This window comes from Mytilus edulis, chromosome 7 (genome assembly GCF_963676685.1).
Source record: "Mytilus edulis chromosome 7, xbMytEdul2.2, whole genome shotgun sequence".
NCBI lineage: Eukaryota > Metazoa > Mollusca > Bivalvia > Mytilida > Mytilidae > Mytilus > Mytilus edulis.
The window spans coordinates 14,807,212-14,879,300 of record NC_092350.1 but is presented as its reverse complement, the minus strand read 5'-3'; the positions used below and the strand labels follow the sequence as shown (position 1 = coordinate 14,879,300).

Here is a 72,089-nt window from a genome sequence, read left to right as displayed (position 1 = left end):
TAGCCGACAGCAGGGGCAGATATCTGGCGGACGAAATATCAACTGAAAAATTCATTGATATCAAAATTGTCTCTGAACCGGGACTTAATATTAACAAGACCCATATTATTTGGAAATCTATCAAGGCCAACATAAAGAAAAAAGACAGAGCAATTTTATTTCTGTGGATAGCCCCCTGTGACTTAACAACAAAAGAAGGAAAATTCATCTCCCTTACCTACAACACATCAAAGTATCACAGCAAAATAGACAACTTAGTAACCAAATTATCAACCTTGAAGCTCAAATAGAATCAAGGTACAGGCATACTAAAGTCTGTTTCCTGGAGTGCCCACCATACAGCATCAAACTATATAATAAACACCAAGGGCACGAGGACCCGAATAAATTTACAGAACAAACCGCCAGGCTTGAAAATCAAATCTTTTATCTAAACAGGCAAATACGCAGGCTAAACACACAGATATTTAGTGTAAGATCTACTAACAAACCTTTGAAGGATCCAAACAACAATAGCCAAACCATAAAAACAGGAATAAAAAATCCAACCTGTACTACTTACCGAATTTCACCAGAGATCTCCTACGTCAGACAAAATTTCCAGGTCAAAAAACAAAATACTATACAGACTTCAAAATACTGAAAGACGGTCTTCACCCGAGCCCATTATTATCAAAACTTTGGATTAGGAAGATCTTAAAACGAGTGGTAGAACTCTGCTATTAGTTTACGAAATACAGTATAAGCAAAGTTTTTAGCTTACTAACTTTAACTTTAATTTTTCATTCATACATATTCAAAGCAAGGCTTAAACTTGCTAAAAGACTACAAAGATACAGTTCTAATCAGCTAGAAAAACAACAGTCAAGAGTGAATTGATATACTGCCATAGCAACTACAACGCATATATAATCCATACTACTCAACAAATATTTAGCTGCAATTTCTCAAGCTCCTTCATATATTAGCATAACATACTAAGTTTCTAGCTTACTTGTCCTTTCGAAACATACAATAACCATTAACAGTTTGCCTATAATTATAAATATAATCTTAGCAAGGATAAAGCTTGCTCCATCTTCATAACAATCAGAATCATATTATTCAAATATTTCTTTTGAGCAAGGATAAAGCTTGCTTCATCATTATCAACTTACTCACTAAAGTCTCCATCACAGCAAGGTAATAACTTGCTACATCTCGTCCGCATTAAAGACAATTATACAATATAAGCAAGGAAAAAGCTTGCTTTATCTTCATAATCATACTTTTCAAATACTTCTAATTAGCAAGGTAAAAGCTTGCATCATCATTATCGCCATACTCAGCAAAGACGTCACCACAGCAAGGCAATAGCTTGCTACATTCCGTTCGCATTAAAGACAACTATACAATATAAGCAAGGATAAAGCTTGCTCTATCTTCATAACCATATTTTTCAAATACTTATATATAGCAAGATGAATGCTTGCTTCATCATAATCATCATACTCAGTAAAGACCTCCAATCAGCAAGGTAATAGCTTGCTACAATTTTCTCGCATTAAAGACCTCTACATATAGCAAGGTAAAAGCTTGCTCTTTTTCAGCTACAACTACACAATTTAAGAAAGAATAAAGCTTGCTCTATCTTCATAATCATATTTTTCAAATGCTTATATATAGCAAGGTTAATGCTTGCTTCATCATAATCATCATACTCAGTAAAGACCTGCAATCAGCAAGGTAACAGCTTGCTACAATTTCCTCGCATTAAAGACCTCTACATATAGCAAGGTAAAAGCTTGCTCTGTATCAGCTACAACTATACAATTTAGGCAAGGATAAAGCTTGCTCCATCTTTATATATTTTTTTTTCTTTCAAATACTTATATATAGCAAGGATAAAGCTTGCTTCATCATAATCAGCATACTCACGAAAGACTCCATCACAGCAAGGTAATAGCTTGCTACAATTCGTCCACAGTAAAGACAATTATACAACATAAGCAAGGATAAAGCTTGCCCCATCTACATAATCATATTTTTCAAATACTTCTAAATAGCAAGGTAACAGCTTGCATCATCATAATCATTATACTCAGTAAAGACTCCATCACAGCAAGGTAATAGCTTGCTACAATTTCATCCCATTAAAGACATCCACATATAGCAAGGTAAAAGCTTGCTCTTTATCAGCACAGACCTAAAGTTACTAAAATACAAAAAGCTATGGTAACATCGATCCAAAAACAAAAAATGGCTGTTCCCAAGCTAAGAAGAAGTATCAGATCTAAAACACAATTAACTGCATGTCCAGAAGATCAAATTTCAAATGAAAAAAATGTCACTAGAGAATACAGCCTCAATAGAAGGAATGCTCTACAGAAAAAGATTGACAACTGTAACTCCAAGCATATAGATATCAACTTTAAGCCAGGAAATAATGTTATAATAGCCTTCAGCTCTGCAGCATATGAACTTTTCCGGGTAGAAATGAAGGAAAAATTAAACAGCCCACAATTCAATTCTAATTACATTGTGACCCATGAAGCTATCTATGACGAACAAAGACATATAGTAGAGGATAAATATAAAATACATAAGAAAAAAATGGATGGTACTTCAGGGAAAATCTCAAAATGTACAATCAACTCATATAGAACCACCAGCAAAATACTAGTAAATGGGTCTGAAATAAATATATTTCTACAGCATATACTACCAGACATACAGGAATATATAAACAAATGTTCTGATGTACTAGATGTTGCAAATACAGGTATGGCTGAAACGATGAAGATGATAGAAAAGAATAGGAATCAGACATCTGAAATAACAGATTGTACAGAACTGGTAAAAACATCAGATGAAACCTCCAGTACACCAAACATCAGTCAAGTCCAACCAGTTAAACAAGATATGCTAATGCAGGATGACATTGACATATGCCTATGTCCCATGTGTAAAGAAGAATCTCAAGAAAACACCATTGCCTGTGATGAATGTAACGAACGGTTTCATTACAGCTGCTTAAAACTATCAACAATGGAGGTAAATAAAATGGACCCAGACACTCCATATATATGTGACCTTTGTAGCTATGAACTTATATATGAAAACAAGGATAAAACTAGTGAAGACACTAGCTATACACAGTTGCTAATCACTACGTATAGCCCAATACAAAATTCAGAGAGGAAAAGTGAAACAAACATTATGGCTGCTCAAGAACAAAAGAATGAGGATAACAACAGCAATGAGAATGATAACAACACTATACTCATAACCTATAATCATGCTAATGATGACTTAACAAGCCAAAACATTAGTCAAAAAGCAATACAGCAGGTCAAAACAACATCTGAAGAAAGTGCTAAAAGTACAAATGAACAAAAAGAACTGGTTGAGCAGCACTCAGTCAATCAAACAATAATCATTTCAACTGAAGAGACCTTGCCAAAACAAATAGAGGTGAACAACACCCACACAAAAGAAGTGATGGCTTCAATTACCAAAATCAATCAGGTAAATTAAGAAAATACAAAGCCGTCCCAAAGGAAATCTTCCAAAAATCTATACCTAACAGAAAGTTCTTATTACCACCACCATACAGTCATATTCAGAGTAATCTAAAACCACCAACCCACTCTTCTTCAGAAATAGACAGAAAACAAACTATACCACAACAACAGAAAAGCAATATACCAGAACAAAAGACTTCTATAGGAAGCAATGAGAAAAATAGAATGCATCTACCAAGTTCTTTTTTAGAGATGAGAGGGACTCCAATACCCCCAGACATCAATCAAGAAGAAATCCAAATAGGAAGAACCAACAGACAATGCTAGAGATTGTCTCCTTCAATATTGAAGGGATCAAAGGTAACACCCCATATCTCAAAGAATTACTGTCTGATTCAAATATTATATGTCTTCAAGAACATTGGCTACATGGATATGAGTCCAACATTTTACAAAATATTGCACCCGATCATGACTACCATATCTCCTGTTTTGATGATATCAACATTGATATAGAAAATCACAATAGAAGAGAAAAAGGAGGTGTTATAACTCTTTGGCCCAAAATTTTTTCACATAGAATAAAAAAACTTGAAAAAGAGGAAAGAATAGTGGTAATTGAAATATGTGCAGAGACTCATCAAGTATTAATTATCAACAATTATATGCCAACAATGATGACAGGATCTGAACCACAATATAGAGAGCATCTAAATAAAATCTCATCAATAATAGACAAGTATGATAACACTCATAGTATTATTGTAACTGGTGACCTAAATGGTTCATTAATAGCAACCAGAAATAACAACCATGATAAACTACTGAAAGAGTTCTGCAGGAAACATCATTTGAACCATACATTTGAGAACAGTCGAGACTCTACTTTTTACCACCATAATGGTAAATCATGCTCACAAATTGACTATATCCTGGAGAAGATACAGACTTATTAAGGAGTACCATAATAGAAGACCAGTACCATTCAATGGATCAGCACATGTTCCAATAAGAGCGAAAACTAATATCTCAATAGCGTCTGATAAGATCAAAGGAAAAAAGTCAAAACCAAAAACCATACTCAAATGGGAAGAAACCAATATAGGGTCTTATCAAGAAGCTATAGAAACACTACAGGAACAGAGTAACACCAACGACTCTATAACAGACATAGAAGAACAGGCATTTAACATCATCAATATTCTATCCCAAACCAGCAATACAAATGTCAAGAAAAAAATAGTCTCTTTAAAAGGACCAAATTGGAAAGCCTCTGAGAAGGTTAAAGAGCTCATATCAAAAAGTAAGAATGCATTTTATAGCTGGAAACAAAATGGAAGACCCAAAGAGCAGGATAATATAGCATACACAGAAATTAAAAATTGCAAAAGAGAAGCAAGAAAACAAGTCCGTCAAGAAGAGCATCTGGATAGTCAAAGATTTTACAATAACATGATGAATAATCCTGACTCAAAAACTTTCCACCGATTAATTAGAAAAAACAGGGCACAATCTGATAACTCAGCAACACTAATAATAAAGGATACAAATGGAGATGATATTGTAGAACAAGAAAAGCAAACTAAAATCTTTGCAGAATTCTACGAAACATTAGCAACTCCAGCTACAGAAGAACATTTCGACTCAGAATATATGGAAGAACGTGAATTTAGATACAATCTAATCAACTCAATTGTACATCAATCTACCATCAATAGAAATGACATCACCCAATTTACTGAAGAAGAGATAAAAAAAAAAGCCACCAATGAACTGAATACAGGGAAAACAGAGGATGGCTACTCCTTAACAGCAGAGCACTTTAAATATGCCGGTAATACAATATTACCAGATATTGCTAATCTCTTTAACAATATCATGCTGACAGGGACAATATCTGATATATTCAAAACTGGCATCCTTACTCCTGTTCATAAAAAGAAAAAAGATCCAACCTTAACAACAAACTACAGAGGAATTACAGTCACCTCTGTCTTGGGGAAATTTTTTGAATATGCATTATTAGAAAAAATGCCTGACTTGAATGCTAATCAGACGGAACTCCAAATTGGCTTTACAACGGGTCTCTCACCAATCATGGCAGCTCTTATTGTTTCTGAAGGCATACTACATGCAACACAACAAAATAAAAATCTATTTCTAGCAACCCTTGCCAGTCAAAAGGCCTTTGATGTATTACATCATATGATCTTGCTAGAAAAATTATACTATGAAGTTCCAGCAGATGTTTGGAAAGTAATTCAAAATCTGTACTCAAATATGTCAACGGAAGTAAAATGGAATAATCACATCAGTAAAAAATTTCCAATAAAACAGGGAGTCAGACAAGGAGGTGTATTATCCACTCATTTTTACAAGTCTTATATCAATGAATTACCAATAGAACTAGAAAAAAGAGCCTTAGGACTATCAATAGGACTAGAATATTGTGGCAGCCCATTATGTGCAGATGATATTGTGCTGATGTCAACAGACGAAACAGAGATTCAAGCAATGCTTGATATAGCATATAAATATTCCTGTGAACACGGGTACAATATCCATCCTCAAAAAAGCACTCCTATAAAGACAGAAAGAACAAAGTCGAAATATCAACCAGAAATTATCAAATTAGGAAATGAAGCAATACAAACTGATAACCAAGCAACACATTTAGGAATCATACGAGCATCTAAAAACGAATCAAGAATAAATATAAAAGAACATATAGAATGAAATTCAAAACAGTGTGGCTGTGGCCATTGATTGACACATTTAATTCATCCATTGACTGGGAAAATTTAGGTGAACGTTTGTATGTAACGACCACTGATCACTATGTACTTTTTAAACACTTAAACTATGGGGTCACCAAAGGTTCTCAACACCTCAATAAAGTAATTCGAAAAAATTAATCAGAAATAACACGATGTTTTGATTTATACCAATTATATAAATCAAAACATAAAGGTTATTCCTGATTATTTTTTCGAATTACTTTATAATTAAAGGCGTTAAGAAACCTTTGGTGACCCAACAGTTTAAATGTCTATCGTAGGTACGTCGTGAACAGTGGTCGTTACAGACAAACGTTCACGTTAATTGTCCCAGTCAATGGATGAATTTAATGTGTCAATCAATGGCCACAGCCACACTGTTTTGAATTTCATACTAAGTATTGCAAGAAAGACTCTGTATTCTCTAATTCCAGTGGGACTAAATGGAAAACGAGGTCTTAACCCCAAAACAGCTTACAAGATCTATCAAGCTTACGTACTTCCAAGACTACTATACGGACTTGAAATACTGCCTCTGAATTTGACACAAATAGGAGAATTAAGGCAATTCCACATCAAAACTATCAGATGCTTTCAATCCCTTCCAATAAGAACTTCAACAGCTGCTGTATATATGCTTATTGGCGCATTACCAATTGAAGCAGAACTTCACAAGAGACAACTTAGCCTGCTATATTCTATCCTAGCAAGTGAAAACACCAAACTAAGGAATCTAATGGAAAGACAACTAATTGTCAACTCTGAAAATCCAGAAAGTTTCTTTCCAAGGGTGCAAGAAATCTTACAGTTCTACAGCTTAGCACCAATTCACGAGCTGAAAGATAGACTTCCAACAAAATTTCAATGGAAAAAACAAATGAGCCAAATACAATGAAAGTCCCAACTATGTATTGGCTTCCGAAGCTACACAAAACCCCTTACAAATATAGATTTATTTCGTCTTCAAGCCATTGTTCAACTACTAAATTGTCTATTCTTCTTACCAGCACACTTGGTACAATTAAAAACCTGATAATAAATTGTTCAAATAAGGCCTTCGAAAATAGTGGAATAAATTACTTTTGGAGTGTCAAGAACTCGTTGGAAGTACTTGATAAATTGCATGCTTATATTGGTGATTTTGAATCTGTTCAAAGTTTTGATTTTTCTACCCTGTATACCACATTGCCTCACATTCTCATTAAGAAAACATTCACACACCTAATTAAATGGGCATTCAAAAAATCAGAATGTGAATATATATGTTCAAACTCTTTTAGGTCATTTTTTAGTAGCAATAAACAAAAAAACTATGTTAATTGGACATGCTTTGATACTATATATGCTCTTGAATTTTTACTAGATAACATTTTTGTTCGCTTTGGAAATTCCGTATATCGTCAGATTATCGGAATTCCAATGGGGACTAACTGTGCACCACTTATTGCGGACCTGTTTTTGTATTGTTATGAGTTACAATTTATGACAAAAATAAGCAAAGACCTATCGAAACAACATCTGATAAACAAATTTAATAATACTTTTAGATATTTGGATGACATTTTGGCTCTCAATAATGACGACTTCAGTATGTATATTAATGAAATTTATCCGGTTGAACTTACTTTAAATAAAGCTAATACTAACAATGACCACTGCCCTTTTCTCGATCTTGATATCTATATCACTAATGGAAAGCTGAATACTAAAATTTATGATAAAAGGGATGATTTTTCATTTCCTATCGTTAATTATCCGTTTTTAGATGGTGACGTTCCCTTGTCACCATCTTATGGTGTTTATATATCTCAACTTGTACGATTCGCTCGTGTATGTAACAATGTTTTAGATTTTAACGAGAGAAATTTATGTATTACTGAAAAATTATTACACCAGGGTTTTCGATATCACAAACTAGTCAAAACATTTACTAAATTTTATCATCGGTATAAAGACATCATTCGTAAATATAGCTCAACATGCAGACTTCTAATACGTTCAGGTATTTCACATACAATTTTTTATGGTAATATTCTTTATAAAGCACAAAGGTGTCAGTATTCACCTCAGAAACTTATAAAACCTTTGAATAGACTTATTAAGAAGGGATATAATTACGATACTGTTGTCAAGTCATTAAAGATTGCATATTTTGGCGTTAATATTGAGTCACTGATAAGGTCTTTGCATCGGAACTAAACACATTTATTCTAAAAAGAGTTGTTGGCATGACACGGGTTATGTTCTTCTCATATATGTTATGATGGTATGATACTAAACCCCTAACGGGACGGATTGTGCCTGATGTTCATATGATGAAATCATAATCTTTCAGTCAGTTTAATTGAAGTCTGGAGCTGGCATGTCAGTTAACTGCTAGTAGTCTGTTGTTATTTATGTATTATTGTCATTTTGTTTATTTTCTTTGGTTACATCTTCTGACATCAGACTCGGATTTCTCTTGAACTGAATTTTAATGTGCGTATTGTTATGCGTTTATTTTACTACATTGGTTAGAGGTATAGGGGGAGGGTTGAGATCTCACAAACATGTTTAACCCCGCCGCATTTTTGCGCCTGTCCCAAGTCAGGAGCCTCTGGCCTTTGTTAGTTTGTATTATTTTAATTTTAGTTTCTTGTGTACAATTTGGAAATTAGTATGGCGTTCATTATCACTGGACTAGTATATATGTGTTTAGGGGCCAGCTGAAGGACGCCTCCGGGTGCGGGAATTTCTCGCTACATTGAAGACCTGTTGGTGACCATCTGCTGTTGTTTTTTATTTGGTCGGGTTGTTGTCTCTTTGACACATTCCCTATTTCCATTCTCAATTTTATTAATATAGCCATAGCCGATAAATGGACAAGTAAGCTACAAACCGAAATGAAGGAAAAATCCACCTTGAAATTCTGCAATACAACAGAACTCAAAATACACCAGACTCACCCAGTATGGAACTCTCTACCATCAGTTACATATGAGGTAAAAAAGGCACAAATCAAAGCCAGATTACTAACTGGTACATACCTTTTAGAATGTGACATGCAAAAATTCAAAAGGGAACAAGAAATAGTACATTGTACTCTGTGTCAGCTGGAAATAGAAACATTAGAACACTTCCTACTCAAGTGCCCAGCTCCGCACGATAAACGGAAAAGCATTTTCCCGGATTTAAAAGAAATCATCATACAGTCTGCTGGTGACAACAAATGGAATGATACTGTCAAAGGGAACCAGTCCTTAATAATTCAAATAATTATAGACTGCACAACAGTAGCCAAAGAAATGAACTTTAGTCCAGAGACAACTGTCCAAATTGAAAATATTAGTAGGGAGCTATGCTATGGACTACATACAAACAGAATACTGTTACAAAAGAAGATTAAGACTTCATAAAGTGATAATCACCCAATGGACACAAACTCTAATGGTTGTAAATTTTTTATTTAAAATTTTATATTTTAAATTTTATTGAATTTATTTACTAAAATTTTAAATCAGATAATATAAAGCCTGATAAGGACCACAGATTAAGGACACTGTTACATATATTAAGAACAAACCTGTGGAAGCTTTTTTTTTTTTTTTTTTTTTTTTTTTACAACCATTCGTAACAATTTTTAAGGATTTAGCCAATTAAAATAAATCACTTTTAAATTTTATGAGTTACCATATACTTGTAATTAATGCAATTATTTAAACTGATGTAAACATAATCACTGTAAATTCTTGAGCACCAATCGTACTTATTTTTATCAACATCCTTTTTAAAACTTTCTTAACATAGCAAATGCTTTGTTTTTTTAGTGTTTTAAAGTTTACTAATAAAGATAAATAATGGCCTGTAAATATATCCCTTCACCTCCTTTTAATATAAAAATATAAGAACTATATTTTACTACCGTGTGACACGGGTGCTCCGTTGCGGAGGAATTTACGAAGAAAAGAAAGTTAGCGACACTTGAGGGTTTCTTATCGTCGAGTTGCAAGTTGCGAGTTACAAAAGCCGAGTTGCGAGTTACAAAAGTCGAGTTGCGAGTTACAAAAGTCGAGTTGCGAGAAACAAAAGTCGATTTGCGAGTTACAAAAGTCGAGTTGCGAGTTACAAAACTCGAGTTGCGAGTTACGAAAGTCGAGTTGCCAGTTACGAAAGTCGAGTTGCGAGTTACAAAAGTCGAGTTGCGAGTTACAAAAGTCGAGTTGCGAGTTACAAAAGTCGAGTTGCAAGTTACAAAAGTCGAGTGGCGAGTTACAAAAGTCGAGTGGCGAGTTACAAAACTCGAGTTGCGATATAACATTCAAATAAGATCGATTTTTTTTCAAACCATATCTGAAAGTGGACTTTTTAAGACCGATTGAAGATCGATTTTTAAATAACGTCACTGATTTTCATGGCATCAATTCGCAATTGATGCGATGAAAACGTAAGCGCAAGCGCAGACGACGTATGACTGATTTCAAATGTATGATTTGGCGTCGTTTTCTGTCAGATTCATAAGAATGGAGATAACAATATTGTATTTTAAGCTTCGATGGTATCAATTATTGATTTGATGGTCGCATTTATCCGTTTGCTGTCTCCGCTAACGCGTCGCCAGTAAACTTAATTTGCGACCATCAAATCACCGTCGGAGCTTAAAATACAATACAGTTATCATCTAATTATAGATGTTATATGTTATATGTCCTTGGTTAGTAATAATGGCCTTGGATGTCTGTAATGGCCCTCGTCGTTGCCTCGGGCCATTACAGACTTCCTCTACCATTATTACAGACCTTGGACATATAACAGGGCCATTATAAAAACACCCATTCATTAATGCTATAGTAATACGTTAACTGCAACTATTCGACTTTATCTGCCACTACAGAGAGGAGGATCGACAACCTGGGCATGCTAGGTACCGTGGGCTCTCGAGGATTATATAAAATAAATTGATGTGTCTGGTTGATACAGGTGTAATATTGAAAGGCCATTATAATATTCTGTATTATTCTTTACTTCGGGTTGTAATGTAGAATGTAGGTTTTCCATTGCCAGTATATAAATCGAGCAACAACACGTACGTACTAATTTACACGGGACTATGCCTATATGTGTGGTCCTAGAAAGCTACAGAATCATTTCCTAAAAATAAGGAGATGTGGTATGATTTGCAATGAGGCACTATCAAGGTAAAATGAAGTGGATTTATAAAGCCACAATAGAAAACTGTATGACCTGCAAAGTCTGCTATAAACGGACCAAACATGAAAAATGTGAAACAATCCAAATTAAATTCTTAGAAAACTAACTCATAATTGACAATCTCAAACATATGAACACTATATAATTTTAAACCTAAGTTACTAAGTTATCCAATACCCAGGAGAAATACTTCAAAAAAATCATATTCACGATGTAGCAATAAACATTTTAAACTTTCCAATTTAATCTTAACTGTAAAATGGCGCACATGAAGTTTTTACAAGAGGCTACATGTATAGACTAAATAATAAAAACGGGGAATGAATCAAAGAGACAGCAACCCAACAAAAATATACAATTCACTCAAATGTCATTGGGTCTTCAACACAGCGAATAATCACACACCTAGATGAGAAGGCCCAAAACACAATGTTTATTAGATCAAGAATATGGACGCCATTCTATGCTCCTAAATATAAAGATGAACCAAAATTAAAAAAAAACATACAAGAACAACAAAGGATAAAAGTTCCTGACTTATGTCAGACACACAAATGTGGCGGGTTTAAACTGGTTTTATGCATGCCATTCGTTTCCCCTTCATCTATAGCCAATGTAAAATATGTCACTGCCAAAGAATAAATGTTGCGGTCCCTAACGAATATTGCCGGGCTCTGCAGTTGCCCTAAAAAGCCCACTCTAAACGAAATCTGCAGAAGAGGTATTTTATATGTACTATAGTTTGGTTGCTATCTCACTTTACGTATAATATGACGTTGCTAGCTATGAAATTTAATAATATTATAGTTAAACTGCAAGCCATCCGCTATATTTCAAAATGATATCTGCTTCTTCAGAAAATACTATACGTAGTGATTATTTAAGCAAACAATTTTATTTTTACAAGAGACTCGGATGAAGTCCAAACAACAAAAGTAATCAACAATACTGTATACAATTCTAAAAGAAATCATTCCAAAATGTTAAACAGTTATACCAAAAAATCAAAATAGTTTCGTTTCTACATTTTTACGCAATTCGACTTTTGTAACTCGCAACTCGACTTTCTTAACTCGCAACTCGACTTTTGTAACTCGCAACTCGACTTTTGTAACTCGCAACTCGACTTTCTTAACTCGCAACTCGACTTTCTTAACTCGCAACTCGACTTTCTTAACTTGCAACTCGACTTTCGTAACTCGCAACTCGACTTTTGTAACTCGCAACTCGACTTTCTTAACTCGCAACTCGACTTTTGTAACTCGCAATTCGACTTTCTTAACTCGCAACTCGACTTTTGTAACTCGCAACTCGAAACTCGCAACTCGCAACTCGATACTCGACAACAAGTGAATCTCGCGACACTTCCAGCTCTATTGGCTTATTTGTGACGGTGAGTGGTTGTTGTTTATTGGTAGAGGAAGCCAGAATGCCTGGAAAGGACCACCGACACTCTGGAGCTAAAACGGAATATCTAACACAAGAAAAAATACCACAGCCAGAACACATGATTTTCAATGTACATAGTGTGTTATTTTCTAGTTTGAAGTCTGAAGCGCCTGCCAAGCTCGTGTTTCGAACCCACAACTTGTGTTGACAGGCTAGTGATTCAGTAGTTGAACTACTAAGACCACTCAGACATGTCTTTAATTGTGTCCGCAGGGCCGTAACTACATTGAGGCAAATGAGGCAAATGCCTCAGTGTTAGAAATTAAAAAAAAAATGAAACAAAAGATTGACTTCATATCAAATTGTTTTCACGGAAAGTGTCTTGCAAGAGCAAGTTCTCTTCACTCTCTGATGTCGCTCCTGCTTGTTTTGCGTGATTATGTTTCTATTCTACTTTTAGTTTTCAGAGTTGATGGTCTATTGTTTGTACTTTTGTGTCCCGGGTTTGTCTTTTGTTCATTTATTATCCAACTTTATGACTATAGTCTGAGTGTTGATTTTCATTTGTAAACGTGTGAAACGCGAGAAAATTCTAAGAATATACGATGCTACTCACAGAAAAAAAGTAGTTTCTGCATAGAGAATTGAACTTGATATTAAGGAATCCAAAACTGGTTTTTTTTGGTAGATAAAACTAAATAGCTGAAATGATTTACATTAAAGTAAGCTAGGTCACCAATTTCCCGGTATCAAGACGTGTTCAGACTCTTAAACAGAAAATAAAGCCGAATATAGAGTAAACGTGCACTGGACCTAATCGCACACAAAGTCAATACATAGAAAAAATACAAATGATCAATGGTCAAAGTATTTCTTTCTGTTCTTCATCTTGATAGTTGCTCGAGGGTCTTCAACAGTAAAAAAAAAAAATCATAAATACCGTAAAACAAGGTCAAGATGGTCCCTAGTGTCGACTTAAACAGTACTAGTACTTAAAGTATAATACTGCACTGTCACTATATTCAAATCTAGTAAAAAAAAATCACCAAAAAAAAGTCGAGGCACAATACAAGACAAGAACAGACAGACAAATCGCAGTCCGGTATTAATGATTATGAGTGAGAATTGCGATTTTTGCCTTATCCTACATATCGGTCTTTTAAAATGTTTTCCCTAAAACCTAAAAGTCTAAAATTACAATGAATCTATGTGTTTGCTTATAGACAGAATATTGTCAAAAAAAAAATTGCTAAAAATTAATTGCGTTTCAATGTAAATAAACTCATCATGCCATAGATACCAGGACTAAATTTTGTATAGACGCGCGTTTCGTCTACAAAAAGACTCATCAGTGAAGCTCGAATCCAAAAAAGTAAAAAAAGCCAAATAAAGTACAAAGTTGAAGAGAAAGTCCGGGAAACGTCCAGAATGAACGATTTTGTGTTATTTTTCTCAGAGCTTCTTGGGGCTTTGAGCGGCCCCAAGACCCCTCCCCAAAATTTTTTCGACTCGCTACGCTCGGCGAAAATATATTTTGCCTCACTTTTAAAAGAGGCTAGTTACGGCCCTGGTCCGTTTAATCTATTTACAAAGTTTTAGACCTTTACATATTTCATTACAGTTGTTAATTGTTCATAGATATAAGATGTGGTATGACTCTCAATCTTATTTATAAAAGTAAACTATTATAGGTCAAAGTACTTCAACACGGAGCCTTTGCTCACACCGAACAAAAAGCTATAAGGGACCCCAAAGATTACTAGTGTTAACACCATTCAAATGGGAAAACCAAAGGTCTTAATCTTTATGAAAAAAGTAAGAAATGAGAAACAATTATGAACCACATCAACAAACGACAACTACTGAACATCAAATTCATGACTTAGGACAGGTGCAAACAGTTGCAAATTCCGATAAAATTCAGTTTGGGGAAAATATTGAGGAAAATATAAAATTAAAAGGAAGATAAAGTATACTTCATAATCACACTGGTACTTATAGAATTTTGTTACACCTTACCTTTTAAAAGGTTCTTTTGAAAAATGTTTAGCCAAGCCACGTTCTATATGTCCCTCAGGATCATGAGGAGCCTATTATTCGTAGGGTCGTCTTTGCTGTCTCTGGTTCACATTTAATGCTTGTTTATTATATTATTATTGAGCATGAATCAGCTGTTGGTTTTCTCTTTCAATCTTTTACAATTGGTAATGCCTGGACATTTTATAGCTAACCAATGGTAGTAGATGTGCTCATTGTTAAAGGACAGACTGTGACCTTGAATTGTTAAGTTTCTCGCCCTTTGGTCACTGGTGGATAGTAAATATCTCATTTTTTCGCTCTTTTTACAATGTACAAGATTTTCACCACGTATAGTAATAAAAGTCCATTGAAATTTTTAGGACATTATATTGTGATATGTATAACAAATGTCTACTAAGAAAGGAAGAACTTTGTTGAATTTTCAGGAAACACATGGCTCAAACAGGTAGAGAATAAGTTTAGAATGTGCAGGTTGTGCTCACATTAGCATTTTTTAATACAAGTGTTATCTTTTTTTATCAGCAGGTTACAGCAATTTAACCAGAAAGACACGATAGTACAGTGATTTGCCAGACAAAAGCCACTAGAATATGACAAGCTTACATCTTATACATAAACTAAACCTTTTCTGCGTTTATTTGAAAGTTCATTTTTACACATTTTTGAAAATGAAAGTCCCCTAGAAAAGAATTTTCAATAATAAATGACATCACAAATATTGATACTAGGTTCTGAGGTAAAGATCCAACTGAGTTTTATCATTTTTTAGTCTGCAATCCACATCAATCTATCCTTTTGTATTTAGTGTAATTTATGACTACTAGCATTATGAAATTTGGTAGATTTTCAATACTTAATAATATTAGTGTTGTCTCCCTTTACATCAACCTATTAATTTTTTTTGAAGATTTTTTTAGACTGGCAGTAAAATTTCATTTACATGATTGATTTATAAATAGTCTTTAATAAAAGCTATGCTGGTTGCAAAGAATATTTTATATGCAGGTAAATATGATTGACCTCTAAAAGCTCAGCTGCAGTCATAAATGTCCATAATGATCTTTAGTTTGTTTTATTCCAGCATTTTAACAGTCACAGATTACTTTCTAGTATAAATATAACAGTGTGATGAATGCACAGTATGAATGGACAGAAAACAAATCACAATAATTGATTTATGACTGCTTAAAATGTCCAGTGGCTAATATAACATGCAAATTAAGGATGAAATAAAGTTATAATTAGCACACTACCGTCAAACCACAAAGTCTATTAACAGTTTGGGTGGTGGATATGTATGTATGGAAACAGGTTTTAATTTTCTGATTTTTACATATAAAATATTGGTATACTTGTAAATATTTGTTTATTTATTCATAAGTACATAAAATCTTTATCATGTGCATATTTAAATTTATCTGAATCTTAAGCATGTTAAAATGTAGCTATTCTTAAGAAACATATGTTAATCAATATTGAGTGATGAAAAACCTACAGACTTGTTCTACATGACATTTATTAAACATAAGACACATTTTTATTCTTAAATTATTTCAGCTGCCAGATGTATGATATATTGATAATATGCCATCTACCCTGACTTTCTTGCAAATATATATTCATCAGATTTTTATTTTTAACATGCTTTTGGGATATTCAAATAATGTTCTACTGAGTACTATTTCAAAATTAAAAAATAAATTTTTTACTGCATTTAATGAACAAAATAAATGCTATATACTATAAACTTATTAGAAACAACAAAAGTCAATTAAATGCAAGTGTTAAAACCGACACTGTATAAAATATATTTGGAGCTGTTTCATGATGAGTAGAGTCAAAGGGGTCCAATTCTTTGAAACGTAAAAGGAGGAAATAATTAAAAAAGCAATGTATATTTAGAACAGATCACCATTTTTTTTTAATTACATTTTTCAATAAATCTTGTAACAGTAAAGTTAATTGTCCTGAATATTTGTTCAATGTATAATCTTTGTCTTCAAAGGCCACACACTTCAATGCTGTATTATCTGAAAAATACAAACAAGATAGTTTACACAAAAGATGTGTGATACATTTCTTTCTAAAAATGTCTAATATAGTAATTTATCAAAATTAGTTACATGAGTGACAATGTGAAGGGTTTAATGCCGTCATAAGGTCACCCCCTACACTAGGGATGCATATCATTTTGCCTCATACAGCTAAGGTAACCTATTCCTGGGTTTTGTTAACAGTCAATTCAGAATAATGACCATATAATGTCCATGTAAAACAGAAAGTTTCAAATTTCTCCTATTTTGTTATGGGATCAGTGGCATACCAAAAAATTCAAATTCAGTATTCTGAGATTTTTAGTAGGAAAATAGAGTTCTCTAATTTTTGTGCTATTTTCACATTTATTGATCAGTGTGAGAAAATTGTTTCTCCGCACTAGTGAAAAATCTGTTCTCGGCAAATGATTGGTCATATTTAATTGTGACATTGAATTTTCTTGGGGTTTCTTTTGGGTTTTTCCTATTGTCACGTCATGAAAAAAGGTGACAATGCCTGATGACGTCCCATAAAAGTACACAACTTTCTTCAAATCTATGAAAGGGAAGGATAAAAATCATTAGAGAAACAGATTCCACCACTATAACTCTTGTATTATGATATTTCTCCACTCTCAACAGTTAAATTTTAAGTATTTAAAAAGCTTGGCAAGCCTCACGCTTTATATATTAAAATTTAACTGTCTCGAGTGGAGAAATATCAACACACTTGTTGTAGTTGAGGAATCTATATATTTCTGTTTCTTCAGTTTGTTACTTTTATGTTTTTCTTTATCATGTACTCTTTATTTTTGATATTTGTTCATGTTAGAAGAACTCTTATTCATAAAAGTAACAAGCATTCTGTACATATTGCATGGCAATACATAGTACCCTACTGGTTAAAAACTCATTTTATTGGAACAAAATTCTAACTTGACCTATTATTTGTCATGGTGTAAACTATAAAATAATTATCAAGTCAAAATCTTCAAGCATGACAAACAAATGTGGAAAAATTATTATTTAAGAGAATTTTCAAAGTCCAAGTACTATAACTCTGCACAAAATCATTAGACCAGAACAAAATTTAAACTTGAACTGTAACTTATCATGATAAAACTATATACCCATTATCAAATCAATATCTTCAAGAATGACAAAAAAAAGTGCAGAAAACTGATTATTTGAGTGAATTTTCTAAGTCAAAGAACTGAACTCTGCACAAAATCATCAGACCAAAACAAAATTTGAACTTGATCTGTAATTTGTCATGATAAATCAATACACCAAATATTAAATCAATACCGTCAAGCATGAAGAAAAAAGTGTGGAAAACTGATTTGCCGGACTAACGGATGGACAGACATACAGACGGAGTGCAAACCTTAAGTCCCCTTTGACTTCGTCGGTAGGGGACTAAAGATAGTAAAAATAAGATTCATGTACCAACAGAGACAATTTAAAATTAGATCACAAAGAAGGATGGACAATATCAATTCTACATCTTTATTAAAACTTAGAAATTTGTAAAATTATCTTTTTTTTTTTTTTCTAAAACAATATGTGGAAAATTTTATTTTTATCTTATAATTTAAACATAAATACATACTATTTTCTGGAGATTTGACCTGTTCCACTGTCTCACAATGACAGACATTTGTCTCTGGTATACCCAGGAGGTCAGTATATTCTTCCATTAGATCTTTATCTACCAGTTTATTATTTAAATTATATGTCATCAATCTGGGTATACTAGAACTGCCAATACCAAAGGAATCACTGTTTAGCTGAAAATACAATCTAGATATATAAAATTCTTGAATGAAACTGAAGATTTTTTTTCATTTGAGGCAATTTTGATTTAGGTCTAAACATATTTCTGAAACTTAACTAAATTCACACAGTATTTGCTTTAAATACTTAAGGAAATATTTTGTCAAATCTGAAAGAAATATTCTATTCTTTAACATTTATGTCACAAATTTATTCAAAAGAGTTATCTCACCCTGATTGCAATAATTACATGTATATTCAGCATGTTAAAAGCTTAATTTCGGTTACACAGACTTAAAGTTTTGTAAGTTTAAGCGTAGTCAATGGTAAAAAATCTGGAAATGATTCCTATATATGTGTTCAAAATAAAACTGAGTCTTAATTGAACTATTAACATATGTCACATACAGTCATCTTTACAAATGGTTTCAAAATAAAATAAATTTGCAATATTCTCAGTGTCTACATTGTTTTTAAAATATCAATCAAGCAGTTGTAGAACTTTGAACCATCCTGTGATACATAGTTACAATTTATTAAAGGGTTTAAAAGCAGAAGGCCTACTTTATGGTTCAATTCTAACAAGATTTGTAAGGGTTCTGCGGAACCCAGTGTCATGAATAAATTCAAGATAGTTAGAGAAAGTTATTAAAATTTTTAAGAATTTAACCAGATTGAATATTTGTTGACGATGCCGACCATTGAATGTAGGATTGCAATGTCTTGCTTTTGCAACAAAAGTGGCAGTTTGGACAATGTTTTGTAACTCACCAATATAACAACACTTTGACTGTAAATTACAGGAACTAATTTTGGCATATAGAATTTAGTCCAATTAGCCAGTTGTCAATGTAAAAAATATTTAGAATTTCACCACTCATTCATGGTTAGTAACAATTTACATTGAATAGCAGTTCCGAAGTAACTTAACTAGGTGAGGACCATAAAATAATCATTTTCACAGTTAGGTTTGAACTGAGACTTACAAAAATGCTTTTACAAATTATAAAATGTTTACAATTGCATTTATTAGATTTCACATTCTTGCTATAATAATTGCATGCATTTATTTCTGAACTTACTGCACATAAATTAGCCATTTTTACTGTTTTGAGAAGAACAGATATTTCACTTTAAATGTAAACTACAGTTAATATCTTACACCTACCCATTCATACTGAAATCCAGCAAAATGAAGCATAACTTTTAATCTGTCTGATTGACGATATGTTCTGAGAACTGGAAATTTATGAAATGCAGAAATCTCTAGTGATGCTCTGAGTGGATATTTAAATAAAGTACTCTTATTCCATAACATGTCAAACTCCAATACAGCTGGATACTCTTTTAATGCCCTAAAATATATTCACATAATATCTATCTACCATTTTGCCTATGACAATGCCTGTAATCAATTTTGTTACACAGTTGTCTAATGCATTTATTCCAAGTAAACCTGGTTTAAATAAAAGATGTGTCTGAGGACACAAATAACCCTGCTCAAGCTTGTTTATAATTAGTGAAAATACTTTTGGGATGGACAAAAAGACAGACAAAGAAAGACTGACAGACAGAAGGATGGTCAAGGATAACAATAAGTATTACTGAGGAGTTATCTATTTTTGTGGAGTGAGGACAAACTAGATGAATTTCATTTCCTGGTTTCAACAATTCCTTGTTATTTTTGTCAGTTTGCAAGATTCACAAAAAGTAATTTCCAACTCGTAATAAAGAATCCACAGTAATTTACATCATTAATCAATTCATATATTGTAGTAGACTGCACATTGCACAAGCCATGTCTTGTCTTAATTTTTTATTGTATACATATATGGCCTGTATCAATCATAATTTTTTTAATAATATATATTAAGGTATTCCTATACTGACTACCTCTTTCAAATTCTGCCCTAAAAAAGGTGATCACAAGAGTGGGCACAGTTAAATGTCTCCCCTGTTTACATATAATATAGATATATGCACAAGTATGTTGTCTTTCATAGACCTGCATCTAATGGCGGTGAGTAATGCACATTTTTATTATGTATGTGTGTTGCTTTCATGAGGTACTAAGTCACTTCACTTCAAACTAACAAAGTTATCAACTTACTTGCAAACTACAACTTATATAATACTTTGGAACCAGGAACAAATATGAATTGCATATTACTTACTTGCCAGGCTTGTGACCTATAGGACTGAGCAGGGCTATAGATCTGACTGCATGTTTATTTAATAAATTAGCTGTATAACTTATGACTGTGTTACATCCACTCCCTTGACCAATAAGCATATCAATTCTGCAATCAAAAGGAGGAAAATATTTATACTAATTTAATATTCACCAAAGCATTAATTCAAAATAAATTTTATGGTCATTCAGGGGTAATATGTGTAGAAGTTTCGACAATTTACTTGAAGATGAAAGAAATATTCACTTTTATAAACGAATTGATGTTATTGTAAGTACATTTTTAATGTTTGAATTATCAGTCAGGGGACTTACTGAAATAAGTGATTTTTAAATCACTTACAATGTATTTGAGTAGCAAATTCGAAGTTTTGTCACAAATTGTGATTTTGTAGTTTTACCAAAATTTTAAACGCATAGGTTTAAAAAATATCTTTTCATTAGTAAAATTGAATAAAAATGAATTTTTTTGCTTCTTTTAAGTATCAAGGTTTAGGCCTTTGATGCTATCATTTAGCTGCAAATTCTATTTTAGTTGAAAAAAATGCTATAATAATGGCTTTTCATAATGAACTGATACTTTCTTAACAGATTTTTCCCAGCAGTGGGAGTATTTTTCCTGTAAAGTTCAAGGTTTCATCTTTCAGATTATGTAATAAAATTCTACTGTTCGCGATATAAAATTCTACTGTTCGCGATTAAAATTTCACTGTTCAGGGGTGTTGAAATTAGTGGGGGTTATTAAAATAATGATACTTAAAGAAGTGATTTTTGGGAAGAAAATTGAGGTATGATATTTAAAGAAGTGATTTTTATGTCATTATCCTAGATTCAGTACAAGGTCATCACCTGAAATGACCTGGTCATCCTAGACAACACAGATGTTTGTTCTGATAAGTTTAGAAACATAATTAGTCCCTGGATCATTAGTATTCTATATATAAAGCTACAGTAAAATTAAATCACTTCTTCTAGTGATTATTTTGTACTACTTAAATAGGTGATTATTAAAGAAAGACAACTCTTTCTTTCAACCTTTATAGAAATAATGTTACTTGAATCAGTGATTTAGAAAATCACTCATTTAAGTAAGTCCCCTGACTGATTATCTCCCCTCAATTTTCACCAAAAATTTACTTTTACATGTAATCTTATTTTTCAACCTCTTGAATTCTCAAGATTTTCATGGCCTCACCAATTTTTGTTTTGTTTACTAATAATTTTTTTGAGAGTTCAACCTTTTATCTTAAGAACTAAGCAAAAAAATTCTTCTGTTATGGTTGGAATTATTCTACTTATTCAGGGCTACTTGGTTTACAAACAAAATATACATGTATGTTTGTTTTTTTGGGGGCATGAAAAACAAGAAATGCATTTTCGAATATCTATATAAATTTTGTACCTTTCTATACCAATAGTTTGGAGAAAATCATGAATAAATGTAACTCTTTCATCTGTTTTACCAGAAAATGTAGTATCATCATATCTATTCATCCCTCTTGTATGGATTTTATCTGAAAAATATAGTTAGACATCTTCTATCACAATCAGCACGTTTATGTTTACACAGTCTTTTGTAAATATACATGTACATGTAGGTGTATCATATTTTCTTGTCAATACAGCAATTAGAATTTTTTCTATAAATTATTCCTTGGAATTGTTTACTTAAAATAATTTAAATTAAAAAAAAATATGGAAAAGAAAGGAAAAGCTTTTTTTTTTTTTTTATATAATATTGTAAATAAAACCAAAAACTGATCAGGTTTACACAAACCATGGCATACAATGCAAACTATAATCACTTATCTGCAAATGATAAAAAAATATTCAGGTTCTTTTAGTTCTCAGGAAATCTTTGCACCCCAACATACATGTACATTATAACCAGCCTGAACAGACACAATTTATAGGAACAATTTTTTAAAACTTTGATTCCTTTGCTTGTTCATGTTGTTTATAGAACTTTTCTTGAATTTTGCATGTTTGTACATGTAGTGGTACTGTACCATATAATTTAAGATGTATTTGTATGACATGTATGAAGGCTTTTTATATATAGTCATAACCTACATTATTTTCTATACATGTACATTGTAATATTATAACTCAATGGCCTTTGATGTTCATAGTGCCGCATTTATACCAAATTTTTGTTTTCATATACCTATCTATGTTTAATCTAATTTAAACAAATCCATTCTATTTTTGTAGGTCTGTTATCCACTAATGACCACTGATTATTTTAATATGCATATCAAATAAATTGCCGTCAAACAATTTCAAACAATCAAACAATTTCATATAATCAAAGAGTCTAAGGACTAATGATTATATTGATCAGCATTTGGTACATTAAGCTTTGATATATTTTAAACAATTATGATTGCATCTTATTAACAATGAAAGTTTTTCTATTAATATGTTGCAATATAATGATATATATACGAAAGAAATTTACAACAACTATGCATATAAATAATATCAAATAAATCATGGATACGAGTTGGTTGAGTATGAGTTGCCAAAAGTAGGAGTCTCACCTGGGAAATTAGGTGCAACAACTCTATAGCCAAGATTACAAAATGGTTGAAGTATAGGAATCATATCATAGAGTGAACCAGGTGTGTCATGAAGCGCTACTATCACTGGTGTATCAGGCTTGAGGCTGATCCCAGGGTGTGTATCTAAATATGCAGTGTCAAACATCACTCCGACAGGAATATCCGTCCAGAAATCTACACACGTACGTACAAATACATATCTCAGATTTAGTTCACCAATTTTTGCCGAAATTGATTCATTTCCTTTTGACTTTTTAAACAATTTTTTGAAGCCTTCAGTGAAGGTCGATCCCATACGAAGAAAATTTACACATTTGCTCCTTTTGCAAATATTCCTGTTCAATGAATTTATATGAGTGTTTAAAAGATTTTTGCAAATATGATGCAAGTGTCTGCTAGACATACTTTGAACTTAAGTTAACAAAGATTTAAAGAGTACACAGCGTATTATTAATAGTCTTCTTTCCAAAATTGTTTTCGGTTATGGGCGCAGACATTTTGAATTTCTAAATAATGACCAAATTCCGGAGATACAATCCGGAATAATTGTATTTTAGCCAACTTTCGAGTTAATCCGTTAAGCAGTCAGTCGAACAAACATCCTTGATCACTGACGGAGAAATTGAATGGGTAAAGATCAAAATAAAAAACAACAAAGACTTGCTAGTTGGATCTTTTTACATGCCACACAGAGATCAAAAACACCTAAACGAACTGCAAAAGTCACTTGAGAAGCCGGCAATAACCGTAATGGGAACACCAATGTCATTCTATCAGGAGATTTCAACTGCCCTGACATCACATGGGACACAGCAACAGCCCTTGGACCAGACAGAGAAATCCAACAAGGACTAGTTGAGTATAGCCTGCAGTGAAACATATAACCTGACACATGATACACAGACGTTTTTCGGTTTAATAATTGGTAACGTTAGTTGACGTCGTTTTTCAATTATTTCATCCTACTTCTGTACCAAACGTCAAAGCTTTGCAGCTTTTTATGAAACGGCTTGCATTTTGATGTCAGTATAACTATTTATTTAAAAAAAAAAAACCAACATGCTAACATGACTGATTACTAGTATATATTTTTGACATCATATTCTGAACAAAATGAAAGTGTATATTTCAAATATTTGTCACTGCCCAAGCATGTCAATTGTTGCAAAATGCATTTATATATCCTCTATGATTCTCATCAGAATTCCGTCATCACAAGTATCTAGGACTAGGCATTTATCGATTCATTGGAAACAGCCAGTACCAAAGCTTTTTGTGCTTCAAGAGTATAAATGTTATTAACCCACCTTCAACTAGTTTTCTAACTACAGTTCGCGAATATAATTTCAGGGTCTTTTTATTCGTATTATCAACATCTTAAATATGTGCCTTTCAAGAAGCCGTGATTATAATGAAAAATAATCCTTGTTCAGGTCAATCGTAGCAACAGCTTCTATTTATCCTCTGTTTGCTTTAATATATCTATAATAATTCTAGTTTCATCCTCAGATTTTAAAATGAAAACGGCAGTTTAGAATTGTTGATTTTATTTAAAATTAAAAAGTGATCTACAGTCCTTGAAATATAATGAGTAATTTCAAATGCGTCTGTTTGTCGGATGCGTGGAAATGACTTTAGTGTATACAACATATACAATCGTACTAGCAGACGCATCTATGTTACTAGAATCCAAAAACGAAAGCTTCGGCATGTTTAAAGCTTGTGCTACATATATATTCATCCGAAAATTTAGAGTAATATTTTTTATAAATTTACATGTAAATTAACACATGAAAATCGCTGGATCATATCAAGAAAATCATGATTGAATCATGCTTTTAGAGCTGTCTATGCGGTATGTGCTTTGCTCATTGTTGACTGGCCGTACAGTGACCTACAGTTGTTAATTTCTGTGTCACTTGGTTTAAAATGCAATTCTTTTGCATTAAAAATACCTAATCTTTTGCATGATACTTTTATTTATCCGACGCTTTTACGATCAGCAAATGGCTTAAAATTTTGATGGAAGTTAAATTTTCTTGTTGATTTAAATAATTATTCAAAAAAAATATGTCCCAAAATAATATCATCACACAGAACGTGTCAAATGCTAAAGACACAACATGCTACACTTTTAGTAAATGGGTAATACAATTATATATTATAACGTTTAATACATTCACGTTCCGCGCAAAAATCGGTCAATTTGGACGTGGTAACATTTACGGGAGACACGGACAACTTGATGTAAATTGATGAAAAATTTGGCGTGTCCTTAACCTTGAAGGCTTACCAAATCTTTAAAAAAAGTCACATTTCAGTAATAACATTTGTTTGCATAGTTTATTTGTCTGTCACAAATCTAAAATACCCTAAATTATCATCGTACTCAAGAAACTTGAACAATGGCTCCATGGTAACATTTACGGGAGACACGGAAAATACTGAAAAAAAATAAAATGGGAGAAGCTATGTTAAAAATAAAAATATTTTTGTAAAATTCAATAAAATCACATTTTTATGTAGAGGTGGCGAACCTTTCCTATTATTTATATGAAAATATTATAATATTGAAGTGTTAGCTTTCATTTTTGTGTACTCGAATTTTCAAATCTTACAGCCATATGGAATTTCGAAAATGGCTGCTAGATTGCGAACTGACAGAATATTTATCGTGACAGTTTAACATAATAAATATGATCATATCATATCCAATCTGTACAAATTTTATCGAAATCCATTCAGTAGTTAGTATTTTTTCTTCGTTTATATTTGAATGGTTAGCGCTTGTTGTTACGTCTTACAGGGCAAATACGGCAAATTATGAAAACAAAATCATTGTTTAATCATGTAATGAGACATAACATTAAATTTATTAAAATCGTTTTTTTTTAGTTAATTTCGATTCAAATGAAAAATCAAGACAAGTTACTATTCAATAATGCGTAGATTTGATTTGTTTTTGTCATACTTATGCATCAAGAAATGGTCAAATGAAACATAGACCGAATTCCGTGCGTAACGTCACACTATACCAACTCATGAAGGAAACCTCCTAGATCTTGTATTTGTCACGAACCCAACTCTAGTTAAATCCTCAAAGAACGTACCAAGTATATCAGACCATGACATTATCATCACCGACCTGGAAACAAAAGTACACCATCAAAAAAGCCTACCAAGAACATGTTACATCTACAAGAAGGCAAAATGGGACCAAATTAGCACAGACCTTAAACACACCCTAGAAGAGGTAAAAGAAAAACTCAATCAAGGAGATGAGGTACATCAACTTTGGGACACCTTCAAAAGTCAGCTTAAAAAAAACCATGAATACAAACATTCCAAATTAAGAAATTAGATCAAGAAATAACATCCCATGGAACAAACACTAACAGAGGAGAATGCTAAAGAAAAAACAGAGGCTATACAAGCAAGCCAGAAAAAACAAACAAATGGCCAAACTATAGGTCTTTTCAAAAGGAATGCAAGAAACAACGAAGAAAACAGAATATGAATATGTCAACCCAAACATCTTTGGGGGCCTAAACAACAATGACACAAAGCCGTTTTGGAATTACATTAAATCCAAACGCCAGAACTCAGGAGGAATAGCATCATCAAAAAAGGTGACTAATCTCGTCAGTGACAGTAAAGGGAAAGCCGAACTCCTACTAGAACAATTCAAGTCCGTATTCACAATAACATCAGACACAAACCTACCAACAACAAGAATACGAGCTAAAATCAACATAACACCATAAACGATCGACCAAAAGGGATTGAGAAAACTACTAAAAAACACCAACCCAAATAAAGCCTCTGGACCAGACAACACCCTGAACCGCATACTAAGGGAATGTGCCGAAAAACTAGCACCCATCCTGCAAATTATAATGCAATGCTCGCTAGACACAGGTGAACTACCAAAATACTGGAGAGACGCGAACATATCCAGTATCTTCAAAAAAGGAGACAAACATCTGGCAGAAAATTACAGACCTGTATCCTTAACATCTGTCATCAGCAGAATTCTAGAACACATCGTATGCAGGCATATCCCAAAACATCTGGAAAAAAACCAAAATCCTAACCAACTTAAACAACGGCTTCAGGTCAGGATACTCATGTGAAACCCAACTCATAACTGCCGTCAACGACTTCCTACAAGAACATGACAAGGGACATCAAATTAAATCTACGTAGGCATATTTTATTTTTCAAAAACTTTCGACACAGTACCACACAAAAAATTATTACATAAATTACATCAATATGGAATTAAAGGAAACACACAAAAATGGCTTATTAAACTTCCTAAATGCAAGATCAATGCGAACCATCGTGGAAGGCGAATCATCTGGCGAAACAAACAGTTGACTCTGGGGTCCCCCAGGGCACAGTCTTAGGACCAATCCTATTCATGTGCCACATCAATGACCTACCAGACAGCGTAACATCATCAGTAATACTATTTGCCGACGACTGCCTACTATACAGAACAATTAAAAATAGCCAAGACCAACAAAAGCTACAAACAGATTTGGAACAACTAGAAATCTGGGCCGACAAATGGGGAATGCATTTCAACGACAAGAAGTGCTATGTTCTATCCATAAACAAAAAAACAGACAAATTATACACGCTTAATAAACACATTCTACAAGAATTACAAGTGAATCCGTACTTATAGGACTCCAAATCTCAAACGATCTGAAATGGAGTTTCCACATAAACAACATCAGCAAGAAAGCCAACGCCACCTTGGGCTTTTTTAGGAGGAACTTGAGGAACGTACCAGAGGAACGTAGGAAAGTAGCATATATATCCCTAGTAAGATCAACAATGGAATATGAGGGTCTAGATTTGGGGGGGGGGGGGGGGGGGGGGTCTGTTATTCTGTAAACATTTAATTTTCACCCCTTTTTTCCCTAATCTTCAAAAAATTAGACCACGCATTTCTCTAATCTTCATTTTTAAAGGGCATCATTCTTTAATCATTTAACCCCATCCAAACACTCGAATATGGCGCAACAATCTGGAACCCATATAGGAAAGGGGATATTGACAAACTAGAACGTATCCAAAACAGAGGCTTACGATTCATCAAGAAAAACTACAGGAGTCGAGAAACAGGGTCCATAACTAATATGAGACGCCAGCTTGAAATGGAGACGCTAGAGGAAAGAAGACACATCCTCCGTCTTAGCTTGATTTACAAGGTGGTTGAGGGTCTAGTGCCGGCTCTACCAGCCGACAATTTTGTCATACCAGCATGACCTAAACGAACGATAAAAGCCAAAACATATTCAAACTGTGAAACTGACAATATCATTGAACGTCAAGTTATCAATAACACCAGGAGGACTTAAAGTTCCAAATAGCAACAAACCACAGTACAAACATTCATTTTTTGTGGAAACAACTATCCACTGGAACCAACTTCCAGATAAAGTTGTGCATGCAGGTTCTGTAGAGGCATTTCAGACCGCTCTACAAGAACACCGCCCATAACAACATAGTCCGAGATTACTCTGACGTCCAACGGCTGTTTTGCCAGACAAGCTGGTCCCAGCTTATCTGAAGCTGGTCCCAGCTTATCTGAAGCTGGTCCCAGCTTGTCTGGCAAAACAGCCGTTGGACGTCAGAGAAAGTCCCAGCTTGTCTGGCAAAACAGCCGTTGGACGTCAGAGTAATCTCGGACTAATAACAACGGCGCTCTTCTCCACCGTGTATAAAAGCCTAAATAGGATTCTACACGTACCACTACAGATACAGATATAGCGGAGTCTACAATCCCTAGCCATATAGAACACTGCCGAGGTATGGAAAGTGGGTGACCGCCCATGCGTATTGTATCAAACTGGACTTTTTTCCCGTGTCAGTACGGAGGAAATTTTCGGCCTTTAAGATGCTTACCCCAGAAATTCTGTATCCTCACGTTGTAGTTCTATCCAAGAGCTATTCATTAAGGCCCCATCTATAATCCCTAGCAAAACAAAACCATCCGAGACAATGGGTCAGTAACAGTGTGTCCCCTATGCGTATTTTAGTGAATTTGGCAGTTCCGTGTTACCAGAGACTCTGGTGTTACGCACGAAATCTTCAGAATGTATACCCCAAAAATTACTTACCCTCATGTTGTAGTATAACTGCCAATAGCTATTTATTAGGGCAGTGTTTATATAATCCCTCGTCATAAAGATATACTAAGACAATGGTTCGGAAAGTTGGTGCTCCCTATGAGTATCTTATCAAATTTAACGTTTTACCGTGTTACGGACGAAATTTTCAGAATGTATACCCCAAAAAATTACCTACCATCATGTTGTAGTACTGCCAATAGATATTCATTAGGGCAATGTTTATATAATCCCTTATCATAAAGATCTACCACGACAATGGTTCGGAAAGTTAGTGTTCCTTATGCGTATCTTATCAAATTTAACGTTTTACCGTGTTACGGACGAAATTTTCGGTCTTTAAGAATGTTTATCGTAGATTTTTTTTAACCCTCCTGTTGTAATACTATCCAAAAGCTATTCATTAGGTCAGCGTCAATAATCTCTGGCCAAAAAACAACTACCGAGACAATGGGTCGGTAAGTCACTGTACATGTGTGTTTCCCATTGCGTATTTTATCGAATTGGACTTTTTTTCCATGTTTTAAATTTCGGCTTGAAGAATACTTACTCCAGAAACGAATCCCGGCGAGGGAAGAACCAAAAATTTGCGAAAGCAAATTTACAGATCTAGCATTGTTGGGTTGATGTTAAGACGAGTTGTATATAGGTTTGAACGTAGTTTTCAATTTAGACTCGTTTGTATTTTTTTGTTTGGGCATGTATCATATTTTCCCTCCGGTTTATATGATCCGTTCATCCTATATATTGACTCTTAAAATTCAAGAGTTAATCTAAAAATGAGGGTACTTTCTCTAAAAAATGAGGGTACTTTTTATATGGCCTTCCAAATACCGTTTCGATCCCTAACATCACTGAAGAGACATTTATTGTCGAAATCCGGATATGGTGTACTAAAGAAATATTGACACCGAATGTTTGTGGCACAACATCCTGTCCACAAGTTAACATTTTTTTTTCTGTGACGTATTAAATTTATATTAAGATCCAGTTTGTTACATCTTGTGATCAATTTTATTTGGCAATCGTCAATGGCAGTCAGCAGGGTTAAAGAACATCAGTTGTTCGACCTGTTAGTCAAATGCGTTTTGTTTAAATATACTTTTTCACTCTTTTGGTCTTTTGGAAAATGTTGTTTGTGCTGTTTTTAGACCCTTCTACAACGAAATTTGTTTGACATGCACACGTATAAAAATTGCGGTTTTTATCCAACGCAGTCATAGGTTTGAACGTAGTTTTCAATTTAGACTCGTTTATATATATATCATATCTAATTTGACTTTTTTTTTGTGTTACGGACGAAATTTTCGGCCTTTAAGAATGCGAACCCCAGACGTTCTTTACTATGTCATCAAGGCAACGTCTATAATCCCTTGTCACCAAGAATTATAAAGACAATTGGTCGGAAAACGGGAGTCCCTAATGCGTATTTTATCAAACAGTTTGCTTTTTATTTCCCTAATTCGGACAAAGTTTTCGGCCTTTAACATTGCTTATACAGAAATTCTTTACCTTCTCGTTGTAGAACTATCCAATAGCTATTGATTAGAGAAGAGTCTGTAATCCCTGGCCATTCAGAACTATCGGAACAATGGATCGGAGATTATGTGTCCTTAGTGCGTATTTGATAGACTATTTGGCTTGTCCCCCATGTTTCGATAAAAATTTTCGGCCACTAAGAAGGCAATTATATATACTATCCCGATGTATTAAATTATATCAAATAGGTAGTTTGTGAACGAGAATACCCAATCCCTAGTCATATAGCCATATTTCAAATGAAACTTTCGGCCTCTAATAAGGCTTACCCCAGAAATTCTCTACTATCCGATGTTGTACCATCTAATGGCTTTTCATCATTTAAGCAGAGTCTCAAATCCCTAGCCATAAAGAACTATCGAGACAATTGGTTGGTTAGTGGGTGACCCAAGTGCGAATTTCAAACAACTTGATCGCCTTTTTCTTTAAAAATTTCCCATGTGTCGAGAACGATTTTTTCTGCCTTAAAGAAGGCTTACCCCAGAAATTGTTTACCATCCCGATGAAGTACTATCAAATAGCTATTTATTGAAGCAGGGTCTGAATTCCAAGCCATAACAAACTATAGAGACAATTGTTTTAAAAATGGGTTATACAATTTGGTTTTTTTTCCATGTTTCGAACGAAATTTTCTGCATTTAATCAGACTTACCCCAGAGATTCTTTACCATCACAATGAAGAACTATATAGTAGCTATTCATTGTACAAGAGCCTATCTAACCATTGTATGTATGTACTTCGAGATTCCGCCAGTTGAGACGCACCCCTTGGTTGACTGCAAGGGTACAGCGGATCCATGTACACCCCCTAAGGATTATCTGAGACCACTATAACACTATATGTGTTATAGTAGTCTCAGGGATTATTAAATGGAGTTGTGTCCTTTACAATTAATCATTAAGAAATACCGGGACAATTGGTGTGGAAGTGGGTTACCCCAGTGCGTATTTAATACAATTTAACTTTTTTTTCATGTTTCGAACGAATTTTTAGGCCTTGAAAAAGGTTACCCCCAAACTTTCTTTACTATCCCGATGTAGCACCACCTAAAAACTATATGAATTAAAATCTCTAATCCCTAGCCATAACGAACTATCAATACATATGGTTGGGAAGTGAGTGACCCCAGTGTGTATTTTATGAAATTTAGTTTTTTTCATGTTTCGAACGAATCTTTCGGCCTCTAATAAGGCTTACCCGAGAAATTCTTTACTATCCCGATATAACTACACTACTTTCAAACGGTTATTCAGCATTAAAAACAGAGTCTCAAATCCTTAGCCATTAAGAACTACCGATACAATTGTTGGTAAGTCGGTGACCCAGTGCGAATTTCATAAAACTGAATTTTTCCCATGTGTCGAACGAAAAGTTTTCGGCCTTTTAGTTTCTGAGCAGTAAGTTGCACAGAAGCACAATATTGCACAGACGAACAATATTGCACAAATTAACAGTATTGCCCAATACTAGTAGCAGGAAATCTCCAATTGAAATTAAATACAAGTTATCTAACCCATATCATATTTTCAGATCTTTCACCACATTTATTATGTGTTAGAAACCTATATTATGTCAAAAATTTGATCACAATCCAAATTCAGACACTATAAAGCTTGAATATTTTCAAATTGCAACGATTGTTCAGGGTTCAACCTCAGAGGTTGTATAAGGCTGCGCTCGACCAGGCATTTTTTTTTTACGTGGAACTGACGTCAAGGATACATGCCAATTATGAATAGTTGACTGGTTGACTCTTATCCCCTTTCTTGAACAGTGTGGTGATATTGCAACTAGCCAGTCCTGTGGTACACTATATGATCTACTAATGTTTTGTTAAAAATAAGCTTTAAATATGGTGATATAGCTCTGCATACTCTTTCAATATTCTACATGATATGTTGTCTGGACCATTTGCCATGGATGGTATTCCTTTAAGTAGTTTGGTTAAGCCCTCTGTGCTGATGTGAATATTTGGTGCCAGTTAAATAGCCATTTCTATAGAAATAGGTTATTTTGTAGGCTTGAATTGGAATATTTTAATCAGAGCCAGCAAAATAGCCACTGCCTTTTCATTACAAGTTTAAGCTGGGATATAGTCAGATATACATCATATATTGGTGAAAACTGTTACTAAGTGTAGACCAAGAGCTCTCAGAATTTGAGATTTTTTTGTGGAAATGTGATTCAGTTTGAAGTATAATAATAGGCATTTCGCTTCCATGCAGGCATTTATGGTAGTATTGTTAATAAAAGCTAACAAGTTACATGCAAAAAATATTTGCCAGTTGGCACAAAGCAACCAAAAATCAATCAATATCTATGCTGGCCCGAGAACACAGTTATTTCGTAGTGCATTTCTTTTAGACAATAAATTCAAATTAAAAAAATCGCACCTGCTCTTTCTCAAAAAGATTTTTACAGTGTAGTGTACTACCAGTGAGACAAATAATATCAAAATTATAGAAACTTCTACCAGCTCTAACTCAAAATATTGACAATTCTGTGTTAAGGGGGTGTAAAATTCAGTTTGACAGCTTCAGACGTGCTAAAATTTGACCTTTTAGAACTGGACCAATTTACTTCTTAACATAAAGATTCAGCACCCAATTTTTTTTTACATGTAATTACATCCCCCTACTTGATATTTCATGCATTTAATATCAAGAAATAAATTGGGAAAGTGTATCAAATAAGACATGCAAGTTATACACTGTTTACACTAGGGACTATATTCGTAGACAACGAAAACCAAAGGACGATAACTGTGTCCTTGGACCTGCTATGTTACACATCTAGCTGCGGGCCATATTTTCATGTCCCTGTCAAATGTTGGTAACATAGATATAGGAAGATGTGGCAAGAGTGCCAATGAGACAACTCTCCATCCAAGTCACAATTTGTAAAAGTTCACAATTATAAGTCCTTAGTTTGTGTTTCTGGTACTATATATTGTTTTTCAATGGTCTTTTTCTTTTTTGGCCATGGCGCTGTCGGTTAATTTTCGACATATGAGTTTGAATGTCTCTCTGGTATCTTTGGCTCCCCCTTTGGCTCATTGGCAATCATACCACATCTCCCTATTTTATACTATCATCTTAATCCTAAAATTCAAAGACAATATCATTTTTTCCTTATTTTAATAAATATTAACATTAACAATAAGAATGTACATAAATCATCGATTATTTTTCTGCATATAATGTCATACATACCAATTTAATGATGCAATACAAAATATAATATTAAACAAAGGACTTGAAAACAATATATTAAAATCATGTAAAACAAATAACAAAAAAATATCAATTGCAAAAAGTTATACAAATAAATTCATGACACCCTAGATGATGTTGTGTTACTTCATACAAATGGATAAACGTGAATACTAATATATGACAACACACCAAAATAAATCATCAATGATTGCTTACAAAATAATGAAAATAATGGTCACAAAAGAAGCAATATAATATACAGGAACGCGAATGTTATTCCTTCGACTAGTATTCAATAAAGGTTTATGATAAAAACTGCCAAGGAATTTTCCACTAATGTATTTCTGGACTAATAAATCATTTATTAATTATCATATACATCCAACAAATGGACATAAATATGGATGCTCAAAGTAGGTCAACAAACTATCTCATCTGATTGGAGGGGCTAAAGGACTTTTTTAGGAACTCAAGATCGAGCTGTATAATTTGTGTGATAAAATCAGGATAGCCCATAAAATAATCGGTAATTGGTATTATTTTTTTTGGAAAATCAGGTCGAAACCGCCTTTACTTTTTTGAAATGACGTAATACATGATGTATTTATAATCACTATGAAGGAATATTATGCATATAAGATATAAACTAGAGTATCAAATTCATTTATTTTTATATTTTTATTTTACCCATTTTACCATTAATGCATGCTTTATAAAACCATGGCAAAAGCCTGGGCCAAAAAAAACACTTTTCCCTAACATTTGTTTATGAAAAATAAAAACAAAAATGTATATATAACAGGGGGGTAGGAGGGGTCCTGATCCTGAAAATCCTGGACTTAAAAAAATGAAATCCTGAGGTCCTGAATTTAATTAAATTTAAATCCCGACATCCCAAAATTCAAAAAAAAGAATTCTCAGATCTCGAAATCCCGAACTTAAAATCACCGATCTAGGAGTCCTGATAAAGGTCCTATCCCCCGTCATAAAATGTGAGTTGGTCCCTATCAAAAGGTTAAGAAATACAACATCTGTAAATCCATTTGGACTTATTGAATGTTACAATGATGTATGTATTCTACATAATATACAAAAATAGTTTTCTCCATTGAGGCAGTTTTTTCAAACAGGAGGGATAAGTAATATTAAATATTTCAACTTCTGTTTTCTTCCTAACATAAATACTCCCCTACGTCAGATCAGGCTAAATTATGCATAAGATCTAAGGTATTAAAAAAATTTATGGATAATCTTATACCTATACTCCCCTTTCCCACCATTCAGTTTCCATTCATTAAACTATCGTGTTGGGTAAATCACTGTGTATAAAGCTAAAAAAAAAATTCACACAAATAAAACGTAAAAATAGATATTAAATTAAAATCTACAACAATTGTTTACACATGATTAACATAAAGATATATATACACACACACTATCATTATGTAAGCTTAAAATAAACTTGGGAACATAATGCAGTACAATTGATACCCTGCTGTTAAATTCATATTTAAAAAAAAATATCGTAAAGATCTTTTTGGAGTAGTAATGCAGAAACATGTTCCAAGAGTCACTGAAACTATTTCCTGATTTCTTAAACTTACACATATACATATTCTTAAACCAAATAAACATATCTTTTTCTCAAAGAATAATGCATAAACTTTCCATAAATACAATATAAATAAATGAGAATGTTATTCCAGTGTAATGTTTCTGGTCAATTATTATACATGATTCTGGCAGTGTAAAAATAAACTCAGTAAAACAAATGCTACACAACAGATATTACAATTAATTAATTAAAGCTGAACATATATCTGGGACTTTGTAGCAATTAAACAAATGATATTAAAGCACTCAATTTTGAAACTTGTATCAACATTTTAATACTCTGCAAATGATTAAAATGTTAGAAAATGAAGGGCCTTTTTTTAATACTTAACAAAATGACATTAAAGCAAATTCAAATGTATCAAAAGTTTATGATATGAATAAAATGTCAGCAAATTAATAACGACTAGTTACATGTACAATCAAATTTGATTTGGTGTAACAAATTAAAAAAAGTTATAGTACACATATGTACAATTTTCTTCTATTTTTCAAACAATACAATCTGATTGAAATACAGGTCATGTGTCCATGGTCAGCTTACAAGGATCTAAATACCACCAGTTCTACTTTCTGTTTTAAAAGACCTTTTAGGATCCTATGGTTTGTCATAATTATTATACATACCATCAAATAAATGAAAGCATAAGTTTCATTGGCCGATGTTATAATTACTGGAACAAAAAAGTTTCCGGTACTCAGATCCTTCTAACCATAATGTTGACACATGATCTGATGTGGGTTTCACCAAGAAACTTACGACTAAGAATGATCACTAGTATAATGAATTGTTCAAGACTTAAGATCAATCTTAGTCAGAAGTATTTTGTGAAATTGACTTCTGTATTTTAATCAAATTGCAAACAATATAAAGTCCATTTTATTAATTCTCTACCATTCTTACTTGGGACTTTTGAGGATCACAAGTAATAAAAAGCAATCAAACTATAATATAAAACCTTTTACCAATGATAAATACTCTGTTTAAATAATACAATGTACATTATATAAAACCTTTTACCAGTGATAAATACTCTGTTTAAATAATACAATGTACATTATATAAAATAACAAAATACTTATAATCAAACAGACATAAGCTGCTAATATGAGTTTTTTTTTTTTTTTTTTTTTTTTTTTTATAAATTTTCTTATATTTCAAATGGTAGGAAGTTAATAATCATCCAAACTCTTTGCTAATTTTAGGCCAAAAAACTTAATTGTTACAAATTGGTATTGCAACCATGAGACTGTTTTATCTTCAGAGTAGAATACAAAATCAATAGATCGAAATGGGTACTTTCTTTTGCACTTTATTTTTCTATCTATTAATGCCTGGAAACAAACAGGAGCAGGAACATTATTATGTTTTTATTGAACATATAATACTGAAATACATTAAGCAACATATTCGGTATAGCTGCCTTAAAGATGCATCAGTCTTCCTTACTGACAGAAAAAGAAAAAAAAACAACCAAATAAATATTTTCTGAATATTGAGACCCTACAGTATATATTTAGAAATATAGTAATATTTATACTTTCAAATAGTGAATACAGAATAAGAAAATAAAACCTCAACATAGTTAGTATTTTAACTTAACAAACTTATCAAACTTAAATGACTGAATTTAAAATAACATACAACTGAACACATAGTTCTTCACTTCCATAATAGCCTGTAACTTATTACTGTAATGGATTTCTAATTATACAAATCATAATAGTATTACGTTATGAATTTCAGTACCATCACAGCAATTAAGAGAAAAGGCATTACAATACCTATAGCACCTTGAGCAAATCAAAACTGTTTGTTTTTTTCACAGGTTATCTCCCTTACACCACTCTCCATTCTGATGGGACTGTTAAAGACAGGAAGTCTATGTGGATTATCACAACTATGTCACCTGTATAGAACATTACACTTTATCTTTCTCATCTGGAAACAATTCCTTTTTTAATCTGAAGTAGGCCTCTAATCGACAAACAGCATACTCCTGGAAAAGAATGATGTCTGCATGTTAATTTAGGTTATCAAATTTACTTACCATATGTCATATTGTGGGTTCGTTATTATTGTTGGCTACCAATCTGGGTAGATTTTATGGGTACAGGGAAACAACAAATTTAAATGTTAAATGAATAACAAATGTTTCACAGAAATATATGCTGCCTAAAGCAAAATGTATATGAAGATATATAACAGATGAAAAATAGGTGCTTATAATAATAACAGACATTAGTTTTCTCATTTAAATGATTTTACATTTGTCATTCCAGTGTCTGTGCCACATGGGTTTTCTTCATTGTGGAAGGCCTTACCATGACCTATAGTTGCTTACTTTGTTTGGTCTCTCATGAGGAGTTGTCTCATTGGCTTTCATACCAATAAATGGTGGTCTCTCATGAGGAGATGTCTCATTGGCTTTCATACCAATAAATGGTATGACTAAAACAAGGATCACACATTTTTTTTCAACAAATTTTGGTAGTCTTCATTGAAAAGATTAGGTTTACCATTCAATACAAATGGACATTTTTATTTGTATAACAGAAAAAGAATGGCAAACAAAAAATTAAACAAAAAGGACAATTATAACACCTATCATCCTTAATGAAATAACTAAAATTATTTCTGTACTATTATAATCATTATTATTCATGAAATCAATCCTTGATGCCATTTGGTAATTGGGATTACAGATTAGGACTTGTCTGGCAAATATGACCAGTTCCAGACCCTTGGACTATCAGTGACTGTTGGTCCAAGGCCAAACACAATAAGCAATTTGCACGATTAACATTAAACTCACCAAATATCCAAACTGAATATCTGACTTGTCTCTCTGGACGATTGACCAGACTAACCACATTAGATGTGAAGCTAAGGCACATGTATTAGCCTCTCTGTATAGGGTCTCTAGTACTTCATCTGTACAAGCCTCATTCTTAGCATCTAAGTAGGCCCTGAAGAAATGGAACTGAAAAAAACAAAATCCAAAATAAAATAAATAATATAAGTATCTATATGCTATATGTGATTATAATGTCTCAACATAAATACAGTGGTTTATCATTCTTGTCAGTGGCGGACCAGAAGTTTTCATAAGGGGGCGCTCCAGTGATTCCCTATATTATCAACTCCTGGATCGGCCATAATGTTTTACTAGTTAGAAAATTCAAATCTAATTTTTTTAAATAACATGTACCGGAATGATATATAAAAGCATGCTTTGAAACAATGCAAGAATGGATAAAGCCTCTGCAACATAATTTAAATTTTTCTTTTGATTTAATCAAAGAAATGGTTGTTTTTAATCTCCCCCTTTTTCTTTAATGTACAGGTCAATAAATCAATAGATTTTATAAGAAGGACAACGTTGACCATAGAATAGATAAATCATGGCTAAATAATCAATAATTAGCAAAAAATATGGCACTGATTTCCACATTTGATTTATAATGTTGTTTTTTTCAAATCATAACTTTTTTTTTTTTTTTTTTTTTTTTTATAGATGGCCAAATTTGAAGGACATTCATACTAATTATCAGCATAAGAGAGGTAATTTAGTCAAAAGCTAAATAGTTTTATTTAGAGTTCCCAACATTTAGAGGATTTCCTAATTATCATAAGCAAGGATATACCAATAGGCCATACAGACATACAATTACCTATACTATTTCAAAGATTTATGTATAAGGGTATCTATCTAATTTATTCATCTTTTTCAGGCATGGATGTAGGCAAGAGCATGTATCCTTTAAAAAAGTTATCAAAATATGTAATAAAGATAAAGTATATCAAATTGTGTAACAAAATAAGGACCTCTAATTCCTAATTCTCAAGAAAACTGCTCCCTTATATTAAATCCTGGAACTATGCCTGCTTTTTATTGATTGAATATCAGCCATAGATTAATCTATACTAATATAGACTGGCCAACATTGTACTTTGAAGAATGATAATCCACTGTACTAGAGACTATGTGGGGGATAGGGATTTCTCTGACGGTCTCCTGAAAACATAACTGATACTCACTTGCTGTTGTTTAGATGGGTAAGAGTCTTCATGGTAAGAATAATAAGGCATTTCTTGTTCACTTTGATAGTCTAAGCACCACTCACAAAAGTGATTACCAAAATCAAACCCTCTGAAAACAATAAATAAAGATATACCATTAATTATGGAGTCTAAGCGGAGATGCCTTGTTATAGTCACTGGAATGAGTATCTAGCACTTTATATGCTGACCAAATATTGGTGATCAACATAAATTATATTTAAACTAAATGAAATATTAAAATGAAATGTTAAAAAATTTCAAGTGGAATTTTAAACAAACTGATTACAAATGGTGTAGTTGCCGAATAAGAATTTTAGTAGTTGCCAAACAAATTTCAGATTTTTTGTGTGTTAAAAATGAAACCATTTTCACTAAATGAGGTCAATAATTTTTGCATTGTCAGAGTTAAGAACCTTAGTCTTTTATTAAAACCCTCCTTTCCCAAACCCAAACCCCAGAAAAATAATTGTTAGGTTTGGTTTTTGCATATATATTTTAACTACACTAAATTTGATGGAGGTTGGAAATGAATGTTGTTAGACTTTGTGAAGATGTGCTGAGTGTTACATAAGTATAAGAATTTAGTAAAGCATTGCATTAGAAGAAAGAGCTACAATGTTATGCAAAAGACCTTATTTAGAACATAGAGTTCTTTTATTTGACAGGCTTGAGATAAAATTAAATAAACTACTTAGACCAATCAGACACCTGAGCCCCAATTACAGTACTAGTTTATAAGAACTGTAAATTCAGAAATTATTGGCTGCATTTATTATTGTAATTTTTTTTTTAACAAAAGACACAAATGTAAGCTTAAATGTTACAATTTCAGGAAAAGATGCATACAATTTATGCTATCAAAATCAATTTTTTCTACAATGTTTGCAATACTAAAATCATTGCAATAATTTCTGAATTTAAAATATCTACATATCAACACAATGTGCACTACGCTATAATTCTATATATATATGACTAAGTAATTGTGGATTCATTAATTATCTTGGGTATAAATTTTCATGGAGTGAAGAAAACCTGCATTTTTTGTGGCTATTTGATTTTGTGGTTTTGCCAAATTCTGTATATATATAAGACATAAGGGTTGTTATTCATTGAACATTTAATTTCATGGTTCACCTGTAAAAAGGGTAGTAATATCAGTCAATTTTTTTAACCTCTCAAAGAAAGTGTACATTTTATCGTCATGCATCAAAAATTAACGTTATCCTCATTTGACAAGAATTTGTACAGTTATTTGTCATGAAGATACCACCCATTACTACCCTCCAGTAACAATTTTTAGTTATTTGTCATTACTACCCTCCAGTAACAATGAAATCCCTGAAAATTGGTATCCCCTGATTAATAATGAATCCAGTATCGTAATCAACAGCAAACATAATGCTGCATACAATCAATCATTAAAGAAAGTAGACCTCAGTGAAGTAAGATTAAGACTTTAAATCACTACAATGTTTGTGATAGGCAGTTTCATCATAGCTGTTAAAGCATTCATATGAAACAGTATGATGATACTCAGTGGTAGCTTGAAGCTTAGAATGAATATGCCTGTACAAACATACATGCAGCAGTGACTTTTAAAAATTATACCCATAAGCCTAACGTAACGGTACCCAAATTGCAACGAGTACCCAAATTGCACCTATTTAGCAAAAATAGCAGCGGAAATCTTACAAGATCTCCTAGAGACTAAACAATTTGTATTTTTATGATTTGATACTATACATGTCTTTCAAAATAGGTAAATATATTTAGATATGTACAAAACGTTCACAGTATTTATCAACAGATGAAGTGTTTACTGAACTAGAGGCTCTAAAGAGCCTGTGTCGCTCACCTTGGTCAACAAAGGACACAGATGGATTCATGACAAAATTGTGTTTTGGTAATGGTGATGTGTTTTTAGATTTTACTTTACTTAACATTCTTGCTGCTTACAATTATCTCTATCTATAATGAACTTGGCTCAGTAGTTTCAGTGGAAAATATTTGTGAAAATCTACAAATTTTATGAAAATTGTTAAAAATTGACTATGAAGCGCAATAACTCCTTAGGGGGTCAATTGACCATTTTGGTTGTGTTGACTTATTTTTAGGTCTTACTTTGCTGAACAGTATTGCTGTTTACAGTTTATCTCAATCTATTATAGTATTCAAGGTAATAACCAAAAACAGCAAACTTTCCTTAAAATTACCAATTCAGGGGCAGCAACCTAACAGCAGGTTGTCGGTTTCATCTGAAAATATCAGGGTTAATAGATCTTGACCTGATAAACAATTTTACATCATGTTAGATTTGCTCTAAATGCTTTGGTTTTTGAGGTATAAGCCAAAAACTGCATTTTACCCCTATGTTCTATTTTTAGCCATGGTGGCCATATTTGTTGGTTGGCCGAGTTACCAGACACATTTTTAAAACTAGATACCCCAATGATTATTATGGCCAAGTTTGGTTTAATTTGGCCCAGTAGTTTCAGAGGAGAAGATTTTTCTAAAAGATAATCAAGATTTACAAAAAATGGTTAAAAATTGACTATAAAGGGCAATAACTCCTAAACGGGTCAACTGACCATTTCGGTCATGTTGACTTGTTTGTAAATCTTACTTTGCTGAACATTATTGCTGTTTACAGTTTATCTCTATCTATAATAATATTCAAGATAATAACCAAAAAAAGCAAAATTTCCTTAAAATGACCAATTCAGGGGCAGCAACCCAACAACGGGTTGCCCAATTCATCTGAAAATTTCAGAACAGATAGATCTTGACCTGATAAACAATTTTACCCATATTAGATTTGCTCTAAATGCTTTGGTTTTTGAGTTATAAGCCAAAAACTGCATTTTACCCCTATGTTCTATTTTTAGCCATGGTGGCCATCTTGGTTGGTTGGCCGGGTCACCGGACACATTTTTTAAACTAGATACCCCAATGATGATTGTGGCCAGGTTTGGTTTAATTTGGCCCAGTAGTTTCAGAGGAGAAGATTTTTGTAAAAGTTAACAACGACGACGGACGAAGGACGACGACGGATGACGGACGACGGACGCAAAGTGATGGGAAAAGCTCACTTGGCCCTTCGGGCCAAGTGAGCTAAAAAGCAAAATGTACTGAAACGTCGCATCAAAACGTCATCTTTTTTAAATTAGAAAATACAATATGTTTCAAGTATTCATTTCTTAAAAAAAAAGAGTAATCATGGACAAATATCCAATTGTTCAAAATTGAAAAAAATGAACAAAAGCTCTGTTATTCGACTTTTGACGATGCGAATTTAAGCATGGATGCAATTTGGGTACTCCTCATTACAGAATCATTGATGATTTTGAGGTTAGTTCAGACCAATTTTTCTATGATTCCATATGAATTGAAAATCAAATTGGTGTATCTATATAGTAAAGAAGGATACGGCTACAAAATAAACACAAAATGGAAACTTTTGTCTTAATCATAAACTAGAGGCTCTAAAGAGCCTGTGTCGCTCACCTTGGTCTATGTGCATATTAAACAAAGGACACAAATGGATTCATGACAAAATTGTATTTTGGTGATGCTGATGTGTTTGAAGTTCTTACTTTACTGAACGTTCTTGCTTCTTACAATTATATCTATAATGAACTTTGCCCATTAGTAACAGAGAACTATATTTGGTAAAAATTTACATAAATTTACCAAATTAATGAAAATTGTTAAAAATTGACTATAAAGGGCAATAACTCCTTAAGGGGTCAATTGACCATTTAGGTCATGTTGACTTATTTGTAGATCTTACTTTGCTGAACATTATTGCTGTTTACAGTTTATCGCTATCTATAATAGGATTCAAGATAACCAAAAACAGCAAAATTTCTTTAAAAATTACCAATTGGAGGGCAGCAACCCAACAACCAGTTGTCCAATTCATCTGAAAAATTCAGGGCAGATAGATATTGACTTGATGAACAATTTAACTTCTTGTCAGATTTGCTCTAGATGCTTTGGTTTCATAGTTATAAGCCAAAAACTGCATTTTACCCCTATGTTCTATTTTTAGCTGTGGCGGCCATCTTGGTTGAATGGCCAGGTCATCGGACACATTTTTCAAACTAGATACCCCAAAGATGATTGTGGCCTAGTAGTTTCAGTGGAGATTTTGTAAAAGATTACTTAGATTTATGAAAAATGGTTAAAGATTGACTATAAAGGGCAATAACTCCTAAAGGGGTCAACTGACCATTTTGGTCATGATGACTTATTTGTAGATCTTACTTTGCTGAACATTATTCCTGTTTACAATTTATCTCTATCTATAATAATATTCAAGATAATAACCAAAAACAGCAAAATTTCCTCAAAATTACCAACTCAGGGGCAGCAACCCAACAACCAATTGACCGATTCATCTGAAAATTTCAGGGCAGATAGATCTTGACCTGATAAACATTTTTATCCCATGTCAGATTTCCTCAAAATGCTTTGGTTTTTGAGTAATAAGCCAAAAACTGCATTTTACTCCTATGTTTTATTTTTAGCGGTGGCGGCCATCTTGGTTGGTTGACCAGGTCACGCCACACATTTTTTAAACTAGATACCCCAAAGATGATTGTGGCCAAGTTTGGATTAATTTGGCCCAGTAGTTTCAGAGGAGAAGATTTTTGTAAAAGATTACTTTAACTTACGAAAAATGGTTAAAAATTTACTATAAAGGGCAATAACTCCTAAACAGGTCAACTGACCATTTTGGTCATGTTGACTTATTTGTAGATCTTACTTTGCTGAACATTATTGCTGTTTACAGTTTATCTCTATCTATAATAATATTCAAGATAATAACCAAAAACAGCAAAATTTCCTCAAAATTACCAATTCAGGGGCAGCAACCCAACAACTGATTGACCGATTCATCTGAAAATTTCAGGGCAGATAGATCTTGACCTGATAAACATTTTTATCCCATGTCAGATTTCCTCAAAATGCTTTGGTTTTTGAGTTATAAGCCAAAAACTGCATTTTACCCCTTTGTTCTATTTTTAGCCGTGGCGGCCATCTTGGTTGGTTGACCAGGTCATGCCACACATTTTTTAAACTAGATACCCCAAAGATGATTGTGGCCAAGTTTGGATTAATTTAGCCCAGTAGTTTCAGAGGAGAAGATTTTTGTAAAAGATTACTTTAATTAACGAAAAATGGTTAAAAATTGACTATAAAGGGCAATAACTCCTAAACGGGTCAACTGACCATTTTGGTCATGTTGACTTATTTGTAGATCTTACTTTGCTGAACATTATTGCTGTTTACAGTTTATCTCTATCTATAATAATATTCAAGATAATAACCAAAAACAGCAAAATTTCCTCAAAATTACCAATTCAGGGGCAGCAACCCAACAACCGATTGACCGATTCATCTGAAAATTTCAGGGCAGATAGATCTTGACCTGATAAACATTTTTACCCCTGTCAGATTTGCTCTAAATGCTTTGGTTTTTGAGTTATAAGCCAAAAACTGCATTTTACCCCTATGTTCTATTTTTAGCCGTGGCGGCCATCTTGGTTGGTTGACCGGGTCACGCCACACATTTTTTAAACTAGATACCCCAATGATGATTGTGGCCAAGTTTGGTTTGATTTGGCCCAGTAGTTTCAGAGGAGAAGATTTTTGTAAAAGTTAACGACGACGGACGACGACGACGACGACGACGACGGACGACGGACGACGGACGACGGACGACGGACGCCGGACGCCAAGTGATGAGAAAAGCTCACTTGGCCCTTCGGGCCAGGTGAGCTAAAAAACGTAGTTGAAAAAACTGTCAAAATAGGTGCAATTTGGGTACTGTCACGTTAGGCTTACCTTCTTTAATCAAGATATATAAAATAGATCCCTCTCAGAACATACCTATAGTTATAACTACAATACTCAAGATCTATGACAGTCAGCTGTTTTTCTGGGTCTTTACAATCTTTCATATATAAAAGGTTCCCTGAAAAAGAAAAGTCTAAAATTAGTATACCTGTCAGATTCATATTAAAATGAGTATACCTGTCAGATTCATATTAAAATTAGTATACCTGTCAGATTCATATTAAAATGAGTATACCTGTCAGATTCATATTAAAATTAGTATACCTGTCAGATTCATATTAAAATGAGTACACCTGTCAGATTCATATTAAAATGAGTATACATGTCAGATTCATATTCATTCATCTATTTTCTAAGCACACAGACTTCAGTAGTTTTCTTAATTGGTTACATGCAAGCAGACATTCTGGAAAAAAACTTATTAAAATGTTGCATGCTTCCAAAACAATGTCTCATTATAAAAACAATTACCGGTAGTTCTGCATCATCTATAGCCTTTGTCCTTCTGGATGATATTGGACAGGAAGGGTGGTAAATGGCTCCCAACGTTCATTAAGACTTCAGGAAATTTTAACATGCCAAAAACCCTGTACACTAGAACACTAGTATCTTTAATTTTCTTGTGAAGCTTAACGCAAATAAAACTTTGCATTTACAACCCCACTTTACATCCAATTGAAATTTTTATAATTAGCATTGACAGACTGTTACATTTGCTTGTTAAACTTCAAAATGAATAACTGAACATAATTTTTTAACTTGGTATTAAGTTTTTTTTGTACAGGGGCGGATCCAGCAATTTTTAAAGGGGGTGTCCCAACCCAGGATAAAGGGAGGTCAAACTATGTGTCCCCATTCAAATGCATTGATTGTCAAACAAAAACGGGGTCCAACCCTTGGAGTACCCCTCTGGATCTTCCACTGTTGTACAAATGGTGAAACAGAACACAGTATCATAATAACATAAAACACGAAATTATTTAATTTGTTTTTATTTTAACATGCATGTTCTGTTCTTTCTAACAAGTCTATCTTATTACTGGCACTTAGACTAAGACGAATTAAACGTCATGTCTTTCATTATTCATGGAACTAGCAGGAGTTGGGTAATTCAATTAAAAGCTTGGCTTATCTAAAAAAATCTACAACAATCTATATTTAATGATTTTCTGTGGCTGTTGTCATTTGTTTTATTACAAGGAAAATCGGATCTATAAATGAATGTATATAAGTTTTCATTATATACCAATAACATGACACATGTTACACCATAACAATCAATGAAGCAATGTAATTCTATTAGTCATATAACAAATCTTCATGTTCATTTATATAGGAATGAGTGTCAACCTCTTGCTCAAAATATTTCACTTTAAACATAGGTCACATATATTGTGGATTCATGATTTTCATGGGTTCCAGTTTTGTTGGATTAATGAAAAAATTGCAATTTCCTGGATATTTGATTCATGGTTTTCCAAAAGTATGCATTTAATCATACATAAACTTGATATTAGATGAATATTTGAATATTATAAGAGGTTTGTTTCCCTGTACACACAAAATCCATGAAAATGGGTATCCATTGAAAAATAATCAATCAACAGTATCATATAAACTGATAAAATTTGAGGAAAGAAACAATTTCTGGTCAGTTATAATTACTGCATAAGCTTTCACCTTCTTGTAAATCATTGTGTGAAAATACAACTGGTGATTTCAAGTCTTCAATCTTCTTCCTGCAGAAAATAAATATAATAAGGGTTATATTATGAATGGCAATGGTAACTAGAGGCTCTAAAGAGCCTGTGTCGCTCACCTTGGTCTATGTGCATATTAAACAAAGGACACAATTGGATTCATGACAAAATTGTATTTTGGTGATGGTGATGTGTTTGAAGTTCTTACTTTACTGAACGATTTTGCTTCTTTCAATTATATCTATAATGAACTTTGCCCATTAGTAACAGAGAACTATATTTGGTAAAAATTTACATATATTTACCAAATTAATGAAAATTGTTAAAAATTGACTATAAAGGGCAATAACTCCTTAAGGGGTCAATTGACCATTTTGGTCATGTTGACTTATTTGTAGATCTTACTTTGCTGAACATTATTGCTGTTTACAGTTTATCGCTATCTATAATAGTATTCAAGATAACCAAAAACGGCAAAATTTCTTTAAAAATTACCAATTGGAGGGCAGCAACCCAACAACCAGTTGTCCAATTCATCTGAAAAATTCAGGGCAGATAGATATTGACTTAATTAACAATTTAACTTCTTGTCAGATTTGCTCTAGATGCTTTGAATTCATAGTTATAAGCCAAAAACTGCATTTTACCCCTATGTTCTATTTTTAGCCGTGGCGGCCATCTTGGTTGAATGGCCAGGTCATCGGACACATTTTTCAAACTAGATACCCCAAATATGATTGTGGTCTAGTAGTTTCAGTGGAGATTTTGTAAAAGATTACTTAGATTTATGAAAAATGGTTAAAGATTGACTATAAAGGGCAATAACTCCTAAAGGGGTCAACTGACTATTTTGGTCATGTTGACTTATTTGTAGATCTTACTTTGCTGAACATTATTGCTGTTTACAATTTATCTCTATCTATAATAATATTCAAGATAATAACCAAAAACAGCAAAATTTCCTCAAAATTACCAATTCAGGGGCAGCAACCCAACAACCAATTGACCGATTCATCTGAAAATTTCAGGGCAGATAGATCTTGACCTGATAAACATTTTTATCCCATGTCAGATTTCCTCAAAATGCTTTGGTTTTTGAGTTATAAGCCAAAAACTGCATTTTACCCCTATGTTCTATTTTTAGCCGTGGCGGCCATCTTGGTTGGTTGACCAGGTCACGCCACACATTTTTTAAACTAGATACCCCAAAGATGATTGTGGCCAAGTTTGGATTAATTTGGCCCAGTAGTTTCAGAGGAGAAGATTTTTGTAAAAGATTAATTTAATTTATGAAAAATGGTTAAAATTGACTATAAAGGGCAATAACTCCTAAACGGGTCAACTGACCATTTTGGTCATGTTGACTTATTTGTAGATCTTACTTTGCTGAACATTATTGCTGTTTACAGTTTATCTCTATCTATAATAATATTCAAGATAATAACCGAAAACAGCAAAATTTCCTCAAAATTACCAATTCAGGGGCAGCAACCCAACAACCGATTGACTGATTCATCTGAAAATTTCAGGGCAGATAGATCTTGACCTGATAAACATTTTTATCCCGTCAGATTTGCTCAAAATGCTTTGGTTTTTGAGTTATAAGCCAAAAACTGCATTTTACCCCTTTGTTCTATTTTTAGCCGTGGCGGCCATCTTGGTTGGTTGACCAGGTCACGCCACACATTTTTTAAACTAGATACCCCAAAGATGATTGTGGCCAAGTTTGGATTAATTTGGCCCAGTAGTTTCAGAGGAGAAGATTTTTGTAAAAGATTACTTTAATTAACGAAAAATGGTTAAAAATTGACTATAAAGGGCAATAACTCCTAAACGGGTCAACTGACCATTTTGGTCATGTTGACTTATTTGTAGATCTTACTTTGCTGAACATTATTGCTGTTTACAGTTTATCTCTATCTATAATAATATTCAAGATAATAACCAAAAACAGCAAAATTTCCTCAAAATTACCAATTCAGGGGCAGCAACCCAACAACCGATTGACCGATTCATCTGAAAATTTCAGGGCAGATAGATCTTGACCTGATAAACATTTTTACCCCATGTCAGATTTGCTCTAAATGCTTTGGTTTTTGAGTTATAAGCCAAAAACTGCATTTTATCCCTATGTTCTATTTGTAGCCGTGGCGGCCATCTTGGTTGGTTGACCGGGTCACGCCACACATTTTTTAAACTAGATACCCCAATGATGATTGTGGCCAAGTTTGGTTTGATTTGGCCCAGTAGTTTCAGAGGAGAAGATTTTTGTAAAAGTTAACGACGACGGACGACGACGACGACGACGGACGACGGACGACGGACGACGACGGACGACGGACGCCAAGTGATGGGAAAAGCTCACTTGGCCCTTCGGGCCAGGTGAGCTAAAAATGAGGTAGTCTAATTTGTTTTGATGGTGTTATGGATTAAAATGTGCAATTTCAACTCATCCTACTAATTAAGAAACAAAAACTATTCAAATTTTAAAAATAAACATGTCTAGGTTTCTGAAAATGTTTAATTTCACTAGTAACCATGACAACAAAAGTAAAACAATAAATTTAAAATGAACTTTTGAAGTATTCATGTTAATTGTGCTATTTGAATAGATTTTTTAGATTTATTCTACTTTCATCCTGTTCCTAGTTTGATGGTAACGACTAGTCATCATTTTAATAGCACTGTTTATTTATCTAAACTTTTTTTTTCTAATTTTCTAATGAATATAACAATGATAAAAAAGGTAATTGTAAGTGATGTACAAATTCAGGTTGAGAGAAGATGGTTGATAGCAATGTAGCATTTACAATCAAAATCACTTGATATTAAAAAAAAATTAAGATGCAATATGATTAACAATCAAATGAGACAACTTGAATTATCCTGAGAATAAAGAAGAAGATGTTACTCTGTTACAGGCTTCAACAATGAGCAAAACTCATACAGTACAGCAAGCTATATGTTTTTTTTGGTTTTTTTTTTGTGTGTGACATTTTCTGCTTTTCTTGTTACACTTTAATTTAAACTCTGATTAAGTGAAAATTTTGATCATTTACTGAATAGATTAACAAATGACGGCTACTGGTCCAATGTCCGTGTAATACATCACACTGGTGGCCCTCTATTTGAAGAAGAAGGATTCGAACTGCACCTCTATTGGCAGTAAACCAATCTTTTGGTACATGTATCCCTGTCCCTGGAAAGACAGTATTTCCTAGCAAATTGTCTACTAACATGACTAAAGTAATATATCATATTAAAGAAAAAAGTGTGAATTTTAAATCGACACTGTACTCCATCACCTTGTTTTCAAAATATTTTGTTGTTTACAATTTATTAAAATGGGTCAAATCTTAAAATAGGGCCAACCTTACTTTTAATGTATACATTTAAAGTTGGTCAGGTCATTATACCTTCTATCTAAGTTGCATAATAACATACATGTACAACAATGCCCTTTAAATACAATTCTTTCAAATAAAAGTTCGTTGACACTATACAACTCAAATAGACATGTATATGTTTATGTCAGTTTAATGGAACATTATAACATTTTTACTTTCGTAAACTTCTTTTAGTTTTTCCATTTTCCATTTTTTTTTTTATTACTTTAATATTTATCCATTGTAAAACTGATTATTCCTATATTTGTGTTACTTGCTTACTTCATTATACCATTAAACATGTTAAATAAATACTCCAAGATAATTAAGTGTACCTAAGTTCATGAAGTTATAGCCTAAGGATTTGGTAAATAGAGACACGATCAGTGAACAGTAAAATATTACTTTTTGAAAGAAAATAAGATAATTATAGATTCATAAAGTTTGGAATAAAAGGAAACAAAAACTTCTGTAATGTTTGCTTTTTGTCAAGGGGCATAACTCTAGAATGGTAAAAGTGATGCCACTGAAATTCATACTGATTTGTGTCTTGTGGTAATTAGCATTCTGTGTAAATTTCATAATATTTAATTGAGAGAAACTTAAGTCAAAGAACAGAAGGAAAAAAAATCAGCAATTTTTCAATTTGTAAAGGGGGCATTACTCTAGATCTCATCAAAATTCAAACTTGATCTGTATTTTGTGGTAATAAGCAATATGTTTCAAGACATTTGGTTGAGGCAAAACGAAAATAAGGAGAAATATTACCTAGAGTGCTTCAGATTCTATTCAAATTATAATGGTTTCTTTTAAGAATACTTACAATAACCATGATAACTCTGCATCTAAATCGTAGGATGTTATCTTTTGTATGTTAGGATCAGTATCATCTGGTCGGGTGTTGTTCTTAGCTTCAGCTAACCAACTAAATTACAAATCATAAAATGGTTTACAAATAATCAACTATCATAGCTTCTGCTAACCAACTACTTAACAAATCATTACAGGGTTTACAACTAACCAACAATTATCAATCAATGTATATTTGCTGCTGACACAGGATGAGTCAAAGACATGCTTAACTTCTGCTTTCTTTTTGGCTTACATATTCTTTAAGAACTTAAATTGTTCTCATTAATATTCTTTTTTTTATCTCACTGTTTGTATTATATTATGAAAATTGTTGATGTTCACCTTTAGTATGGTAATGGCTGTAATATAACTATACAGATTGATAGACTGATTTAGGAATTAAATCAATACAGTGGAGTTACAGACTTATAGGATTGTAAGTATGATTTATTTTATCACTTTGCACTTTCACATTTTGGCTGAACAGTTTGTTCAAATTTTTGACCAGTTGAACAATTTGATTTAATAAAACAAATTGCAATTGGGGCAAAATTTTGAATGAGTTGCAATTGGTGAATAGCAACACTAACAGTCAAGTCACTGTAAAAGAGTCGTTTTAAACTATAATGTTTATATGCCATTGACTCTAATTCTAAATGTTTAAATTGATGGCAAATATTAGGTTATATCACAATTTTACAAACAACTGAATATGATGAATATAGAAATTTTTAATAGACAATTCCTAAACTTGTTTGCTTTATTTAAAATATTGTACAATGTAGTAAAAACTTATTTTGACCACAACATGCTAGTTTTTTTTATGCATATTTATATTTTTAATGTTTTTACTGCAGGTACATCTGTAGATGTCCGTCTAAAAAGGATAAACGCCTCCATCAAATTATCTATTATCGGTTTAATCTAACAACTACCCCCCTCCCAATGATCAGTTTATATATGAAAGTCAGCAGTACTTACTGTCTAGTGAGTTCTCCCAAAAATCTTGGTTCTTTACATAAAGGCATGTTCAGATTATGAATGACAGCTAGTTTTCTTGCTATCATGCTGGATATCTCTGGTTTGTGTAAATCCTTTCTTGTTAAACTCTTTGTCTATAATAAGCAGATTTTGAAATAAGTACTTAATTCTAAAACATGATTACTTGTTATCAACATCTGCAGTCAGGACTTGCTCTGATCTAAGTATTTCCTGCATCAGAATTTTAACACAACCTTATTATAAATACAGAATATTTTTTGTTTCAATAATTACATTATTACAACTCAGACCCCCCCCCCAAAAAAAAAATCTACCTGAATAAATCTTAGTAACAGATTGATTAAGATTCATTTTTATCAATCTCTCTATTTAACCTAATATATGTGCTTAAATGTGTGTGATAAAGAAATAAAGAAAGCAAAGTTTTACCGGAATATATTCTTCTATTCTTCCATTTGGATACAAGCCATAACATTTTGGTCCCAACTGTTTCTCAGACAGTAAACAAAACACCACTGAGTTCTGAACAAGAAACTTTAAGTCTTTAGCAATGTCTCCATACACTCGCAACAAAACTGTTCGTGGTTCATTGTTTTGAGTTTGTATATTATCAGATAGTTCACAGGTATACAGAAGATTTGTTAATCCACCTCTGAAATAAAATGCACAAAACAAATTTATAAATTATACAATTATCATGCATATATGGTGATACATTGTAGATACAATTATAGTTTAAGTCATTCAATTGTAAAGTGATTACCAATAAAAAGTAAAAGCAAAATTGAAAAAAAAAGATTCCCAAATTAATGCTGAACCTCCATTTTCTACCCATGACATCCATCAAGTCCATGACCATTCCACATTATTGCTATTGTCAACAAATAGTTTTACTTACATTATAGACAGATACAATTTACATATTTTTACCTAAACTAACTAATTTTAGGCAGCTCCATCTGTATTGGCAATTTATCTCAACACAATTTGTGTTTTCTAAGTTGAAAGATAAGTTTCACTCATGGAATGACCCCTTTTTTTAATGATTATTCATTTATAAACAATTAATTTATAATAATCATGATAATAGCGAAAGTTTCCAATGAAATACCTTTTCTCAAACTCAAACATAAGGAAGAAAATGTTATTTTATATACTTCCTTGTAATTAAGTTTATATAAAAATATCGTATCTGAAATTAAATGTTTAAGTTGGGTTTGTACTTAGTGACTGATATAGATGTTACACTAGTGAACTTGTAAAACCACTAATATCAGTAGAAAATTTATTAATAAGGTTATGTCTTTTCTTGATGTTGAAATTCTATCTGAAATACAGCCACCAATATTAGAGTTACTCAGTTTACTTAAAGGTGGCATGATCCGGTTAAGTGAACTTTACAGCCACCAATATTAGAGATACTCAGTTAAATTTAAAGGTGGCATGATCATGTTTAGTGAACTTTACAGCCACCAATATTAGAGATACTCAGTTAAATTTAAAGGTTGCATGATCACGTTAAGTGAACTTACAGCCACCAATATTAGAGTTACTCAGTTAAATTTAAAGGCGGCATGATCACGTTAAGTGAACTTTACAGCCACCAATATTAGAGATACTCAGTTAAATTTAAAGGTGACATGATCATGTTAAGTGAACTTTACAGCCACCAATATTAGAGTTACTTAGATAACTTAGAGGTGACATGGTCTGTTTAAGTGAACTTTACTGTAGCGTACTCTGTTTCTGAAGATATAATGCATGTATCACTTGTAAGTGTTTAACATGTACATGTACACGTGTATGTAAATAAAGATTTTTATCAATATCTTAAAGCATGTACTGTACTCATTAATATTAAGTGCTAACTGTCTTGCAAAAAATATATTAAGAGTCATCATCTCCTCTTGTTATTACACAGATCTAAAAGAAAGTCCTGAGCATTCAAAACAAGAATTTATCTATCTTTGTTCAGAAAATCTATAACTGTGGTATGTTGATGTTAAACATTTTTTCCCCATTAAACTAAACAATATTTGTAGTTTTCTATATTTATTTTTCATAATTTTGTTTAAATCATATATTTCCAGAATTTGCTAGTTAAACATGAACCTACTTTTTTTAATACTTATAATATGTATGCATATTATGATAGCAAAATTAAACATACACGTTTTAAAACATTAAAATAATAAAAAAATATATACAGCATTCATAATAAACAACCAGGAATTACAAGAGATATGAAAACAAAATAGTCTTTTTTTGAAAATTCATTGATTTAAACTGAGACTACTATAACACAGTAGTCTCAGATTTAAAATATTAAATACAGAAGAACCAATTAAGTAATGATATTTCCCCCAATATCATGTATATTGATTTGTATATCTTTTAAATACCATGGTGATATCTTTGTGACAGGTGTTTCATGTTATAGATCAACAATGTTTACTTAATGTACTAATCTGTTTTTGGATATAGCTTGTCAATGTACCTGATAGAAGGGTTCAATGTCTAAAATATTACAATATACATGATATACATGAAAACAATCATGGAACATTTGAATATCATTGACTTCTATCAACTTGACAAGCAGTCTATAATGATCTCTAAAAATATTTTTTTAAGCAAAATTCATTAGTTTAAACATATTTATTTATAGTGGATTGGGAAACAAGTTTTTCAACTTATATAAAATTCATTGCATACATGTATGACATGTTGTTAGTTCCAAATTCTAATTGCACACTTGACGTATAATGTTGTCCATGACCAGAGAAAAATTAGGGGGGGGGGGGGGGTGCATTGTATTTCAATTCAATTATAAAACACCAACATTTGTTTTATTTACAAAATGTATATTTACACATGTTAACACATTGTAATAATTGTGGCATATTGTTTATCACACATTGTAATAAATTAACCTATTTAATTATGATGTCATCTCACCTGATCGCTAAAGAAGAAGCCGATGTATGATGTAAACACGTTAAAAAAAATGAGTCATTCAAGCGGAAATTTATAAACATCGTACGATATAAATATCTTACCCTAATGTGGTGAATATAAAATCTTCTTTCTTGATAGTTGACCACGATCCACCAAGAAATTCACGACACCATTGGTAGCCTTGGTCTTTATGAGTCTGATATAAAATCAATTCTTTATTTTCTCTCTCTAAATGTTCTTCTACGTTCATTTTTTCACACATTCCACCACGCCAAAGTTCACAAACGATATATATGACACGTTGGACTTTATCAATGAACTTAGTCAATATTTGTGGACCATATCTGTAGATAGACATAGCATTAAGATAAGTGGACTTGGATATCTTTACTTGAAGGTTCATTTTTATATCGGTTGAATCTCTAAACTCGATAACGTTGTGTGGTTGTTTTACTCGAAATCTATGTCAATGTTTGTTTACAAGTGTGCGCACAGAGATTTTATACTGTGTATGTTATAAAAATAGACTATCTGGTTCCCTTTAATCTGGATCCTGTCACTTTCCTGTATGAGCGTACTAAAATGGAATTTTGAACTTAGTGATATGAAGTGCCAAGGAACCAGCAATCCCCTGCCGTTACCGGTCAAATCTGGTTTAGTTGAGAACGGTTAAAATCTGTCTTACTGTACAAAGCTTTTTTTAAAATTGTAATCTGTCTGCCGACTGTGATTAAAAAGGCTTAATTTTTGTATGTCTGACACCCCCAAATAAAATAAAACTAACTGAAAAACTAAAGAAAATAAACCCGATGGAAGTGAGAGCTGGTTCAAATTTATATTTAATTGACATCTGATAATATTTTTGTGATTCCCATCACCTTTTGCTACCTCTTGTGACCCTGTATCCGGCAATATAACTGTCTTTAATATGATGATGATTTAGTTTTAAAGAAAAGAAGAAAAAAAGTTTTTATTGCATTTTAATAGTCCCAAACGAGAACAAAGTCTAATAACTACAAAAGGCAACTGTTCCTGTTTGGTATAGAAAAAAGTTTTGTTTTAATCGGAAATAAAAAAAAGTATTTGTCCCAAGAAAAACTCATATATAGATATAGGAAGATGTGGTATGAGTGCCAATGAGACAACTCGAGATCTCCACCCAAGTAACAATTTATAAAAGTAAACCATTATGGGTCAAGGTGCGGCCTTCACAACACGGAGCTTTGGCTCACACCGAACAGCAAGCTATAAATGTCTTTTTACATAAGATGAATGGTTGGTGCCTTTATACGGAAAGTAGTTGGGGATCGAATATTTCCCAGGGGTAGGATAAGGAATCAAAGCTTTGCGTGAGGGATATATATATAACATATTCCTGAATTAAAAATTATTTTAAAATAGAAAATTTCAATCAAAAGGCAATATCCGTATTTTCCGATTGCTATAGCGGCGCTTGAGAGGAGTGTTCTCGATCCCTATGAAAAGTAAACCTGACCTGTTTCAGTATTGTACAAATGTAATAAACGAAACTCCCTTATAATAATGCTATATATATATTATATCTATCTCTTTTTGAAAAGATATTCAATACCTATTGTTACGCAACATCATTCCCAAAAAATGGGTACAATTACAAAATTTCAGTGTCGCCGGCAAATAACCACAAAATGCAAGCTTAACATATGTCACAGATAATCTTTTTCGTGTTCTAAGTGATTAATATGTATACTAAAATAAAATTATATTCTTTTGTGATGTATATCGTAAATATATTTGTGTGATTTTCTATTCAATATACGGAAATCACACGAATTCCGAATGTCGTCAAGAAAAACTCCAAATATCGGTGTGAATTAAAATACTTTATTTCGTCTAAATCATGATTAGATTTGCTTTTTTTATTTGACACTATATTGATTTTTATCCACAAAAATATTTTACTTAGAATCAAAAGTTATAATATATACACTTTGATTACCCATTAAACCAACGTCGCCGATAACCGTATAACCTACCGTAACGTATCTTTAGGTACAGTCAAAACATATTTATATGATTGGAAATCATGCCCAAAGTGACTTTAAGCAAAGTTGATACATCAAATTTTAAAATCCTGACTTTGACTTTTATTGCAATGAAACGAAAAATAAAAAAAAATCTTCTCTTTCTCTTTTTTTCGATTGTCGCATATAAGAATCCAACCTACGTAACGCGTATTTTGGAACGCACTAACCAAGAACAAATCAAAATGATGATTATTTCATTGAAATCACCCATAAAGCTTCTCAATAATCAGTTTTGAGAATAATATTAACAATATTATTATTGTTACATATTTCCATGTATAATGTAAATAAAACTAACCTCCGTTTAAATAACCTCCGTGACGCAGTTATTTACAGTTAAGTTGTCAGACTTTTTTATCAGTATCAGCGGCTGCCGACACTGCCGAAAGTCATTTCTGTAGCAGACATCATTTATTATAAAGAAAACCGACAAACAAAATACAGAAATTGAGAAAAAAAATGTTGTTTTGAGAAAGGTAGGTTAACTTGTTTTTTCCCTATTATGTGAGCAACATTATAAGTTTAATAAACGTTATATCAGCCATTTTCTTAAGATTTAAAATAGTCTACAACACAACTTGTGTAATTACGACGACAATCATAACTTTAACAGCGGTTTATGGCAAACATTTTCAAGATTATTTAGGACTCATCAATGTAACGGAGGTTATGTAAATAAAAAAAATCTAAAGATGCATGTAAACACGATCATACCAATTGAAATTCTTGTACATTGTTATAGATACCAAATCAGTTTATCAATTATCACTAATAAAAATCAAAAGGTGATGTCAATCATAGACGACATCATTGATTTACGTTACGGAGGATAGAAATTTAAGGAAAAAAAGTTTTTTTTCTCTAATAGGACTTTACTCTTTTTAGATAACGATTTACTAAGAAAAATGTTTAATTCTGTCTTGTTTGTCATTTAAAGGTAAATTCCGCGATTTTTTACTTATCATCTAATTATGTTCATCTTAACATAAAAAACACATTTGCAAAGTTTTAAATTTATATTCCTTCTAATAACGAAGAAAATCAAGTATTTGTAACTTTTTTAGTTGAAACCTCAAGTGGGTCGTGACGTTTTAGACCGATTTGTTGAATTCTGGGAAAAAATAAAAACTGTTTAACTCTTATAGCTTATCGACAATATACATAATTAAAAGCGCACAGCTGACGAATGGTCGTAGTTATTAACCACAATATAAGAATGAACGAAAATGAATATGCATATACCGTTTTGTATTGATTGAATTAAACTCCCGCCACCTATAAAATGATCTCTAGTAAATGTTTTCGAATAAATTTCATTAATTATTGTTGAGATTTTTTTCATAAAATATTTATTGAACATTTTTACTGATATTGAACTGAAAATATTTTAGTTCTATCTATTTACCGTTATTGTTTTGATAATCATTTCAATGCAACTAATGTGTGAGCAGAGTGTGAATATTAATTTTGTAAAGGTCACTGTATATTTCTCGGCTTGAGGTCAATTCGTTTACCTTCTAGCTATTTAGCCGCAGGTGTGAGTTCAAGCGTACACAGGTATGAATGTTGTTATTTGGAAAGGATAAACAGAAAGGATTAGAAAGAGTATGCTGTATTTAATACACTAAGATTTAATACACAATGAGAATGAAGATACAATAATTAAATTGTGTAAATTAATTGAAAATAAAATTCAGATTCGTAATTCCGAAAGTATAAAAATAAAAGGAAACAATTTTTGATTACTTTCTTAGCGGCAATTGGCGTAAAGATTCAAATATGAAGTAAAAAATAGTAGTTTTAATCTTTAATAAAAACTAAATGCAATATTACCCAATTTGATATACCATTGCACATCTGTTTGATATCATTGACTTTACTCGCCGCGATATAGCCTTTTTGTGCTAATGCGGCGTAAAGCAACCAACAATCAATCAATCAATCAAAAATTGACTTTACCGGAATTTCTTAACTTGTATTCAAATCTGGCTGTGTTTTTAAAAATGCTAATAAAACTATCGCAATTTTAAAGATTTTAATTGAAAAAAATTACAACATACAACATGCATGATTTTTTTTAGTTTCTTTTTAACATTTCATTCTTACATAATTAAATTCATTAGACATTCATTTACATGAACTTTTTGTGAAAAGAATATCAATTATCTAAGCTAAGGCATTATTTTTTTTGAGGATTTTTGAGGATTTTTTTTTTTTAAAATTCTATGATAATATTTGTGCAATGTTGAACATGATAGCCGTCATTAATCCAAATAAGTAATACAGTAGTTGTAATAAAACTTATATTTTAGTCATGCATAACTGATATTGACGAATTTAGAATTATGCTGATAGTTCGTCCATACATCGTTGTTCTTGAAACAATCATTATTAGTATACATGTAAGTTTCCTTACGTATAAGCGCCATTGAGGATAAGCTCCAGAGAAAGCAGACTAGTAGCGTTTCGTTCGTTTGTTTGTTGGGAAAGGAGAGGAAATGCAACCACTTGTACAGATAAACGACAGAATTACCATACAAGCATTTATAGTAAACACAATCAGAAAGAGTTCCCATCGTTGGACGGGGAATATGAAGGCTTCCAAGAATGAACAAGTGACATGTCTAACTCTGAACAGTTAGAAAACGGACTATCGACATCGACCGCTTGTTCTTGATATTGAAACTGCATGCATATATATACGTATACGTTTATGATAGTGATGAGTTCTTGTGTCTGACAAAAACTAAATTCCTTCATGGTTATATTTTGCCATACGTTTATATTGGTTTGTAAGGTGATTACTCAAAATCGTTATTTGAAAATCCTGTGTGTGAGATGTAGATTCATTTCAATACAGAAATTTCGTCTATATATTAAGTTTTACAAGTGTATAACACGGAGAAGCTCTGAAGGTACATTACTCCCATTTTGTTTGGGTGTGAACCATCGATGTTTACAGCAATATCAAAGAATAAGATGATGATGGTAGAAAGAACTATGGGCGTCATGTGGCAAATATTACATGCATATCGGATCATGAGTTGTCAATCTGTATGAAAAGATTTCCAATACAACCATATTATTGAGAAGGAATGTTTACATGCTATACTCTCGTACTATAGTATTACAGGGTTCTTGATGCGTTCACCTTATAGACACACATCTTTTTAACGATGTTTAAAAAAAAGACAGAACCAATTTAATGTCATATTTCCGTATTTTTTTTTTAAATATAACTAAAAGTCTTTTATCTGACAAGAATACTCCTATTTAGCGGACAAGTAATTTATTCTTTTTTCTGTTATTGAATACCAAGAAAGAAAATAAATCCCGAAATTAATTTGAAACTTTGATACTCAATAGTTTCCCAGCAAAATATTCACATCCCTTGGGGGTAATTAGTGTTCGTCCAGTGGCATATATAACAATTGTGATGACAAATTCCTTCCTTTGTTCGAGAACAATCTTATTGAAATATAAATCTGTGATTTTACTATGTCCACAACTTCAATGAACTAAAGCAAAAGTTATACATCGACCTGTATTTAAATCAAATTGGTTCTCTTCTTCTTCTTCTTCTTCTTCTTCTTCTTCTTATTCTTCTTCTTCTTCTTCTTCTGGTAGACAATAGTCTATCGACATTCGATGATTACATACTGTTGGCATACGTGGACTAGTCTATTTTCAAAACTTTTACCCCAATTTATTCAAAATATATGTTTTTTTTCTTATGTTCAATTTATACATGTATATATTTTAAATTGCGCTATAGTTCCGTAACTTTCTACCCAGTCGTATAAACAAATCGTCGACAAGTGCGTACATTTTTTTAAATCAATATTTCTGGTATGTTCCAATCTGTCCTTCACTATTGACAATGAGTATATATTACATTTTCCCAAATTCACCCTTGGAAAAAATATTTAAATAGATTTTAATTTCATCAAATCTTATTTTTTGGGTATTATTTATATTTCTATGAATAATATTCTTTACACCAGAAATGTTATTTATAAACAAGCGTATGAGTTTAGTAATGACAAGTAAGACAGAGTTGTATATTATACATCTGATAGTTCAAAATGGAAAGTTATAAGTTTTCGGTCGTGTACACTGATCAATACCTCAGAAGTGAAACGATGCATGAACTTGCAAGCCCGACAGGAAATCGCTTGAATACCTGGACGTGTCACCTCACACCCCTCACAATACCTTTGGAAGTAATACCTTTAGCCGGTGCTATTATAAATAATAGGGTTTTTCCTGGAAAGCTGTATTATGAAACTAAAATATTATACAGCATAACATTTCATTAGTTTAAATCTATTACTAAATAAGTTGTGAAAACTACTTATTTGAATTTTTTTAAACACTATATTAATTCAGACCTTAAAATTGGTATTTACTTTCAATATATACTAATAATACGTATAAATCAATTTGCTATGGTGGTAAATGTAACCCATTTCACATGAGCCTGGATTTAAATCTTGTGTTTTTCTCTAATGCAATTTTTAAGATGACTTTATACAACACTAACCTCCGATACGTTCATACTTACCTTGTCTTACAAAAAATGCTAAAACTAGAAAACAACTAAAATGGTGTAAGTAAAAATTAAAAAAATGACAGACTAGATATAGACACAGAAGAAAACAACACTCTCTCTCTGCTCAGTTGAAAATTATTTTTTAACAGTGTCTACATTCGAATTGTACCCATTTTTTGGGAATGAACAAATACCGTAATATTTCATTAAGTTGGAAAAAACTGTGCTGAATATTTTTCCCGTTTGAAAGTAATATTAAAACAAGAATACGGATGCCCCATCCGCAATATTATTATCTATATTAAGAGGACCGTGAAAATTGGGTAAAAACTCTAATTTGGCATTAGAAAGATCATATCATAGGGAACATTTGTACTAAGTTTCAAGTTGATTGGACTTCAAAAACTACCTTGACCAAATATTTTAACATGACCTCAACCAAAAACTTTAACTTGAAGCGGGAAAGACGGACGGACGGACGAAGAGACGAACAAACGGACGAACGAACAGACGGACACACAGACCAGAAAACCGTGATAATGCCCATAAATGGGACATAAATAAACAATAAAAAAGTATTACAAAGAAACGTTTGTTGACAGTATGGCTAAACAAGCATTTAACATATGTCCAGCTGTTGGAATAATGTTAAAGAAAAACGAATGTAGGACAGAAAGTCACAGGACAAAAAGTCACAGACAAAAAGTCAAGGACAAAAAGTCACAATTCATTTTTTCTGATTATTTTCTTTGAATAGAAAACGCTTATTTCTACAAAAATATTTTTGTATTTTTCTTAAACTATTGTATATAAACCAACTTTTTAAACAAAATATATCAAAAAAATATCATAGATTATCAAATAATTGTTAAAAAAACAAAATGTCAAAGTGACTTGGCACTTAAATGGCTTCATGGTGCCAAGAAAAACATCTTTTGCATGATTAAAATTAAATAAATCTTCATTTTTCAAGTATAATGACACATTTCCTAAACTTTAATATGAATATATGTATTTAAAAGTAAATATTTCAAGATATATTCTTATATTTTAAAACAATTGTCAATAAATTATTTGTGACTTTTTGTCCTGTGACTTTTTGTCCTACCAAATTTGTGACTTTATGTCCTGTGACTTTTTGTCCTGTGACTTTCTGTCCGTTTACCAGAAAAACTGGTAGATAGATTGTCTCGTTGGGCCAAATGAACAAACATTATCACGATTTTACTTGACACTCGAAATATCTAATTAATTTATTTTATATATAACTAGAGAAGACAAAAATATAAACTTGTATACGATCAGCCTTTTGAAAGAAATTCTACTATCTACATACTTAAAAGATAAAATCTAAGCTTCAGTTGCATTAAAACAAGGAAAACAGAACTGCTATAGGGGTAAATTCAGTAAAAAAATCTCCCATTGACTTTAATGGTAATCTATGATGTATGGAATTAAATTCATACCTGATTTACCTGTAGAAATTGGAAACTTTCATATAACATTCATGAAAGTACAAATGTAGCCCTATCTTTTGCACTAATAAAAACATAGGGTCATGCGGCATTTTTGGGCATTCACATGGCCTTGTTTACAAACAATGTAGATTCGCACTGAATTCCTATACTGACCCCCATTACTTTTCAACCCTGTAGGAAAAAAAATTAGTACATTCAGCATTTTTTTTTCTTTTTTTTTTCAACTCTAGTTTTGATCCAACTGCCAAAAAATATTTATTACAAACATTATCAACCAATCAGAAGAGCATATGACTTCAGTGTTATACAGAAAGCTCTCCCCTCCCCTAAATGGGCGGTCCCTGATGACGTATATTTATTTACTGAATTTACCCCTATTAGAAATGCACAATGAACCGTTTTAACATTTGGGTTATCTCCCGTTGATCATATTATGAAGAAGAGAAGATGTTTATTTCCATGCATTAAACGGGCTCACAATGAGCATAGTACGATATATGAAATAAATAAGACAATAACAAAAAGAAACAGCAATAGTCTAGTATACATACAGTTTGAACGTATGTATTTACATTGACATTTTGTCTAATAATTGCAAGTGAATCTGTACAACAACGTTGTTTCCAACATAATATCTAATAATTTTAGATTACTGTACGTCCAAGTTTCAGTCAATTTATTTCTGTATGCCATTTTTGAATTAAAAACATTTAATAATGATGTAGTTCAACGACCCAATGCACCACGAATATGTATTTTCATTAAATTTGTCAAATGTATTTTCACCACTGCCCAAAATTAACTTTAACAATAGCGATACGAAAACAGAGATATGGCATATAAAATGACAATACATCCAAACCTGTTTATAAAGGTAACCATTGGGACAAAACTAACTTGATAAGAGATTTTACCATTAGATCGTGGTTCGTTTTACATATGTATTTCTAGAAGTAATTTTCTACATCAGGGAAAGAAGAGGATGATCTGACAAACACTGGTTCATGCTTATACAATGTTATAAGAGAGGACATTTAATGTAGATTTGACAATAAATTATTCGCAATCCTTTACATAACCTTCTAACACAGTTGATGAAGTTTGACATGACATTGTGTTATGCTTTAATTAGTACATGCTGTTAAAAAAAAACCCAGTTTATAAAATAGAATAGAAGTAACTAAGACACTAGTCAAAAGCCATAAATAATTCGAACAATTATAACTATGTCATTAGTTGATTAGTTGATGAAAAAAAAAAAAAAAATCATCCATTTCATTCATTCATTCAACAAAAGAGACAGCTTCATGCTCAACAAGAAAAACAAATAAACACAGTCCTTAAACCCCTTTACAGAAAAACAAGAACCTCTAGCTAAAACCCAGATGCTCCAAGATCTTTAAGAGTTGTTGCTTAAAAACATGTATTTTTACTAAAACAAATGATCCTCCACCCTGAATCAAAATTATTGTAGACTGTTTTAGCTGTTTTTGATAAACAGGCGTTTTGGACCGTGATGGACCATCTTATTTTTGGTCTATATTCTTTATGTTAAATTTTAATGTGAATATACTTAAACATTTTCCTTTCTTTTCGCTTATATTATATTCATGGTCTTGCTCTCTTATCCAAACTATATTCTAATAGCTGTTGTAGATACATGCCTCCAGTCTGTGGGAAAAAAAGGGGGGGGGGTAGCATGCATAGAACAAATATTTACGGAAAGAGTTAAAAAATCAAAAGGAAAAACGGACCTTTACCTATTTTGGTCCAATATCCAAGATCTAAGTAAATGGTTAAAATCAGCATACCTCATGAATCCAATTTTTGATGCTTCAGCATTTCAAGGAACCCCATGAATTTATTTATAATTGTTGAAATCAAAGAAAGTTTAATTCTTGTCCCTGATTTGGACCAACTTGAATGCTGGGCCCAAAATCCAAAATTTAAATACAGATTTAAATTTTGCATTTAAAAGAACCCCTTTTAATTATGGACCATGATTTGGATCAACTTGAAAAATGGGCCCAAAATCAAAAAATAAATCTATCACTCCAATTATAATTTTGGTGGTTGATAATTACCACATGTTTGCTATCTTGATAAACGGTGAAAATTATTGCATGAATAAATTAAAAGTAGTTTCAATGTTAATGAACGGACATGTTTGGCACCAGCCCGCCCGCGTACATCCCCAAATCAATAACCGATTTCGAAAATGTGTACATATTATGTAGTTAATTGTAAAAATCTATAATACAGTAACACATTGTGCGTAGTTTTATAGGAAGAATAAAAGTACATTATTATCCAAACAAAATAATATTTGCAAATCTGGACCCTAACCTATTAGGATCAAGAAGAAATTAAACATGAACTCCACAACAAAAATAAAATACCACATAACAACTTTCAAAACACAATAATTTTTTTTTTAGTTATAACGAACTGTTTGTGACAACTCCTGACTAAAATCAATTGAACAGACAGAATTATAATTTACACTATTACTGTTCAAAGGGAAATAAGTAAAAAAAACCAAGAGACCAAATGACATATTTAGAAGTCACCTATAAATTCCACCATTTCTGTTCAAAGGGAAATAACTCAAAAATATGATCAGAATCACTTTTGATACTGAAAAAGTCTACAACCCAACAACGAGAACAGCTAAAATCGCGAAAATTAGACTTGACTTTCATTAAGTGACAGGAGACAACTTATCGTAATTTGAAAAAAATATAATCAAAGCGTTTTCATGTTAATGAACGAACACTGTTTGTCAGCTCCCGCCTGCCGTACATCCCCAAATTAATAACCGTTTTCTTTCAAAAATCCATTTATAGGCGAAGAAAAACACAACAGGTACTTCATGGAATACTGAATTCAGGTGCTATACACAGATGGATATATAGATTCTATCTTAATCTCACCTGGTCCAAATGTCCAGTTGACCTATTGTCATCATCTGGCGTCCGTCTTCCATCACCTGTTTAGTTTTGACAGCTCGGTCTACTCCACCGAAACTACAATGCCAATATAAACAAACGTAATTATATTAAGCATATCAATCTCCTTTCTTTTTATTTTACAAAACAAACATGGTAATCAAAATCTTGGTCGGAGAGGTAAAAATTCTTTAAGGAAAAGGAAGGATAAGAATCATTATTTGCATCTTGAAATCGCCTAAAATTAAAAAAAAAAACAATTAACCATTTAGAAAGAATACTTTAATAAATGATCTGTACCTTTAGTGTGTAGCAATCTTATTTGAGGTCTTTTAAAAACATATCGAAATTGATTAATTATATCAGACAGAATTAAAAAGTATAAAATAAGCATAAATAACTTACAAAAGTTTGTCTTCTAAAGGATGCTATTCAATTAACAAAAATTTTCCTTTTTTTTCAATTCAAGGTGCTCTAAAGTTGACTTATCAAACGGTTCTTTCAAGTTATGGGGGAAAATGCAAGGACTGGTACATACACGTTGCAAATTGAATCATCGATTGAAAAGGGTTACAATCTCTGTCAAATAACGAACGCTCATTCGCACTAGATAATTATGTGGGTTAAACGTCAATGCAAATAACTTAAAGATGTAAAGTATCAGTAAGATTTGAAATATTGATAGGTTGATCAACAATCAATAGTTCTTTTGGAAAAAATAATGACTTCGTAAATTTTTTTTGGGCTCTGTATATCTTCGCTATCCAAGGATTACGATCCATCCCTTGACTAGTGAAGATGATTTCTGTGGTTGCCTGTGTAATGTATACAATGACGCAACGATGTATTGCATCTCATTGTATTAAAAAAAAAATTGGGTATGGAAAATATCATTACCACGACGGACGTGTTTCTTTGTTAGTTTTTCGTTAGTAAGGCTAATTGATAAAGACAATAATTTGCCCCAAGTTTACAACTACCATAACTCAATCATTTTTTTGTTAAATTGATACAAATTTTATGAAATACCTCTGATATCTTGTCATACTAAGTTGTTGTATCGGCGGAGTATGGGCTCTACTTCGATGACTGTGTTTGTGTTTTCTTCTTATAACCGTTCTGAAATATTGTACACTGCATTAAATGGTGTTATTCTGATTTTATAGATAATACAGAAATAAGAAAATGTGGTATGAATACGAATGAGCCAACTATTCAACAGACACAAACCCATGAATGTGACCAATGGAAGCCACCATACGGCCTATAATAATGCACGAGGAAAACCACTGCCATATGGAAGATATAAAACGCCTCCGCATGAAAACGTTTGAAAGAATTCAAAGGAGAGTACTAGCTGCATAATGAACTCAATAAATAAACGAAATATACATATATTATGATGTCAGACAGCTATCAACGACAACCACTGAAATACAGGCTTCTGACTTGGAACAGGCTCATCAAGAATATGCCGGGAAGTTTTCCAATCGTCATTGCATTGCTGTCATGGTTCCACCGACGAAAATGTTATTGTGATATTTAAAAGGGAAGACATTTATTACAATGTTATTTGTTCGTGCATATTTATACACGTTGAGGGTCTTGGGAATTTCAGTCCAAACATTAGCTAACTATTGGACCCCTTTTTACAAAATCCTATATCCGAACACAGTAACGAACTACAAATAAACACAAGTCAGTGGCGGATCCAGAACTTTTCCTAAGGGGGGGCCCCGCTGACTGACCTAAAAGGGGGGGGGGGGGCGCCCTCTCCAGTCATGCTTCAGTGATTCCCTATATTATCAACCAAATTTTTCCCACGAAAGGGGGGCCCGGGCCCCCCAGCCCCCCCCCCCCCCCCCCCCCCTGGATCCGCCTATGCAAGTATGTAATTTTGATATATCGAAAATGACTTGTGGCTACTGAAATTTACTCGGGCGAACAGTTTAAGCCTATCAACTTACCCATACAAGAAACTACAGTTACCAAAAACATAATCCTTTTGTATGTGTTGACAGAATATCATTCTATCCACACTAGATAGTACTTTGCATTGTGCCATTTCAATTGTGATCCCTCGTACAGTATAGTTTACTCTATAAGTTTTTAACCGCACAACTTTATGTTTTATAAATAGAAAACTATGTCTCATGTACATGTATTAAAATAGAGGTTCCGGTAAGCTTTATTGTGACGTAAAGTTAACTATTTATAAATTGTTATACAAGACTTGCGATTTTTAAAAATAGCATATTATAAGTCGTATAAGGCCACATTCACATCAAACGTCATGCATTGTATCCTGTTTACGATAATCATAATTTCATGTGGTGAATTCTGTTTTAACATTAAAATTTGTTCTCATCTGTATAACAGTTTTTTTATACTAGCTCATGATATTTTTTTCAACCGAGTTAACTACATGAAGTGTAATATAGGTCGGGGCTGTGTTATTGATTTTTTTTTATTATCACTCATTCATTGCTGGAGAAAAAAAATATTTTAGAAAGACAGCAAGAATATCACGGTTAAGGCGGTAAATAAGTAATTCAACGTTGAGTTTCAAAAATAAATCTTGTGTCTGTGTGTAATTGTCACCACACCGCCAAAAATATCTTCAAAACATTAGTTTGTCATCCACTCATGCATGGTCGATGCCTTATGAAAACCGTTATCCTGATCCGATTACTTATTCAGTTCTTGGGAAGTTATGATGATTCAGCCGACAGTGCTGGAAAACCTTGCCAAAGTTTGTCGTTCGTTTGTTTGTAATACAAGATGTACCCCCTTGGAGCCTATGCTTAAAACAATTTGCTCGTTAACTTTCCTGAATCAATCAAAAGTGGATTTTGTCTGTCAAAGTAATTTGACTTGAGTGATGCAGCAATGTCAATAGATATATGAATGATAATAGTTGGTCAAGTTGTCAACACATAGCCCTACAACCCCAGCTTGTCTGGCAAAACAGCCGTTGGCCACAGAGTAATCTCGGACTAGTCAACACACCTACTCCCAATTTCTATTTATACTAATTTTAAATACCTTTCAGATTTTGTATCACATCTTGGTTGTATTGTTCCCATCATGCTACGACTCTCGTATTGGTGGTTCCTTCTCAATATTACTCTGAAATATTTCATTTTTAATAGTATAGTCATTTTAATTAATTGTGTGGTTTATATTTTTACTCAAAGATGACTTGATCTAAAGATTGACAATTGTTATTATTTCTGTAATGTACTATTAATGATGTACATGTATACATGTATATATTTATATATTTTTGAAGTTGTTGACATTTTGCATTGCAGTTAAACTTTGAAAGGGCAATCATTGTAATTGGTAACTAAGCAATATTTATATTAAAAAAAGAGCCACCAACATTAAAATACGATATATGTTTATTTTCCGTGAATACGTTAAACATGTATAAGAAAAAATAACCAGAGTACTTTCCAATAAATGTGGTTTTAAATGCCAGCATTTATCTATAATATTGACAGTTAATAAGAGTAAGGCTGACAAAGTTAGGGAGCTACCATTTGATTTTTATGGGGGGGGGGGGCTAGGATGAAAATTTTTGTCCTGCCTTTTTTTTTAGCTGTAGTCTCTGTCCTGCCTTTTTATTTTTCACTCTGTTCTGTCCTGCCTTTTTTTTTTTAGTTTATCCTGACTTTTTTTTACCTAAATTGTCGTCCTGACTTTTTTTTTTTGCAAGTGTCTCATCCTGCCTTTTTTTTTACTCAAAACTCCTGTCCTGCCTATTTTTTTCAAATTTCATCCTAGCCCCCCCATAAAAATCAAATGGTAGCTCCCTTAACACTTTATTGCTTTCTTTTAAGGGGAGACAATTTACCAATTTGTTTAATATACATTTTACCTAAGAACGATTTCCACCTCATCTTTCTAAACTAGAAAACTTGAATCCTTTGTGTGTGTGTGTGTGTGTGTCTAAAATTATACGAAAGTTTGCTTTTTAATGCATATAAATGCAAAGCATTCTCAAAAAAGATATACGAGTATAATAAGGAAACGTTTATCGGAGGATACACATATGTGAGTGAAACGTCAAATTGAATGAGGTTCCTGAATAGACAAGCACATGAATACAGGACGGTGTTGAATTGCTCAGCTCCCCCTTTTTGTATGAGTGTCTATATCCATTATGTACATTGCAGTTTATATTTTTTGTGATACCTCAACAGTGTGATGGTAATACTACAGGAATTTAACTTACCTATGTAAGACATAGAAGTTACTAAACACATCTTCTTTCATGTGTTTTTGTTGTACTATTCCTCTATGCATATCAGGCCATACTTTCCACATATACGGTTTTTGTTTTTTTATTTTGCGCAAAACTCGTTTCCTTTGTGATATATACAGTTCAATTTAATGATAATAGATTTATTCAAACTACTCTATGTGCAACTTATTGGATTTCTTTTATAATCGAACCTCTCTTCAAAATAATAAAGAACTTTAGAAGTAGGTATAATAATATATCGCTGTTCCAGAGACGTATTCTATATGTTTTCAAATAGTTCAAAAATTGTCTCGATTTTGATGAAACAAATTCCAAACATTGTCAAGCACAAATACACAATACGAAAATGTATTTCCATGTGTATTCCAGTTTAAACTGGAGCCATATTCCTTACATTAATACCAGTTAAAACTAGAATAGAAGAAACTATGTTATGTGTTTCATCGATTTTTTTCTTACGTGTGCTAAAAGAAAAATAAAAGATTCAACTATTCAAAAAAGGCATTAAATTACTGCGTAGGACATGCACCATTACCTTACAAATCCCGAAATGTTGACCCAATGCAAAATAGATTTTTATGAAGTACAATATTAGCCACGGTTCAACTTCTCAAAATGTCGGTCAAAAGTTCAGTGGAGCTTATTTGTCTATTTATTAATCATACCGGCTTAAGATAATTCTCTATAGTTACATTCATTTTGATTATTATCTGATATATTGATGCAACTTAAAGGCAAATATTTTATTGATTTGATAAAAGTTAAACCTAGATTTTTTGCCATTATCGACCAAAAAAGTAAAACGAAAGCTGCAAAGACACTGAACAGACCCCTCCCCCCTCCTTCCAACTCCCGTCCCGCTTTTGTATGACTGCAAGTTATGTATAAGTTTGAACATGTGATTACAATAACAATATAAATGTTCAATAGTCACGATGACATAATATATATATATATTTATTAGTAAAAAAGGG

At 32.5% G+C, this 72,089-nt stretch overlaps 2 protein-coding genes across 4 annotated transcripts; both read right to left on the bottom strand.

The window, feature by feature from the left end:
* Positions 1-16,245: 16,245 nt before the first annotated feature.
* On the bottom strand, positions 16,246-23,975 carry LOC139530028 (uncharacterized). Its single transcript, XM_071326063.1, has 6 exons — positions 23,440-23,975; positions 22,299-22,410; positions 20,880-21,005; positions 19,874-20,060; positions 18,542-18,719; positions 16,246-16,926 (listed from the first exon to the last, which is right to left on the bottom strand). Exons 1-6 carry the CDS (start codon positions 23,861-23,863, stop codon positions 16,805-16,807), a joined length of 1,149 nt encoding a protein of 382 aa, XP_071182164.1. The 5' UTR covers positions 23,864-23,975; the 3' UTR covers positions 16,246-16,804.
* Positions 23,976-34,897: 10,922 nt separating this feature from the next.
* On the bottom strand, positions 34,898-71,547 carry LOC139530025 (choline/ethanolamine kinase-like). 3 transcript variants are annotated; one of them, XM_071326059.1, is made up of 13 exons: positions 71,086-71,547; positions 69,891-69,974; positions 67,875-67,964; positions 66,831-66,923; positions 55,903-56,145; positions 53,273-53,495; positions 52,823-52,956; positions 51,813-51,914; positions 47,584-47,642; positions 45,937-46,021; positions 40,015-40,126; positions 38,789-38,956; positions 34,898-37,972 (listed from the first exon to the last, which is right to left on the bottom strand). In XM_071326059.1, exons 1-13 carry the CDS (start codon positions 71,175-71,177, stop codon positions 37,895-37,897), a joined length of 1,563 nt encoding a protein of 520 aa, XP_071182160.1. In that variant the 5' UTR covers positions 71,178-71,547; the 3' UTR covers positions 34,898-37,894. The 3 variants fall into 3 exon arrangements, with proteins under 3 accessions (XP_071182160.1, XP_071182161.1, XP_071182162.1); XM_071326060.1 differs by lacking the exons at positions 69,891-69,974; positions 71,086-71,547 and adding an exon at positions 68,813-69,043; XM_071326061.1 differs by lacking the exons at positions 34,898-37,972; positions 38,789-38,956; positions 40,015-40,126; positions 69,891-69,974; positions 71,086-71,547 and adding exons at positions 40,691-41,657; positions 68,813-69,005 and having other exon boundaries at positions 45,881-46,021.
* Between the last annotated feature and the right edge of the window lie 542 nt (positions 71,548-72,089).

What these genes read in the sequence shown, in the direction of transcription:
- LOC139530025 (XM_071326060.1), bottom strand. Translation starts at nt 69,006, where the DNA reads ATGTACATGAGACATAGTTTTCTATTTATAAAACATAAAGTTGTGCGG. An exon ending in AACTGTAGTTTCTTGTATGG is followed by an intron (nt 67,965 to 68,812) that starts GTAAGTTGATAG and finishes ACAATATTTCAG; the next exon opens with AACGGTTATAAGAAGAAAAC. An exon ending in ACACAATGATTTACAAGAAG is followed by an intron (nt 46,022 to 47,583) that starts GTGAAAGCTTAT and finishes TTTCTTTTTCAG; the next exon opens with GGAACCTTTTATATATGAAA.
- LOC139530028 (XM_071326063.1), bottom strand. Translation starts at nt 23,863, where the DNA reads ATGTCTAGCAGACACTTGCATCATATTTGCAAAAATCTTTTAAACACT. An exon ending in ATAGGTCACAAGCCTGGCAA is followed by an intron (nt 20,061 to 20,879) that starts GTAAGTAATATG and finishes AATATATTTTAG; the next exon opens with GGCATTAAAAGAGTATCCAG. An exon ending in CTGGATTTCAGTATGAATGG is followed by an intron (nt 18,720 to 19,873) that starts GTAGGTGTAAGA and finishes TTGTATTTTCAG; the next exon opens with CTAAACAGTGATTCCTTTGG.